The sequence below is a fragment of the Trichosurus vulpecula genome, chromosome 2 (genome assembly GCF_011100635.1).
Source record: "Trichosurus vulpecula isolate mTriVul1 chromosome 2, mTriVul1.pri, whole genome shotgun sequence".
Classification (NCBI taxonomy): Eukaryota; Metazoa; Chordata; class Mammalia; order Diprotodontia; family Phalangeridae; genus Trichosurus; species Trichosurus vulpecula.
In genome coordinates, this window is record NC_050574.1 from 191,662,400 (window position 1) to 191,728,201 (window position 65,802).

Sequence of the window (65,802 nt, forward strand, 5' to 3'; positions counted from 1 at the left end):
AGTAGGATTTGAGCCCAGGTCATCCTGACACTCAGTCCAGCACCCTATTCTAAGCCAAGTTGCCTTGCTCAACACATGACAAAGCACTTGAATTTCTTCCTAATTGTCTCACTTAAATTCCAAAAGAATCTCTAAGGTGACTTGGTGGGATTATTCAAATCACTGTAGGCCATTACAAACTGTACCTAAAGGGTTGGTTTAGGAAGTTGTACCTTCTCCCAGTTCTTTAGACTATAGTTCACATCAATGACTTTAAAGACAGAGAATAAAGGCAAGGTCTGAGTACCAGCTGCATACATAGTTTCCTGCTGGCGCATAAGGAGATACTTGCTTAGCTACTCTTAGCTAGTGCTGGCCTTGGAGTCAACAAAACCTGATTTCAAATCTGGCCTCAGACATTTGCTAGTTGTGTGATCTTAGGCCTACCTCTACTTCAGTTCCTCAATTATAAAATAGGGATAATAATGGGGTTAAATGAGATTATATTTGAGGTTTAAATGAGTTTATATTTGTAAAGAGCTGATGAGTATTCAGAGGGAATGCCTGAAAAAGGATTAGAAAATTTGTGGGCTGAAGTTCTTTTACTTAACTATAGTTAATTTTGAAGCTAGTTTAATTGATTATGTCGGAGTTCAGTGTTAAGGCAGACCTTCCTCTGATCCTGCATCTTTCATCTTCTGCATCACGTAATTTCACCTACATCAACATGAATCTTCCACCTTCTGCGGCCAGCCTGATCTCCCACCTCCTTGTGGAGATCCTCTGGTGTGAAGAAGAGCAACTTTCCCTTGGACTTCAGCCCTTCCATCTCCTGCTGTTCCTGTCTTTTGGGGAAGAAGAAGAGGAAAATTGGTGAGGAGCAGGACTTCCATCTCTTGCTGTGCCATCCTCTGCTTAATCTCCAGTCTTTGGAAGGAAGAAGAACAGTGAAACTGGGCCTCCTATCTGATCATATGCTTTCTATCTCCTGTTAAGCTTGTCTCCTGCCTGATCTCAAGCCTCCTCTGGAAAGAGGAGTGGTACTGTCTACTTAAAGATGAACATTTTCACACGTGGTCATACCCCATACACCTGTAGGTCATCATTTAAACCTCTTTCCCAATCCCTTTATTCCTGTCCCCCTTAACCCTCCCATTCCAAAGTTCCTACCAAATGCCATAAATCCCTCCACTGTGCCCTCTAGAATGCCTGTTCCATAGACAACAGTCTGCTCTACATTCTAAATCTTTTCCTCGCTCATTTCTTCTACCTTCTAGAAATCACTGAAACTTAGCTCCCCTTTGATGACATAGCCTCCCTGGCCACCCTTTCCAGTACTGGCTGTACCTTCACTTGTTCCCCTTCTTACTGAGCTGGGGGAGTTGGAATATTCCTTGTTTGTCATTGCTACTTCCAGTTTTTTCCCCTATCTCTATCACTCAGTAACCTCTCCTCTTTTGAGGTTTATATTATTCATGTCTATCATCTATTAAAAGTCCTGGTAGCTGTTGCCTACAGAATTCCAACTGATTCCCTTCCTAAATGAGTCTGGTACCTGGCTCATAATTTTTCTTTCCTCTCTAACCCCTGCCCTCATTCTAGGGGACTTCAACATATTTATTAACTCTCCCTCAAATACCCTTACTACTCACTTCTTCAACCTATTTGCTTCCCAAACCTAAACCTTACTCCTCCATCACACCTCAGTCATACACAAAAAACGCCATAACCTTGATCTTGTCATTACCCACAAATGTACCACCTCCATGTTCAAGAATTTTGAAATCCCCTTATCTGAACATAATCTACTGGCTTTCCACCTCTCCTTCTGCCTTTCCATACCAAACTCAGTTCTTTATCCACACCATGACTCATCACCCCTCCATCCCACAATCCTCTCCCAGACTGTCATGCTTCTATTAGCCACTCTTTCATCTTTTCCCTGTCTTGATCCCTTGGTGAACCAGTTTAACTTTACATTGTCCTTTTTTTTGAATCTCTGTTCTCTTATCATAATGCTCATCAATCTAGCTGAGGCCTTTGATACTGTCAGTCATGAGGGATTATGAAAAATTATGTTAAAATTTGGTTGCCCAGAGAAGTTCATCGGTATTGTATGTCAACTTCCTGACAACATGCTTGCTGGGTTGTGGATAATGGACAATGCTCTTGACCTTTCCCAGTCACCAACAGAGTGAAGCAAGGCTGCGTGCACATTTCCATGCTATTTAGCATAATGTTTTCAGCAGCGTTGTCAAACACCTTCAATGAAGACGAACACGTCATCAAGGTCAGCTACGCACTGAGAGTAAATGACTTGAAAAGGCTACAAGCCAAGGCTAAAGTGGAGGGAGTGTTGGTGCATGAGTTTTTGTTTGCAGATGATTATGCACTCAATGCAGCCTCTGAAGCTGAGATGCAACAAACTATGGATCAATTCTCTGTTGTTTGTGCTAATTTTGGCCTAACAATTAACACTAAGAAAACACAGGTGCTCCACACCAGCCATACATGGAACCATCGGTTACAGCAAATGTGGAAGTTTTGAATACTGTGGTTAAGTTCACTTACCTTGGCAGTACACTTTCCAGGGATGTACACAATGATAATGATGTTGATGCGTGCATTACCACAGCTAGCTCAGTGTTTGGGAGTCTCTGAAGGAAAGCATGGGAAAGAAGAGGTATTAGACTGATTACCAAATTGGAGGTCTACAGAGCTCTTCTGCTGACCTCATTGTTGTATGCCTGTAAAACCTGGACAGTCTACCAGTGAGATTTCAGGAAACTGAATCACTTCCATTCGAATTGTCTGAGGAAGATTCTGAAGATGACCTGGCAGGATAAGGTACCAGACACTGAGGTCCTTACTCAAACTAAACTGCCAAGCATTAAACTCTATTGCAGAGTGTAACTCTGGTGGGCTGGCCATGTTGTTCAAATACCAAACATATGCTTGCCTAAAAGACTATTTTATGGAGAATTGGCACATGGTAGGTGCTCACATGGTGATCAGAAGAAGTGATACAAGGACACCCTCAAGGTCTCTCTCAAGAACTTTGCAACTGATTGCATGACATGGGAGTCACTGGCACAGGACCACCCAGCATGGTGTGCCCTCATCAAAGTGCTATGCTCAAAAGAAACCAAAGACACAGAAATTTAGAGAATCCACCCCAAATGTACTATTTATATAAATAGTATATACTATAGTATATAATAGTATATAGTATATAATAGTATATAGTATAAGTAGTACTACATGTACTATTTATGCCCATCCCTTGGTAGAGCATTATGAGTTTGTTTCAGTCTGATCAGCCACAGTCAGACACATTATAACTTGATGAAGATAGTGATGTCATTTTGGTCCTCTTCAAGGACCTTTAACATGAAGGACAACAAACAACCAACATTGTCCTCTTTTTTGAGTCCCTGACCCCCTTATCATATCACCACTGTACCTTGCCAAGCCTAAGCCTTGGTCATATCTCCCCTATCCTCAGAAAACCCTCACTTGATCTGTATATCCCCACTATTATCCTGTATCTGGCCTTTTCTCAATTACCATTCTCCTTGACTTCTCTTCAGCCTTTGACACTGTTGATCACTCTTTCCTCCTTGGTACTCTCTTCTCTCTATGTTTTCAGAATACTACTCTCTTCTGGTTTTCCTCCTACCTATCTACTTATCTGCTTCTTCTCAGTGTCCTTTGCTGGATCCTCATCCAGATCATACTCTCTAACTGTAGGTGTCCCACAGGGTTCTGTCTTGCGTACCCTTCTCTTTTCCCTCTATACTGATTCACTTGGTGATCATATTAGCTCTGATGGATTTAATTACCATCTCTATGCTGATAATTCTCAAATCTACCTATCCTGCCCCCACTGACTTCCAACCTGGAATTTCCAATTGCCTTTCAGACATCTAAGCTTACTATCTTTTTCCCTAAATTCTTCCCTTCTTTGTTGTTGTGGAAGGCAACATCATCCTTTCAGTTGCCAAGGTTTGCAATGTAGGTGTCATCCTTGACTCCTTACTATCCTACCCCACCCCCATATCCTACCCCACTCCAACCCACCCTCCATTCAACCACCATACTTATTTTCTTAAAGTACAAGTCTGGCCATGTCACTCTCCTATTCAATAAACTACAGTGACTCCCTATCATATTCAGGGTCATCTGTTTGATATTCAAAGCTCTTCATAACCTAGCATCCTCCTTTCCCCCTTCCCCACCTTACTAATCTTCTTATACCTTACTTCCTGCCATGTACTTTTCAATCCAGTGACACTGGCCTCCTTACTATTCCATGAACAAGACACTCCATCTTTCAGCAACAAGTATTTTCTCTGGCTGTGCCCCATGCCTGGAATGCTCTCCTTTATCATCTCTGCCTGTTGGTTTCCTTTAAGTCCCAATGGAAACCCCATCTTCTATAGGGAGGCTTTCCTAACTTCTCTTAATTCAAGTGCCTTCCCTCTTTCAATTATTTCTATTTTTCCTTTATATATTTGTACATATTTATTTGTTTCTTGTCTCCCCTATTACTTTGTGAGTTCCTTGAGTGTAGGAACTGTCTTTGCCTCTTTTTGTGTCCTCATTGCTTAGCATGGTGCCTGTCACATAGTAAATACTTAGTAAATTTTATTGACTGACTAATAAATATATTTTTAAGGATATACAGGTCTTCTGATAAGCTCTCCTTTGTGTTCTCTTCTTAGTATATACAAAGATGGGCTTAAACCTGGGAAGGTTTTGTCTGTCATTCACACATAATAAGGGCAAAAATATGGCTAAAGAGGAGGAAGACTATGACCTTGCCTCCTGGATTTTAGTCTTGTTTCTTGCCTCCTCCCACTCATTTTCCTAAAAGAGAAAAAAAAAGTTTTGGAATGGAGAAACTGGAGGACCTGAACCCCAGAGATCTTAGCAATTGGCTGAAAGATTAGCCTCTATAAGAATAATGATTGGTTATAGTTTAGCTACTGTAAATTAAGCCTTAAGCTAGAGAGAGAAATGTTAATGACCTTTCTAATGAAAGCCTCAGCTACCAGGAAGTCTGCTCAAATAATAGAATTAAGCTCAAACTAGTTAGCCAGGAGTGACTCCATTCTATATTCCAAAGAGCTTGGCACCTTAAGCAAAGAGTCTCCTTCTGGGGAGGAAAGCCTTTTTCTAGCCAAGTCTCTAAAAGAAACAGATAAAACACTCCTCATGGGAAAGAGCCAGGAAAGGGTTTTCCCCTAGTCAGATGGCTAAGTGTGATAAGGGTTTCAGCTTTCTAAAAGACATGTTGCATGGAAAGCCTTGGGTTTTAAACTAAAAGAGCATGATAGAGCCCACTCTTCCTTTGATGAGGAAGGGATAGCACCTCAGCAAAAAACTTCAGCTAAAAGCACAAGCTAGAAATGAAGAGAAGCTCCACAACAATGTTCCTGTGGTTAACCTGCCCTGCAGTGATCATAAATGACCAACAGTGACCATGAGGCCAGTGGAGCAACCTTGAACAATGGTTATGTAAGATCAATAGAGAGCAATGCTTTGTAGCAACTATGCATCCATGTAGACATTTGTCTGTTGAAGATTATACATCTGGAAAAGATGAATAATAATAAAAGCTGGCATGTAAGTATATGCCTGTATTTCTCTCTCTCTCTGAGTGTATGTATATAGCATGTATATAACACCAGAGACAAAAAGATTTCTCAAATTTCTATCTTAAACCCTCTTTTTTTCTTACTCCAATTTTATTAGGGCCTCTCTCCACTCCAAGGGAGATTTTTCACATTTTTTCTCTGTTCCTTTCCTTTTATGTCCCAAAGATAGATAAGAGAATGGTGGGACAATGAGGCTCATATCTGAATTTCTATTTTAAAATTCCAATTCATTTTTCAGGTTATCAGTATTAACCTGAAGATTCCTTAGGCTATTCTGTCACAAAAACAAACCACAAATTGTCTCATGATGAAAAAAAAGGAAATAAAATCTGAAGTGATTTAAAAATGCTTTTAAAAAAAGAGGTCATAGTGCCTCTGTATTCTGCCCTGGTTAGACATCTTCTGGAATATAGTGTTCACTTCTAGTGATAACAGTTTTAGAAGAACATTGATAAGTTACAGAGCATCCAGAGGAAGGCAATCAGCATGGTGAAGGGTCTTGAGTCCATGTCATATAAGGATCAGTTGATGAAACTGGGGATATTTAGCTTTGAGAAGAGGGTGGAGGTACTGGTAGTGGTGACAGTGGAATGACAATGGTCTTCAAGCATTTGAAGTGCTGTCATCAATCAACCAACCAATCAAACAATGAGTGTTTATTAAATATTCATTATGTACCAGGTACAGTGGTAGGACTATCATGTGAAAGAAGGCTTTGATTTGTTCTGTTGGCCCCAGAGGGAAGAACCAAGTACAATGGGTAAAAATGACAAAGAAGCAACTTTAGAGTAGATGTCAGGATCTACTCATTAGAGTTGCATGAAAGTAGGATGGGCTGCCACAGGAGAGAGAGGATTTTTCTTCTTTGTAGGTTTTCTTTTTTTTCTTTGCCCCACCTGCTTTTTGGGGGAGACAATCAGGGTTAAGTGACTTGCCCAGGATCACACAGATAGTAAGTGTCTGAGGCCAGATTTGAACTTATGTCCTCCTGACTCCAGGGCTGGTTGCTCTATCTGCTGTCCCTTTTAGGAGTTTTCAAGCAAAAGTTGGATGAATATTTGTCTATATTTTGGTGGGGATAGCCGTTTAAGGATGGCTTGGACTCAAAGGCTTTCAAGATCCTGTTCCAATATAAAATTCTGTGATTCTGATTCTTCTTTGGGAACATCTCAGTGTAATCTTCCATATACTGCACAAGGTACCTCTTGTGCCCTTTGATGCCTCTGTACCCCATAGTACCCCATACCCGCTTATGACAAAAGCTCCAAATGAGCTATGATGAATGCTAAGGACAATAAAAATGATATTTCTTAGACTGTTACTGGGGGGCAAGAGGAAAGAGAAATAAATAGTATGATGATTTAGGAATGGATGGGTTCGGGATGATGAATGATAGAAACTACTCAACTCCCATTTTGTTTAAATGTTTAATTGAAAAAGAAGATGGTTTAGCTACATGGAAATAATTAGAGTTAACTGATGTATAACTCAAAATCTTGATTAAGACCCCCCTCAACAATTTAAGTGGACTCTCCTCCTCTTAGTGGAGGAAGCTAGATGGTGAATTGGATAGAGTGCTGGGCCAGGAAGACTTGAGTTGAAATACTACCTCAGACACTTACTAGCTACATGACCCAGGCAAGTCACTTAACCTCTCTCTGCCTCAATTTTCTCAACTGTAAAACAGGAATAATAATATAACCTATTTCCTAAATTTGTTTTGAGGATCAAATGTGATAATATTTGTAAAGTACTTAGCACAGTGCCTGACACAAAATAGGTGGTTAATAAATGCTTATTTTCTCTTTCCTTCCATCCTTCCTCCCTCCTTCTCTCCCTCCCTCCCTTCCTCCCTCCCTCCCTCCCTTTCTCCCTTCTTTCCTTCCTTCCTTCTTTCCTCTCTCCCTCCCTCCCTCCCTTCCTTCCTTTCTTCCACCTGTGAAATTACAGGACGCCACATACAAGAATGCTATAGATTGGGCAAGCATGTTGGAGGGTGGGGTGGGGAAGCTATGAACTGAATTGTTGGACAGAGTACCCACATGGACGAGATCATAGATCCATTTGCGTATTTCTTCTACATCAAAGAATGATCTTCACATTCTCATAAGAGAATATATATATATGTATATATATATATACATATATATATGTATATATATACATATATATGTATACATATATATATACATATATACATATATATATATATATAGTTAGCAGAGAACTGAAACTGAAGAGAAGGGAGGAAATGGACCCAAGTCCTGTGGGACAGTGGGAAGCGGGCTAGATTTGGAACAAGAGGACCTGAGTTTGAATTATGACTCTGTTTGTTAGTACCTGGGTGAACTTGAGCAAATTGCCTGACCTCTCTGGGGTTTGTTTCCTTATCTGTAAAATGAGGGGGACTGGCCCAGCTGATCTCAGAATTCTTTTCTTCAATAACAAAACCAACAGAAATCATATGATTATCTCAGTAGATGCCTTTGACAAAATACAATACTCATTCCTATTAAAAACACTAGAAAACATAGGAATAAATAGAGCTTATCTTAAAATGATGAGTAATTTTTATCTAAAACCATCAGCAAGCATTATCTGTAATGGAAATAAGCTAGAAGCCTTCCCAATACAATCAGAGGTGAAGCAAGGATGCTATCATCTCTATTATTTAATATCATACTAGAAATGTTAGCTGTAGCAACAAAAGAAGAAAAAGAAATTGAAGGAATTGGAATAGGCAAGGAAACAAAACTATCACTCTGCAAATGATATGATGTCATATTTAGAGGATCATAGAGAACCAACTAAAAAGCTCCATGACATTATTAATAACTTCACCAAAGTTGTAGGATACAAAATAAATCCACATAAATCATCGGCATTTCTCTATATTACCAATGAAGTCCAACAGAAAGAGAAATTCCATTCGAAATAACTGTAAACAATATAAAATACTTGGGAATCTACCTGCCAAGACAAACCCAGGAACTATATGAACACAATTACAAAACACTTTTCACACAAAGTTAGATCTAGACAATTGGAAAAATATCAATTACTTATGGGTAGGTCAAGTCAATATAATAAAAATGACAATTCTACCTAAATTAATTGGTTTATTCAGTGCCATAGCAATCAAGCTATCAAAAATTATTTTATAGAGCTAGAAAAAAATAACAAAATGTCAAGGATATCAAGGGAATCAATGAAAAAAATATGAAGGAAGGTGGTGTAGCCATACCAGGTCTCAAACTGTATTATAAAGCACTATTTATCAAAACAATTGGGTACTGGCTAAGAAATAGAGTGGTGGATCAGTGAAATAGATTAGGTACAAATTATATATAATGTATATATATTATAGTAAATGACCATAGTGATCTAGTATATGATAAACCCAAAGCGCTAAGCTTTTGGAACGAAAGCTCATTATTTGATAAAAACAACTGGGAAGCCTGGAAAACAGTTTGGCAGAAACCAGGTACAGATCAACATCTCACACTGTATATTAAGATAAGGTCAAAACAGGTACATGAATTATACATAAAAGGTGATACCATAAGCAAATTAGGAGAGCATGAAATAATTTATCTGTCAGATTATGGATAACGGAAGCCTTTAGGACCAAAGAAAATATAGAGAGCATAACAAATTGTAAAATAGATAATTTTGATTGTATAAAATTTAAAAGTTTTTGCATAAATAAAACTAATACAAACAAAATTATAAAGAAAGCAGAAAACTGGAAAAAATTTTGCAACAAGTATTTTTGATGAAGGCCTCATTTCTTAAGTATATAGAGAACTGAGTCAAATTTGTAAAAATATAGGTCATTCTCCAATTGATAAATGGTTGAAGGATATGAACAGGCTGTTTTTGGACAAAGAAATCAATGTTATCTATAGTCACATGAAGAAATGCTTTAAATCACCACTAATTAGAAAAATGTAAATTAAAAAAGCTCTGAGGTACCACTTTACACATATCAGATTGGCTAATGTGACAAAAAAGGAAAATAACAAATGTTGGAGCGGATGTGGGAAAACTGGGACAGTAATGCAGTGTTGGAGAGTTGTGAATGATCCAACAATTTTGGAGCGTAATTTGAACTATGCTCAAAGGGCTATAAAACTGTGCATACCCTTTGATCCAGCAGCACCACTGCTAGGTCTATATCTCAAAGACATACAAAAAAGGGAAAAGGACCTATTTGTACAAAAATGTTTGTAGCAACTCTTTTTATGGAGGCTAAGAATTGGAAATCAAAGGGATGCTCATCAATTGGGGAATTGCTAAACAAACTATGGTACATGATTGTAATGGGATATTATTGTGCTATAAGTAATGATGAGCATGCAGATTTCAGACTTACATGAACTAATGTAAAGTGAAATGAAAAGAACCAGGAGAACATTGTACACAGTAACAGCAATATTGTTTGATGAAGAACTATGAATGACTTAGCTATTCTCAACAATACAATGATCCAAGACAATCCTAAAGGACTAATGATGAAGCGTACTATCTGCTTCCAGAGAAAGAATTGATGCTGTTTGAATACAGACAGAAGCATGCTATTTTTCACTTTCTTTCATTCTTTTTCTTTTATTTGAGTCTTCTTGTACAAAATGACTAATGTGGAAATGTTTTACATGATTGTACATGTATAACCTATAGCTGATTACTTACCATCTGAGGTGGCAGGGCAGGGGAGGGAGGGAAGGATAGAATTTGGAACTCAAAGCTTTAAAAATTTTTTAAAAATTGTTTTAACAAGTAAATGGGGAAATATATTATATATATTAAAGACTATGATGGATAAAATGTTAATAATTCAGATTAAACTTGAAAGTATATTGTAGGAAAACAAATTCTCTTCTAGCTCTCAATCTAGGATTCCAAGATGGGATAGCACAATGGTTGAGATTAAACCATTAGGCTCACATGTCCTCCCTCTGAAGATACTAAAATCACTGGTGGATATAGCAGATGGGAGTGCTGAGCTGCTCTGTTATCCCGTGAAAAATCATGGAGGGCAGGGCAGGAGTCACAGTCAATGTAGTGGGAGAAAGAGGTACATGCACGAGCATGTGTGTGTGTGTGTGTGTGTGTGTGTGTGTGTGTGTGTGTGTTGTAGCTTTCTAGGACTCTTTGCATGGCATTGGGTTGGGGGACAATTGCATTGCTGCTTCTCATAGGGCAGCAGTCAGCCAGTTTGCTTAAGGGAAGCCAACCAAAAGAACTGAGCTGGTATGTCTGATAAAATTGACTTATATGTCAACTTGGAGACAGAGGCAAGTGGGGAGATTGTATTTGGAAGATAACCTTGGAAGATCACTCTGCCCCTGTGGTCCATTCCTCTGATTGATCAGTTCCTCCTGGAACCTCCATTCTAGGGGGAAAGGCCAGGCTAGCCTGGTTACTCTTTCATTTCTCTATGGGCTCCACTACTGATTCTCCATTAAGTCGTCCAGATTCCTTCTCTGTTCTCCCTTTCAAAGTCCCTTTATTGACTTCCTCCATTAGAATGGAAGCTTCTTGAGAGCTGGGATTTTCTTTCCTTTTGCTCATAATTTGTATTCCCAGTGTTTAGCACAGTGCCTGGCACATTGTAAGCATTTAATAAATGCTTGTTGATGTGTTGATTGAGAATCAGTAGGGGCAGAGGCCAAATGAGGTTGTAGGTGTGACTAAGCAGCAAAGACTGCTGATTTCAGTGGTTTTTATCCTTTCCTGGTTGCCTTTCATGAGGAATGGGCATTAGAGAAAGTGTGGAGTGTGTACCCCCAGGCATTGTATATGTTTCAAACCAGGATGTTTACCACTAGGGAGTTGGCACATTTGTAACTCGGGGAGGGGTCATGATGATAAGATCAGCTATGGCTGTTTCCCTCTGTGCTGTTTCCCTGAGAATGAGTGAATTGACAAATAAGCACTTATTAAGCAAGCAAGTATTTGTGCTAGGCGCTGGAGACACAAACACAGAATTAACTCAACATTTGCCCCCAGGAAGTTTTTTGTAATTCCACAGGAGTATGTAGAACAGAGAGAGGAGTAGGAGCCAGGGAAGAGAATTTGGGTCTGGGGAGTCACAGACACTCTGAGTGGAGTTGTAGAGGAGCAGAGTGTCATGTCCTTTCCAGCAACAATGACAGCCCAAGATTGGACTTCTGTTCCTGGGAGCAACAGCAATAGGTGGAAGGCAGGGAGTAAAGATGAGCAAACAGTTGGAGGGCAAATAAAATGCTTTCCAGGTGGAGAGAACACTCTTCCTGAACCACTGCCTTGTCCTAAAGACCTGTCCACACCAAGATCAAAGAACTCTGTTTTTTCAGATGTCAGGTCTTCTGAAAGGTCAAATTTTCAAAAAAGTAATGAAAGGGTATTTTTCACCCTGGAGGTTGGTGAGCATAATGTTGATTCCTGGCCAGAGTCTAGAATGCATTATTAAAGTTTTGGGAATCTCAACAAGCCAGGATGAATCCATCATTGGAGTCATGCCAGACTAACCTCATTTTCTTTTTTTGACAGGGTTTCTAAATTGGTAGATGAGCTGGATGCCGCAGACAGAGTATGTCTGGATCACAGCAAAGCATTTGAAAAAAAAAAGTCTTACTATATCCTTGTGGTTAAGATTTAGAAGTGTGGACTGAATGATAATGGAGTGAGATGGGTACAGAACTGAATGAAGGGCCAGACCCAAAGCTGATGAATGTAGTTCAGTTACCTTGAATTTCAGGGGATTGCAGAAGCTTACAAGTCAAACATCCAGAAGGCAGCTGGATGGCTTAGTTTATTACATTCTGCCTTTTTCTATACTTAATGAATTATTGCAGTGAGTATGTTTAAGGGTTAAATCCCTGCCTCTGATATATACTGACCCTGGGCAAGTTACTTAAACTCTCAGTGATCTAGTCAACTCCCCAAGACTTCAAGTGGCTGAAAAAGTGCTGACCCATTGGCAGAAGGGGTTTGCTCACCAGAAAGTTCCCTATACCAATGAATTCCCAGTCCTAGTCCCTGTCCCAGTCCCAGTCCATATTAATGAGCATGTTAATGTCCAGCTGCAGGGCAGTTATTATTCATTGCAAGGAAGTTGCAGCTGGTCTTAATCACTGTGTAGGAAGATGTAACATTGAGGAGGAGAGGGACATGTGCTCTTAGAACTAGATTTACTATTGCCATCCCCCATAATAATGAACCTGGAGCCTTAGAAAGAACACTGCATTTGAAGTCAGAACTGAGTTGGAATCCTGGTTCTGCCACTACCTATTTATGTTACCTTGGCCAAATTGAAGAATCCCTCTGGGCTTCAATTTCCTCACCCATAAAAAGGAGGAGGCTTAACAGGGGTCCTTCCCGTTCTAAATCTATGATCCTCTGCAAATTTTAAGAGGATAATTTTAGAGTTTTCCTTCTGCATTATAAAGAATGATTTGCAGTCAAGCAAAGGAGCCCCCAAGAAAAGATCCCTTTCCTCATCTGATCTCATAGAACTTTACACTACTGTTTTGTACCTGACTCATTTTATTTTGTATTATATCGATATGAGTGCATGTCTTATCACCATTAATAGATTATATACTAATTGAGATCAGATATGGAGCTCTATATTACGTTGTTCATGTTGTCTCCCCTGGTAGAATATAAGTTCCTCGAGGGCAGGGATCTTTTCATTTCAGTGACTAATTAGCGCAGCGCCTGCCTGTAAGTGCTTTGTAAATAACTTTTTGATTGATCGATCTTCCCCAATGCCTAGCAATTTAACAAATATTTGTTGAATTACTTCCATATCAGCAAAATTTCTAGTGAGGGGCTTAAGAAGAGTAAAGGGTTGGGAATTAGTCTCTTTCATGTTATCTACACTTCAGCCAGACTGGTCTACTCAGCGCATTCCATTTCCCATCTCTTTTGGATGCCTAAGAATGCATGTCTTCTACAACTCTTTCGACTCCACTTTTCCTTCAAGTTCGACTCAAATGCCCTTTCTAGAAGTGGTTTATACCGATCCTCATACCCGCCCCTTCCCCCATGCCAGTGCAGATACTTTATATCCACTTTGTGTTTGATTTTAGGCGTACACGTTGTTTTCCCCAATAGAATATAAGCTCCTTGAGGGCAGGGACTGTTTCCTATTTGTCTTTCTTTGTGTCCCCAGAGCTCAGTACAGAGCTCTGTGTTTATTGAATGAAGGAGAGGGTGACTTGTATGTGTGAAAGCCCGTTATTTGTTTCAGTGGAAAAAAGTTGCCCACATGAGAACTGAATCTGGGTCAGGGTGTGAACATGAAACCAGGGCCCAGGAGAAAAGGAGGAGCGAGTGGAAAACAAACTTTTCGGCCAGAATCGAACAGGCTTGGCTCCCAGCAAGGAGAAAAGGCAGAAATCTGGTTGGGACTGAATGAAGTAAATGAGCAATGGGGTGAGAAGTTTGCGGAGGGAAGTGGGAAAAGGAGCAAGTAGTGGTCAGCATTACACCAATCATCATTGTGGGGGCGTGGTTTCTTGGGCTCAGGCCAGCTGGAAGGACTCTGCCTCCTCCCGGCCTGCCGACGTCCAGATGCTTGAGCTCTAGTGCATTGGACTCGGGGGAGGCTTAGTCTCCTGAAGCCAAGGGTGGGGCCCTAAAGTCTAGGGATGCTAAGCTGCGGACAGAGCTAGATGAATAACCCTCGGCTGAGAGCACGTATGCGAGGTCAGCTTGTGCCAAGTCATAAGACCATGATAACTTGGAATCACAACATTTAGGGTCCTGCCTGTGGGCTGGGCAGGGGCAAGGGGGCCGAGCTTAGCAGGGATAAAAGGACATCGTTAAGCCCCGCGCTCCTTTTTTTTCCCTTCTAACTGGGCCGTTGCTTTGCGAGGTGAGAGCCAGTGTGAGGAGGTGGAGGCAGGCAGTATCTCAGCAGTAGAGAGTGACAGCCCAGGAGAGGCTAAGCAGATCACCAAAGAACTAGAGGAGACAGATTACTACCCCAAGGCCAAGACTCCAGGAATTGAGAGCTCGTCCACTTAATATCAGGGGCAGAAAGAAAGGGGAGAGGGGAGACAGGGTGGGAACTAGAGAGCAAAGGGTGAACTGGCTAGAAGTTAATTCCCACAGGGGCTTTGGGTCTGCTGCAGGGCTCGAGCTTGGTTAGGGCTCTTTTAGGTACACCGAGGGGCTCCGGGTGAAAAGCGAGCAATGGCTGTGGCAGGATGTGTGCAGCCGGCCGACTGGAGCGGGGTCGAGGAGGGCCCCCAGCCAGCCCGGCCCAGCCTGACCTCCATCTCCTCGGGGGAGCTGCGGAGCCTGTGGACCTGTGACTGCGAGCTGGCCCTGCTGCCCCTGCAGCAGCTGCTGCACATGCAGCCGGGCTTCTTCCAGCTGCTGGGAGACCAGCTCCTGGTCCTGGGGCCTAGGCCTCAGGAGGCCCCACGTGGGGGCTTCAACGTCTTCTGCGATGGCTTCGTGCGCCTGGACCGGCAGCTCTACAGAGTCAGCAACTACTTAAAGAGGTGGGTAACCGAGTCTCGATGCCTGCAACCCATCTCTGCCTCCCCAGAACCCTGAACTCCCCTGGTTTCCAAAGGAACCTACCCTCACTTCTCTCTTCTCTCTTCTCGGCTATCGAGGCTGAGCCAGCCCCCCCCCCCCAAGCTCCTCCACTCGCAGCTTCTAAACTTCACGATTTCTTGCTTTACCCAGCTGCGGCTGTGCATCTTCTTCCTCCCAATAACAGTTCCTGTATTTTGCATTGCATCTTTGCAGGTGCAGGTCGAAGTCCCTTGGGAAGGCACTAATTCTGTGGTTTGGAAAATTGGGTGGGTATGTGACCCTGCACAGGGGTCTTCCTGGTCCAAATCGCTGAACAAATAGACTTCTTGGGACTGGATCTTTAACTGGGATTGCTGGAATCAAAAGGAGTGAATTCCTTTGGGGGAAGTATAGGCAGCTGAAAAATGCCTATCCTCTGCTTAGGCCCGGGGAGCACTACAGAAATCAAAACTGCCCAGGATTTGGCCAGAGGGGAGAAGAGATCAATTCTGAATCTGCAAACCAGAGCTTTCACAGGTAGCATACAGGAGTGGAATTTTGGTTCCACTCTGAAGTGCATATGCCGTACATAGTAAACTCAAACATTGTCAGCTCCCTGGAGATTTACAATTTAAACCAACATCCAAGGACCGGCAATGGACCAGGTGGACAGATTACTGACTAGTGCTCAATGAATGAAATGATTTATTATGATCCGGAAAATGCGAGAGCTCTTCTCTAAGACAGAAAGCTCCATTTTAGTCCTTGCCTCTGACAAATACTAGCTGTGTGATCCTGGGTAAGTCACTTAATCTCTCTGTTCTAGGGAATTCTCTGAGTTGTTGAGAAGCTGCAGAACAGCATTGGTAGAGGGGTTTCTTCAAGGGGAGGGTGGGAGCTAATGAAATCCAAGGTTCAATCCCTACTTCTATTAAAAACAATAGCAGTAGGTATGGTTAGTGAACTGTGGAATGAAGACCAAATTGCTTGATTAGTATGTCAGAATAGAGTGGTGGAAGAAACTCATTCCAATTTAAGTCATTTATTGAGTACCTGCTACGTGCCAGAAATGGAGGGGACAAAGATAAAAAGGAATTAGTCCCTGTCCTGAAAGGACTTATGTTCTATTGAAGGAAATTACATGAACACAGACAAGTAAATGCAAAATGTAAACAGAATAAATATAAAATGCATACAGAATAACTTGGGGTGGGGAGGAGAGAAGAAACCAACATCTGGGGGAATCAGGAAAGTTCTCTCCTAGGAAATGGGAGTAGAGCTGGACCTTGAAAGGGGAGGAGGGGTAGGGACTCTTGGAGGAAGAGTTCAAAAGGAAGAGCATTCCAGGTATGAGAGGGAGGGAGAAGACACTGTGCAAACACCCAGCCTTCTTCCACTTAGGATACTAATATGTATTGAAAAGGAAGGATATTGAAGTTCTAAACGATGGAAGAGAGGGTGCTTGGTGAGCTGGGAGGAGGAGAGCATCCTAAGCATGAACTACTAAGAAAGAAAATTCAAGAGTAAGATGAAGGGGGTGCTAAGTTGCTTTGCCTCCATGCAATGAAAATGGGCTATGTTGGAATTCTGGATTGGAAATAGTGACGTTGCTTTCATAAGAAATAAGTGTCTAGAACAGACCCAGCATGCGCATAAACTTTGGCTAGCCCCCTCTATGACCTTAGAGGGAGTGACTGCCTACCACTAACATGAGTCACTCTTACAGATAGAAATGAATGATTGTGTTGGCTCTTCTCACTAGATAAATGTTTTCTGACACATGAACATTTTTTTCTAATTGCCAACTTATCTCTTTGGGATATTGTGGTGATAGGTACCTGGAAAGAGCTATGCGTGGTTCTCTCCGAAGAACCTACGATTATAATCTTTTAAAATAAGTCTCTCTCCCCCATATTTGTTATTTTGTCTCACTTCTGGTAAGTTCTTGTTTTCCCAAAATGTTCTTACTATCTCAGGAACATCAATATCCATCTATAAACAAAGCACAAAATATGTTCTTCCTCCTCCCTGTCCTCCTCCTCCCTCTTCCTCCTTCTCCTCCTTCTCCTCTTCCTTCCTCTCCTGCTCCTCCTCCTTCCCTTAGTCCTCTTCTTCCTCCCCCTTCCTCCTCCCTCTCCTCTTTTTTATAACTGGTTTCCTTTGTAACCTCATTTCATTTTATGCTTTAAAAACATGGTTTGGAGAAGGGGTCTATAAGTTTTGCCATGCTGCCAAAGGGGCCCATGACATAAACAAGGTTAAAAACCCCTGCCCTTAGACTGTAAAGTGCAGAGCAGGTGCTGATCAGCATTTAGTGGAAGAGGAGGAAGAAGAGGAAGGGGAGGATGAATGGGAAGGGAAAGAAGAGGAAGAGGATAAATGAATGGGTGTGATAATGGCTCAAACCATCGGTGAAGACCTTTAGGTATGAAAACTGTTCCTGATGATTACTGGGTGGAGAAAAGGGGATAGGCAGGAGTGATGTTGTGGAAGTAGAATTGATAAGACCCTACAATGATTGAATAAAGGGGAAGGATAACTTCAAATCTGTAAACCTGTGATTGAAAAAATGGTGGTATCTTCAAAAGATACAGGAAAGTAGGAAGAGAAAGTTTAATAGGAAAGAGAATGAGTTCTATTTGGGGTACATTGATTTTTTTCTCCCATTTTATTTTTTCTCAATTACATGTAAATTTTAAAAAATTTAAAAAAAAATTAAGCTTCAAATTCTCTCCCTCCTTTCTCTTCCTCTCCTCCTCCTTGAGCAGGTAAGCAATTTGATAGAGTTTACACATGTGCAGTCATGCAAAACATATTAGCCATTTTGTAAAAGAAAGTACAGACTAAAAAAAAAAACAAGAAAAGTAAAGAAAGTTTAAAAAAAGTGTGCTTCAATGACCATTCAGACTCCATCAGTTCTTTCTCTGGAGATGTATAGTATTTTTCAGCATAAGTCCTTTGGAATTGTCTTGGATTGCTTAGAATAGCTAAGTCATTCTTGGTTGATTGTTGTACATTGCAGTTATTGTGAGTAAGGTTCTCCTGGTTCTGCCCCCTTCACTTGGGTGCATCGATTTTAATATGTCTACGGGGCATACATTTGAAAATGTCTAACTGGCAGTTAGAGACACAAAACTGGAGCTCAGAAAGGACTTAGGGATAGAGATACACATGTGCTAGAGGTGGCAATTGAACTCATGGAAACTAATGAGGTTGTCAGGAGGGAAGGTGGAAGAGGATCCAGGATATATTCCTGGGGTAGCCCACGTTTTGGGAACAGGACCTGGATACTGATCTAGCAAAAGAGCTCCTGATGAGTGGCCAAACAGATAGGAAAATCAGGAGACATCAGTGTCATGTGATCCCGGGGAGAAGAGTCTAATCAACAGTGTCAGAGGTTATAGAGAGGTCTACAGGAAGATAAGTAAGAAGAGGATTTTTGACAATTAAGAGATCATTGATAACTTTGGAGAGATTGGTTTCAGTTGAGTGGTGATGACAGAATCCAGAATGCAAGGGACTAAAAAGTAAATGAGAAGAAAGGAAGTGGAAGAAATGCATGTAGATAGCTTTTTCTAGGGATTTGGCTATGAAAAGGAAGAGAGCAGAGGCACAATATCTTGAGAGGATAGTTGGGTAGAGTGAGAGTTGTTTTTTTCCCCCACTTTGTTTTGTTTTTAAAGGCTAGGGGAGACTTGTAAACAGCACTGAAGGAAGTGATAGGGAGAGATTGAAAAATAAAAGGGGGTGGGGGTAAGCTGCCAGAAGAGATAGGAGGCTAATGGGATCAAGGACCTAGGTAGAAGGGTTGATCTTGATGAGAAAATGGGCCACCTTTTCATCAGAGACTAGAGCATAGGAGGAGAGGATGGAGCATATTATTAAACTTCTGAGATATAGACTAGAAGAGATGAGGGAATTCATGGTGAATGGTGTCGGTTTTCTCAGAAAAGTATGAGACAAGGTCCTTTGCAAGGAGGGAGGAGAATGATGTTGTGGGGGACTGGAATATAGAACATATCATCATGGATTTAGAACTGTAAGGCACCCTAGCAGCCATATGGTTCAGCCACCTCATCTTACAGATGGGGAAACTGAGGTGTGGGCATGTTAAGCTGAGGGTCATACAGGTAATAGATGTCAGAAGCAGGATTTGAGCCTGGTTAGGTCCTTTCCCTCCAGAGTCAGAGTCCTCAGGAATGGTTGCTATAATAGGACAATAGGGCAGTCCATTAGCAAAGAATAAAAGAATTGCCTTGGTGCAGCGGGGGACTTAGTTGAGACTGGATACCATGACTTTGTAAGGTCCCTAGTCACCAGGGTTGTGAGACTTCCTCTAGTTCAATGACATGCGAGTGAAAACAAGAAGGGAGATGGCAGGACTAATTGGGTGTTGGGGTTTAGTAAGGAATGAGTGCTGATAGCCCGATGGGGCAAGGGGTTTGAGAATAGAGAACAGTGTATAGCTGAACTGTGGGCTCAAGATTATCAGGAGAGGAAAATGAAGCCAGAACAGAAGTGATGGTCCCAGAAAGCAGAAAGGAGGTATGGAGGGACTGGTGGTCATGGTCGGGATTAGAAATAGGTCGAGGAGAAGTGAGGCACAGGGAAGGATGAAGTGGTAGGAGGTTATGGTCTGACAGAGAAATGTGAGTTAGTAATATTGTTCATTATTATTTCAGTCATTATAATTTTAGAAGAACCTAAATAAGTTGCATGAACATAATCATCCCCCCCCCCCTTTTTGGAGGGGGGAAGGCAGGGCAATTGAGGTTTAAGTCTTGCCCAAGGTCACACAGCTAGTAAATGTGTCAAATGTCTGAGGCCAGTTTTGAATCCAGGTCCTCCTGACTCTAGAGCTGATGCTCTACTCACTGCACCACCTAGCTGCCCCAATCATTCCCTTTTGGTAGCTTATTTCTATGATGTTATGGATAGAATATTGGACTTGGAGCCAGAAAGATCCAGGTGTGAGTTCTGCTTCCAACACTAGCTGTGTGAACCTGGGTAAATTACTCAGGCCTTAGTTTCTTTATCTGTAAAATGGGGACATTAATAGGGGCTCCCCTACAGAATGAATGTGAGACGATATACGTAAAATACTTTGCAAATCTCCAAGTTTTGTATAAGTATGAGCTATGATTCTTAACTTCTCAGGGTCATGTGGTATACACAGTAGTTTTTATTCCTCTAGATTGTCTTGGAGATGTCACAGATCCTGAAAGACACAGCCTTGAGAAGGTGACCTCATTAAGTATTCCTCATTTGTTGGAATTATAACGAGGCTCTCCTGTTTAATTCATCTGTATCTTTTAATCACTGTCTTGCCCAGGTGTTTTCTTGTAACTATGACAAGATGAAGCATGAACTGATAGAAGTGTGGGGGGGGTACTCCCACCATCTCATCCTCCAGATGTTACCTTACCACAGGCTATAAGTCACTGGCATATTTTATCCAGAGCCCCCCCAAAGCACAGGCATATTTTTGTTCAATGGAACGTATTATTACTAGCAAAAAGGTTAGGGCTGAGTACTTCTTTGGAAGATAGTTGATGTCTGAAGGAGTGAAACTTGTGTACTTACTTAGCTCCTTGAAGGCAGGGAGGAACTGGGGCTTGTTTCATTTTAGCATTCCTAGCAACTTGTCCACTTGGTTGTACATGATATATGCTCTGTAGTGGTGGCACTCACTGAGTACAAAGATTGAGAGAGCAGGATTGAATTAGTCAGCCCTGTTTGCATTACTTTTTACCAGGTGCAGATTTTAAAATTCACTCAAAGGACTTTGACCTAACTATTGTGATAAAAATTATCTGAGGGATCTATTGATTAGGCATTGCTGCCAATCACTAAATCAACACAGAGCTAGTTATTTGCAGATTTCATTTATGCTAAGAGTGCAGGCTCATCTGTAAAAATGTCAGAGAGCCTAGAGCATCAACTTCTGCAACCTTAATATAGAACGGGAATACGTAAGCAGCATAAAAAATAGAATTTTATAGAAAGCAAGATGGGAAGATAAGAGCATATATGTCTGGAAACAAGTAAAGGGGGAGGGTAGATAAGGACATCCACCAACTGGTCAAAACAGGAGCTATAGTTTCTTTCCCAGCCTTGATTTTGCTGGCAATGTGGCCTTTGAGCTTCTAGGAGCAATGTCTGGAAGCTCAAAATAGACACTGCAGCAATGTTCTGTTCTTATAACGATGGCAAGAGGTCAGAGCCAGAATTTCCTTCCCATCACAGTCCTTCTCTTATTATTATGCAGCAAGAGGCCAGAGCCACAGACAGCTATTCTCTTGTCACACTATCCACATAGGAAAAAACAAGTGGATGAAGAAAACCTATGGTTCTATGTGCTCCAGCAACACATATACCCAAAAAGAATACGTATTGTTTCAAATAAGATACACATTTGGAGTGACAACCTGTCATGGCATTGTTCTCTTGGTAAATCTTGAACAGATACCTTAGAAAGACAGGGGACTGGGCCCAGAGTGGAATTGGTCTTTGTTTGTGGGCAGGCTAGCCTTTGAGAGATTGTACAGTATTTTTCAATGACCCCAAGCTACTCCCTGAAGCAAGGTCCTTCATTCGGATCATTGATACTCTTCCAACAATGCGAGTCATGTAATCTCACAATCCCTACAGTGTTTATATTGTAGGTTACCCAAAGGGCAATGGAGAGACACATGTTGGGCATTAGGAGGTTGCCACATATTGCTAACAAGTACTTGCTCCAGAGAAGGACGCCAGAGAGCTGTGTGGTTGGGCAAGAGCTTGAGTGTGTCATAGCAGGAGCAAGAGAGAGCTGACTGAAAGCCTGTGTGGTCCGTTGATGTCCACATGCTGTCAGGAGATGTAGCGTATCTGTGGAAGATTTATGAGAGGATATTCATGAGACTTACATGGGATGGGAAGGTGTAACCTGAAGGGTCAATCTTGAACCTGCCTTCTTCAGCAGACCTCACTGTTACTCTGCCCGGGAAGGAAGAAAACAAGCATTTATTAAGTGCCTGTTGTGTGCACCGTGGTAAGTGTTTTACAAATATTATCTCATCTGATCCTCACAACAACCCTTCGAGGTAGGCAATGCTATTATAATCCCCATTTTATGGCTGAGGAAATTGAGGTAAGCAGAGGTGAAGTGACTTTCTCAGGGCCAAACAGCTAGTAAGTGGGATTTGAACTTGGATCTTCATGACTTCAGGCCCAGTGGTCTATCCATTGTGCTACCCAGCTGCTTCTAGACTCCAGCTTGCCTAGACTCATTCCCCGATAGTTTCCATTTTTTGGCCGCTCCCTATCTCTGCGATACTTGATCCCTGCCTATTGAACAGCTCCCCTCCTCAGCCCACTATACATCTATATTACCTTATTCCCACCTACCTCCATGTTCCACTCCCCCTCTGTGTCCTATTCCAGATCTTCTTACCCCTTTTACTGTGTTCCATAATTCACAAATTTCCTGTTATCTTACATTATTCCTCTCTTGCTCCTTCCATCTTCTGGCACTCATTGAGTGCCTAGAATGATAGTCCGTCTCTGGGTACCCCCTTTTCCAGGACCCGCTCCACTTTCAATCCTACGCTCCACCCCCTGCCCACTCACTGGTCATGATAGGGGAATTGGAATAATTCTTGCTCCCCATTGCCACTTCCACAGATCTCTTCTTTCACTGATTTCCTTTTCGGAGGTTCATTCCAACCAAATGTATCACCTAATTCTGATTCTGGTAGCTGTTATCTACCAACCTTCAGGACACTGTCCTTCCTCATTCAATGAATCCAATGTCTGGCTCAGTCTTCCTCTTCATCCCAACTCCTCCCTTTATTTTAGGGGACATTAGCATACATATTTTTTCTTTATAATTTTTGTCTTTTAGCATCTCTGTTTTTTATTTTATGTTTCAAGTTATCTCTCTTCCTCCAGTCCTTTCCCCACCTATTTGAGAAGGCAAGCAATTTATACCCATTATATACATAGGAAATCATGCAAAACATATGTCCACATTAGCCATTCAACATACATGTTGATGCTCCCTCAGATACTCTTACTTTCCAATTACTCAGTCTACTTGAGTCCTATGATTGACTCCGTCACTCCACCTCTGCTATGCACTGGTTAGTCATATCCTTCATATTGTCGACTGATCTTTCCAGATTCTCTATCCTACTCACTACAGCCCTTGTTCCAAAGCTTCTCTTCTTTCCTCCAACCTCCCATGGCTCCCCTCCCCCAGCCATATTTGCTGACTTCATCACCTCGTACTCCACAGGAGAAATTGAAGCCATTTGCCAAGAGCTCCATTTTCTTCCCTCCTCCTCACTTCATGTCCTCTGACTTCCCACTGTATCCTCCTTCATGCTAGTCTGTACTGATGAGGTGTCCTTCCTGCTTGCCAAGGCCAACTCATACCCACCCTTGATCTCATCCCTTCCCATTTTCTTTAACAAAATGCCTGCACTATAATTCCTGTATTTTATCTTATCTTCGGTCTCTACTTATTTACTTGTTCCTTTCCTGCTGCCTTAAAACATGCCCATGTTGCCCTTGTTCTTACAAAAACCCAAAAACCCAAACCAAAAAACCTCACTTGATCTGACCGTCCCTTTTCTCCTCCCCTTCTCTGCTAAATTCCTTGGAAAAATGGTCTATTCTCCCTGCCCCAATTTCCTTGCTTCTAAACTGCCCTGAAATTTGGCTTCTGATCTCATCATTCAACTGAAACTGCCCTCTCCCAAGTGACCAACAATCTCTTAATTTCCATATCTAATGGCCTTTTCTCAATCTTCATGTTTCTCTAACTCTATAGCAGTTGATAGTACTGACCACCTTCTCATGAATTTTTTCTCCTCTCTAATTTTTCATGACTCTCTTCTCTCTTAATTCTCCCATCTCTCTGACTGTTCCTTCTCTGGATCTTCATATTACATCTAGAAACTGTGGCTGCTCCCTTAGTCTCTCTCCTAGGCCCTCATCTCTCTATATCAGGGTGGGGAACTTGCGGCCTCAAGGCCACATGTGGCCCTCTAGGTTCTCAAGTGCAACCCTTTGACTGAATCCAAACAGCACGAATCCTTAATAAAAGGATTTGTTCTGTAAAACTTGGACTCAATCAAAGGGCCATACCCTAGGACCTAGATGGTCATATGTGGCCTCAAGGCCGCAGGTTCCCCCACCCTGCATACTTGCTCACTTGGTTACCTCATCAGCTTCCATGGGTTCAATTATTATCTCTATGATGACAATTCCTAGATTTGTCTATCCAGCCCTAATTTTTCTCCTGAGTATCAGTCCTGCATTTGTAGGTCCTTATTGATGGCTTAGAACTTGATATCCCATAGGCACCTCAAACTCAACAGTTTAAAACAGAACTCCTTGTCTTTTTCCTCTTCAAAAATCCCTATTACTGTTGAGGGCACCACCATCTTTCCAATCACTCAGCATCACAACCTAGATGTCATCCTCAACTTTTCACTCGCCCCATATATCCATCATTTGCCAAACCTAGAAATTTCTAACTCTAGGACATTTTGCACATTTCTCTCCTTTTCTCCACTCACATAGTCACTAACTTAGATCAGGCCCTCTCACCTGAACCAAGGCCTTCTAGTTGGACTTTCTGTCTCAAGTTTCTGCTTACTTCAGTTCATCCTCAGAATGATTTTCCTAAAATACAGTTCTGATCATGCCCTCTATTCCATGAACTCCAAAAGCACCTTTTACTTTCAGGATCAGATATAAATTTCTCTATTTGGCATTTAAAGCTCTTTACAATCTGCATCCTTCCTATCTTTCTAGTATTTTAACACATTATTTCCCTCCACTCTGTGATCCAGTCAGATTGGCCGGCTTGCTAATCCTCTCTGATGATGTCCCATTTCCTTGTCTTTATGCCTTCAAATTGGCTAGCACCCATACCTGGATTTCTTTCCTTCCTCACCTGTCTTAGAAATCTTGACTTCCCTCAAGGCTTCTATTGCAGGACTTTTCTGGGCCCTCAGGCTACTACTACTTTCTCCTCTAAAGTTACCTGCCATCTACTCTGTGTCTTTTATTTGCTTATTTATGGACTTGTTATTCTCTTCCATTAGAATGTAAGCTTCTTGAGGACAGACTATTTTTGCTTTTTCTTTGCATCTCCAGTGCCTAACACAAGTACCTGATATTGTAAGTTCTTAATAAACTACCTTGTTGATTGATTGGTTATAATCTGTACCATTGAATATTATTACCTCCATTAATGAAATCACAGATTCACTGAAGTCAGATTTTAATAAAAATATGGATTTTTCTCTGAAATTTAAGAGAGAGAAATACATTATAGAATCTTTTTTGTTATTGTTCAGTCATTTCAATTATGTGGGACTCTCTGTGATCCCCTTTGTGGTTTTCTTGGCAAAGATACTGGAGTGGTTTGCCATTTCCTTTTCTAGCTCATTTTACAGATGAGGAAACTAGTGCCTAACGTAATGAGCAGCACATAGTAGGTATTTACTAAATGTTTCTTGTTGTTGTCTTTGGACTTAAGCCAAGCATAGAAAATTACAGCCCAGAAGTACTTTTGGACCAAGTTAAAAGCCACTTAAGGAGAGACATTTTAATGGATCCTTCTTATCTTTAGCTCTTTGCTTTGATCGCTAATGATAGCTTCAGCAAATATAATAAATATTAAATACATGGAAGCAATATTTGCATTCTTAATTCAGAAATATTCACTGATTAAAGATTAAAGAATTAGTTCATAATGTAGTCAATCAATTCACATCTAAAATAACCTAAAGCATATAAATGCAGGAAGCCTAGATTGCTACAGGATTTACCTCTTTGTTCTTCTGGTCTTCATTAATGACTTTTTTCTTAAAGGTCAAATTTCATGAAACTGAACTCTAAGGGCCAACTCACATCCTTTTGTTTCACTGCCATTTTATTGTGCTGAAAATTGTGCCATTGTGTAGGGCTCAGAAACCTTTGTACTAAAGAGATTTTTGTTGAATTTGATTGATATTTAGGTGGGGCGTCTGTTTAGTAGGGGTTATACAAGCTACTTTGAGTAAACTGTGATCCAGGGTTCTATTAATTAGAATTTTCTGTTAATACACCCAATAACAATGATATTTTCACTAAGGCCCTGAAAGACCCTGAAATGTTTTCTGAATCATCAAAGGAAGATCATTTGTATTTGGAGTCTTTGAAAAATACTCTCTATTAACTAGACTATTTGATTAATGACAATACTTCATTCCCTCTCAGCCATGCCAGAAAAGATATGAAATTCCATTTTCCATTGAATTGAGCCCCCAAATCTAGGGGGGCATATCTTGGTATACATTAAAATAAATTCTGATTAAGAAGCATTCCATAAAATACTACAGGGAAATGGATATTCTCCTAGCTTCTGATATTTTCTTCATTGAGATTTATGTTTTATTCAGCAGAGTAGGTTCAATTTTATCTTTTTCTTCTAAGCTGTGTTTTCATTACAGGGGGTCCTCCTTTTCTGAGTCCCCACAGTTAGGCAGAAGCAATAGTGAAAATTACAGGTGGGGGGAAAATACTCCATATATACAGTATCAGGTTCTTAAAGTATATCATGGGTTCATGAGGCCTGAGGATCCAACCATTTATGCATGAAGTTGGGAAAAACGCATTCTAAGTTTCAACAAACCAATTTACAAATAGACTTTTGGGAGCTTCATAAGTTAGAGATCTCTTTTATTTCAAAGGTCTGATAGAGTAGAAGTCAGGGGATGTTTAAGGATAGCTAAGGGTCAAGTTTAAATGTATACCAAACATTAAGAAAATCAAGAAAAACATATTAATGGAATAGAATTGTGATGAAAGAAAGGGATATTTTTAAACCAAAAGGGAAAACATGGTAGCAGGGGTAACCTTGTTTGGACCTGTGGGCTGATTTTTCTTAGCTCCATTGATTGACCCATAGACTGTCTCATAGCAGTCTCTGAGAGCTGTGTGACCTATGAACTACAGGCTCCCCATAACATCTCTTCAAAGAAGAGCCGAAGGCTATGATTTTCACGTCAAACCCTATAAAGGCAGCCAACAAGAGACAGATCATTCCAAGCTTTCTCTGCCCATGTTTACATGTGAGGAGCAAACTGGCTGCATCACGGCCAAGGAGAGTCAGTGTTGTTGGCCATAACCAGCCTGATCCGTGTAGCCATATGCACCACAGTTGGATCAGCCATATGGGGAGCCCCCTCAGTGGGCTGGGATGCATGTTGGCCAACCATGCCCATGAATGTGTAGGGGAACAGTCTGTTTGGTTCCATGTAGATGTGGCTTATTTAGGGAATCATGTCCAGAATAAAAGCTATAGAATTTTATACAGACTACGGAGGGAGCCAGGTGGTGTAGTAGATAGAAAGAAGAACTTGGGAGTCAGGAAGACTCGAGTGTGATTCCTATATCCCTCACTAGCTGTGTGACTCTGGGCAAGTCACTTAGCCTCTCTCAGCCTTAGTTGCCACATATGTAAAAATGTTGGTAATAATAGCACCCTACCTTACTGGTTTGTTGTGAGCATCAAATGAGATGATGTATATAAAGTGCTTTGCAAACCTTAAAGCAATATAAATGATAGCTATTATTATATAAGCAGTCCATTCTTGGCCCTGCCCTGTTCAATGTTTTTAATCAATGACTTGGATTAATGAATGAATGAATGAATGAATAAGCCTTTAATAAGTGCTATGTCTAAGAGTTGAGAGTACAAATATAAAATGAGAGATAATCTGTATCTTCAAGGTATTTAAATTACAGTATGGGAAAACAGACATGTAGCCCAGGGCTGGGGAGGGATTTGGTCAGGGAAGCATGTTTTGATCTGAGGAGTTGAAGAAATAATGAGTTAATGTATATTTCAGAAATGGTACAATACGGTTTTGTTGAATGAAGACAAATGGCATGGTTAACTAATTTAAGGATGACAGAAAAGCTATCGCAAATGCAGGTACACCCTGTTTAACATCATTCATTGGTTCCATGCAAACATGACAGAAGTATCAGGATGGAGGAGGACAGTTTGTTCTGTTGAAACAGAACTGATCCAGTTGGAAGGGAAGCCTCTGAGTAGCAATACTGAAACCCATAGGATGCAGGGCAGAGTGGGAGAGGAAGGGCCCGCGGACTTCAGCAGATGGCCTGAAGAGTTTCTGTGGGGTTTGGTTAGCAAAGTTATTGTTTTATGGGAGGTTGTGGACAAGAGTGCCACAGGATAAATAGCTTGGATGGGTTGAGGAGATCACGGATCTATCCAAGGATGAAAGTGTTGGTGGTAATCAAGGCTGTTCGTGTGCCTATAAACTGGATAACAGAAATGTTCAGTTGCCCACCAGCCTTTGTCACTGTTGTCATTTCAATCATGCCTGACTCTTTGTGATGCCAATTAGGGTTTTCTTGGCAGAGATACTGGAGTGCTTTGCCATTTCCTTCTCCAGCTCATTTTACAGATGAGGAAACTGAGGCAAACAGGGGCAAGTAACTTGCCCAGGGTCACACAGCTAGGAAGTGTCTGAGTTCAGATTTGAACTCAAGAAGATAATGAGTCTTCCTGACTCCAGGCCTAGCACTTTATCCACTGGGTTGCCTAAGTGCCCCAGCTTTTCCCAAACACTCTTTTTTTTTCTGGAATGGCATGGCAGGCAAGCTTTACTTATTTTAGATAAAATTTGCTTCTGTAGATTCCCCTATTCTTGCTTGCTGTACTCTAGTCCAGGGCTTCTTAAACTTTTTCTGCTCAGGACTCCTTTTCACATTTAAGAAGCGTTCACTGGTGTTCACACACAGTGCAAAGTGCATATGCTTTGTGTTCAGAACCAAGGCTGCGGGAAATTTCGTGCAAGGGCTTTCAGAAACACCTAGGATTCATAATGTGTTTGATTTTTAATTAATTTTTGGTTGTCGTGTGTTCAGAAACCTTTTACTATTGCCAAATTTTTTTTGACCCCATATGGGTTTGTGACCCGCAGTTTAAGAAGCATACTCTAGTATATACTTTCCTAGGTACTAGAGCAAGCACAGCAGACCTGCTTGTGTGAATCTTTATGATGCCATAGGAGGTGAGCCTAGATACATGGCAGACCCATCCCCCCAGCCTTTCCTCCTCCAGAGCTCACATCTCAGTGTTCTTCCTCTAGGTAGGTGGATTCATAGGTACTTTTATGTCAAAGCTGGTTCAAATGCTTACTTAGCTGTGTGACTCTGGGGAAGTCACTTAACTCCATTTGCCTCAGTTTCCTCATCTGTAAAATGAGCTAGAGAAGGAAATGGCAAACCATTCCATTATCTTTGCCAAGAAAACTTCAAATGGGGTCACAAAGAGGCAGAAATGATTGAAAAACAACTAAACAACAAAAATGAATTTTCTTGTTTTAAAGCAGAGATCTTGGTATTTGGCTCCAGCACTGTGTTCCTCTAAGCAAATGTCTTCTAGTCATATGTCAAAATGTTGATTCACAGCAGGACCCTCACATTGCATAATGCTCAGTTTAAACAGTAGAACTGAGTGCAAACGGTATTCATTGAACTGGGTGTAATTGTATTACAAGCCTTCTAGTGGAGGTCAAGGAAAGTAAAAAGGGGTTATTACTCAAAATCCCGGAAAAATCACAACCATTTTACTCAGCTGTAGATCTGTAGTCACCGCCACCCAGTTTGTGTTTTTTTAGGTAAGTATGCTTCACCCTGAGGGACATGAAAATCCTCATGTGGCCTGAGGCCTGAAGATTCCCCATCACTGGCAGAGACTTAGAGGGTCAAGTCAGTCCACAAGCATTTATTCAGTGCTTACTATGTGTCAGGCACTGTGCTAAGTCCTGGGGAATACAAAGAAAGGCAAAAACTTAGTCCCTACCCTCAAGGTGCTTACATTTTAAATGGGGTTGGGGTGGGGGAGACAACAAGCAAACAACTGTACATGCAGGATATACAGTGTAAATGGGAGATAATCTCAAAAAGAAGGTAAGAGGGGAGGGATCATACCAAGAAAGGCCTCTTATAGAGGTGGGATTTCATCTGTCTTAAAGAAAGCCAGGAAAGCTAGGAGGTGTGGTGGAGAGGGAAGACATTACCCTTTCCAAGTGGGGAGGGAGAGGTCAAAAGGTGTGGGGAGTTGTTGTTTGTCCTTGTTCTTGAGGAGGACCATGACATCAGGAAGGTCATGTTGTGAATTTGGGTGAATTGCATTTAAGGGCTGTGCAAAGTCACCAGCCTCACTTTCTCCTCCAGAGCCATGGGGCTTCAGAGTGGCCAGGTATGGAGATGGCCCTCCAGAGAGTTGGAGTATCCTATTTGAGGAACAAGGAGATAACTGCTGGGTTATTAGAGTACATGGGAGGGAGTTATGTGCAAAAAGACCAGAAAAGTAGGAAGGAACCAAGTTCTGAAGGGCTTTAAAAGCTAGACAGGGGCTTTTTATATTTGATCCTGAAAGAAATAGTGAGCCACATGAGTTTATTGAGTAGGTGGGGTGACATGGTCAGACCTGAACCTTACCCTCATCACTTTGGCAGCTGAGTGGAGCACTAATTGGTGGAAGTTACAGAGATACAGTTACATGACCCCAGTATCAGGAAGAATATTCTAAAAATTAGAGCTGGCTGGAAATTAAATGGCTGTTTTTTTTCCCCTCTTTCTGAGTCTAGAGGACTACATGTAGGGGATATCGTAGAAAGATTCTGATAGTGGGTAGGAGGAGCCCAGTAGTGGACAAGATGATCTTGGAGGTTAGTCAGTCAGTCAGTCAGTCATTAAACAAGCATTAACTAAGCCATTTCTATGTGCCAGCTTTGGGGATACAAAGAAAGACGAAAACAGCAAGGTCCCTTCCAGCTCTAAAATTCCAGAATTCAATGAACTTTTAAAATCCTTGAGCAATATTTCCACTTCTTAGACTGTGACACCTTTATTAGTAATAACAGTAAATTCTTCCATTTTTGCTTTTTTTTTTCCAGGGGTGAAAGAGGCAAAAGGAAAAGTTTCTTTTCCCTAATTAAATTTTCTGTCTTATTTTCAGCACTTTCAAGTTAGGGTAAGCTACTCATCCTTGCCTTCCGTTCAATGTCAGATGACAAGAAGTGTTTCATTACAAATCACTTCTGCCTTTTCTTTTTTAAAAAAATAGGTATGTGGAACTGACCAACTATTGTGATTACAAAGATTACCGGGAAACCATATTGAGTAGACCGATGCTGTTCTTTATTAACGTCCGAGCAGAAGGAGACTCCTCAAAAGGTGGGCTGGAGAAACAGATCATGGTGCTTTCTTTTTCTATGCTTTATCCCTAACTTGGGTCCTGTCATTCTGGGCCACTGGCCATAGTGGAGCATGGTTGGTCAAGCAGGAGAACTGCAGATATTGGGGTTTGACACAGACCTCCCATTGGAACATTAATGGTTTACAGAGTTGCCCAGAGATCGAGGCAGAGGTCAGGGAGTTAGAATCTGTTATGGTCATAAGGAAGGGAAAGGCCCAAGACGAGAGCAGAAGGGCCATTTGAAGGTAAAACAGTCATGAATAAAGCCTAGACCAGGAGCCCTTTGTTTCTTTCTCTACTCTTTCCTTTTATCCTGTCTGGGGCAGCTAGGTGAATAGAATGATGGCCCTGGAGTCAGGAGAACTTGAGTTTAATTTAAATCCAAACTCAGACACTTACTGGCTGTGTGACCCTGGGCAAATCACTTCACCCTGTTTGCCTCAGTTTCCTCATTTGTAAAATGAGCTGGGGAAGGAAATGTAAAACCACTCCAGTACCTTTGCCAAGAAAACCCCAGATGGAGTCATGAAGAGTCAGATGTGACTAACTAAAAACCAAAAACCAAAACCTACATCTTTGAGCAAAGGGAAAATGGACACAACTGGCTAAGGAAAGATTACAGAGAATAACAATGGGCAGTGAGGGTTTTGATAGGTTCTGTGCTGTGGTTTTCAGATTTGTTTTTTTTTTTTTTTTTTTTTTGGAGGGGGGAAGGCAGGGCAATTGGGGTTAAGTGACTTGCCCAAGGTCACATAGCTAGTAAGTGTGTCTGTCAAGTGTCTGAGGTCCCATTTGAACTCAGGTCCTCCTGACTCCAGGGCCAGTGCTCTACTCACTGCGCCACCTCGCTGCCCCAAGATTTGTTTTTTAAACAGTTCTACATATTGCCCTTGTTGTAGGCCAAGTTGATGAATTAGTTGACAACCAACTTAATTAGAATTCTAATATGAAAACCTTTCTGCATTTTCTTCTTCCATTACTATCCCTCCCAGAGGCTCTTGATATAAGGATGATATAGGACTAAAAGTAAAGATTTGGAAGGGAATCGAGTGCATCCAAACAGACCGTGTCATTTTATAGATGGTGAAATCGAGGCCCAGAGAGGTTAAGTGTTGTCATTTAGTCAATTCATTGTATTTGTGACCCCATTTGGGGTTTTCTTGGCAAAGATATCGGTTTGCCATTTCCTTCTCCAGCTCATTTTATAGATGAGAAAATTGAGGCAAACGGAGTTAAGTGATTTGCCCAGGGTCACACAGCTAGTAAGTATCTTAGGAGGGATTTGAACTCAGGTCCTCCTGACTCCAGGCCTGGCATTCTATCCACTCACTGCATCGCCTAGCTGTCCAGGGTTAAACGACTTGCCCCAAGTCATGCAGCTAATAGTAAGAAGAGCCAGGATCCAAACTCAGGGCATGTGACTTCAAACCCAGCACTTTCCAAAGCTTCCTTGTTCAAAATTCCAAGGTGGGCTGTCTCAAGACCTTACACTTGTTTTCAGATCACCATTTTACATTTGGTGCAAGGTGGAAAATGGATGACCTATCACTTCTAAATAAAACCCATAAAACATTCATTCTCATTGAGATTCTTGGAACTCTCTCTCCGTTTCATAATTCACCACTCTAATGCTCTCTCTGCTGGAGAGACATCAGAGGCAGGGAACAGAACCCTCTATAAAGAGCAATTTCTGTTAGCAGAGCTTAGCTTCTGAGGCTGTTTGCCTTGATGATGACCAGAAAGCCAGAGATTTCTATCGAGCTGTAATTCACAGATATATCAAGTCCACCCCCTGCCTAACTCTCTCAGGAGGAAACTAAAGAACAAATAAAGGGCCTTTGCCACGTTAGCATCAGCACTGAAAGTACAGGCAGAGATACATAGGACCTGTCAAAAATGCAGAGCTCTGTGAAATCTTGTTAGAGGAGATTTAGAAATCAGGGTGTTGAATGAGCTTGCTGGTCTCTTTTAGGGGTTGCTATAGGAAATTAATGCACTGTGAGAAAGCCCTTAATGGCTGACACATCTTTGTGTCCACCTAGGCAGCTCAGCTGCGTGGTCGAGGCAAAGGAGACAGATGCTGCAGTGTGGGAGAGCAAGGGGTCTCGGGCTTTTAATCATTCAAATTTATTGGCTATTAATCATTCAGATTCATTGGAAGACTTGAAGTGCTTCAAATGGCTATACCTGACCCAAGAACTCTGGCCCCAAACAGAAACACCAACTTCCAGGACCTGCAAAGACAAATATGCTATATGTATCAGATGATATGGGGAGTATGTTTTTCCTCTTTAAAACATACTCTAAATTTCATTTCTTTTAAAAACAATTCTGATGGTTTGAATTTGGACTTGGAGTGAGCATTTTCATTCCAGGAGGAGAGAGGCCTAATGACTCGATAGGCTGATGTAGGGGTTTGAGCACTTAGCTAATTCTGTGTCTACTTGGAACTTACTTTATTATCCATGTGAGAGATTAGGAGAGAAGAGTTTTTTTTTTTCCCAAGAAACACCAAGGTTATAAAATGAAGATTTTCCTAAATTCCTTATTTTAAAACCTTAATGTCTCATTAAAATGTAGTAAGCTCCCTGGGGGCAGGGAATTTTTCATTTTTTTTTTCGTTTGCACCCTCAGTACTTACCACAGCATCTGGTACATAGTAGATGCTTAATAAATACTTGTTAAATAGAATAGAATAGAATAGAATAGAATAGAGATTCAGTTTTCCCTTGATTATGTTGCCTCCTAAGTGCAAGACTCAGCAATAGATTCTTAACTAAGGTCATTAAACTAAGCCTTTAAAACAGGGATTCCTAAACATCATTTTCTTTTTTTTAAACTTAAATACAAAATGAGAAAAAAAATTGCCATGTACACAGTAGAACATAAGAGAGGATTCAATATAAAAGAATAAATTTACATTTCAAGAAAACCTATATAGTAACTACTACACATTGTTTTCAAAGCTGCCCAGCTTTTCTTTGCTTCCTTGTAGGTTTTCTTCTGTTCTCTGCTGTGCACTTTTTGCTTTATTTTTCCCTTCCTCCCCACCCTCCCAAAGAATGCTACAATTTAACCCATAGATGTGTGTGTGTATATATGTATATACATACAATATATATATTTACACACATACATACATAGATATCTATAAAAATACACATATACACTCATACGCATATATGTAAGACCATGCTATACTTATTTCCACCTATCCTCGGTTTCTCTTAGGGTGGATAGCATCTTTCTTTATAGGTCCGAGTCTTTCCATGTTTTTCTAAGACAACCAGCTCATCATTTCCTATACCACAGCAATATTCCAGCCTAATCAATCCTATCTGAGAGATTGTCTGTGAAAGTTTCCCCCCAATTTTCTGCATTCCTTCTATTCTTAGCTGCATAGGTTTTGTTTATACAAGAAAATTTTAATTTAAAATAATCAAAATTATCCCATTTACACTTCAACAATACTTTCAAGGTCTGATACTACTGAATCTGCTTCCTTTACCTCTTTTGCCCTGGTTTCTTCAAAGTTTTTGTTCTTCCAAATGAATTTTGTTATTATTTTTTCTAACTCAGTAAAATACTTTTTTAGTAATTTAATTGGGATGGCATTACACAACTAGACTAGTTAGGTAAAATTGTCATTTTTATAATGTTGGCTTTACCTAGCCATGAACAATAAATATTACTTCAATTATTTAGATCTGACTTTATTTATATAAAAAGTATTTTATGTTTATGTTGATAAAGTTCCTGCATTTGTTTTGGCAGGTATACTCTCAGGTATTTTATGGTGTCTAGTTATTTTAAATGGTCTAAAACCATATTGGATAATATTGCTGATACGTAGTATAGTTTCTCTATTTTAATTTTGTCTACCTCCTTTTTTACATAATAAATTCTATTCCTGACTTTTATTTTATCCTTGTATATATCTCTCATTTTTATAGCATTTCCTTAAAAGCAACATATTGTTGAATTCAAATTTTTAATCTGCTATCAGCTTCCATTTTTGCGGGGGGGTGGGGGGGAGGAGTGAAGACAGGGCAATTGGGGTTAAGTGACTTGCCCAATGTCACAAGCTAGTAAGTGTGTCTAATGTCTGAGGCAGGATTTGAACTCAGGTCCTCCTGACTCCGGGGCTGGTGCTCTACTAACTGCACCACCTAGCTTCCCCAAATCAGCTTCCATTTTATGGGTAAATTCATCCCTTTCTATTCTAAGCTATAATTACTTGTGTGTTTTCTTCCTTCCTATATTTCCTCACTATCCTTCTCTCCGAATTCCTATCCCTCCTCACTTCTCTGTTTTACTTCTACCCACTACCTTGCTCTCCTATTCCTTAACCTACCCACCCCTCCAAGAGTCCCTCCCTTATCCTCTTCCCCCCACCTTGTCCCCTTGCCCTCCTATTTCTTTCTGAATTTAGAAGACTTTTATACCCTCCTAGATATATACGTTGTTCCCTCTTTAACCCATTTCTGATGAGAGTTAGGTTCCAGCATTACCTTCCCTCCCCCCACTAGCTTCTTCTGTATCAGTTTTTCCTTTTATGCCTCATTTGTATGAGATATTACTTTTTTATCTCTCCCTATACAGTATTATTTTTTAGAATCACCCCATCATACCCAGCTCAGCCCACACTTTTCTTTCAGACTACCCAAATAATAATGACAGTCATAAAAGAACTGCTATCATTTTTGTGTATAAGAAGTAAACAATTTGACTCTTATAATTGGTCTTTAATGTTTACCTTATATTTCTCCTGGATATTATATGTCAAATTTTCCCTTAAGTTCTGCTGTTTTTGTCACAAATATCTAAAAGTCTTTCAGTTCATGAAATGTCCTTTTTTTCATTTAGGATTATACTTAATTAACTTTGGTAAATAAGTTACCCTTGTTCATAACCTCTTTTGCTCTATGAAATACAATGTTCCAAGACCTGCAATCCTTCAATGTAGTAGCTACTAGACCTTGTATAATCCTTATTGTAGCTCCATGATATTTAAATTGGTTTTTTTTCTCGTTGCTTCCAATATTTTATCCTAAACCTTAAGCTTTGAAACTTAGCTATGATATTCCCGTTTTCCTCCTGGAATCTCTTTCAGGTGGTGATTGGTGGATATTTTCTATTTCTGCTTTGCCTTCTTTTTCTAGAACTTCAGGGCAATTTTTCTTGATAATCTCTTGTAATATTAAATCAAGATTCTTTTTTTAATTGTAATTTTCTGGTAGTCTGACTCTCTTTAAATTATTTCTCCTCAATCTCTTCTCCAGACCAGTTGTTTTTCTGATAAGATGTTTCACATTCTCTTCTATTATTTCATTCTCTTAATTTCGTTTTATTATTTCTTGGTGTCTTAGAATGTCATCAGCTTCCCTTTGTCCCATTCTAGTTTTCAAGGAATTATTTTCTTCCTTAAGTTTTTTATTCTCTGTTTCAAGTTGGTTGACTTTCTTTTCATGATTTTCTTAGATTGCTCTTATTTTTCTAATATTTTCTTGATCTCTCTTATTTGATTTTGAAAGTCCTTTTTAGGTTCTTCCAAGAACTCTTTTCGTGTTTGGGACCATTTGATGTTTCTCACTAAAAAAGGAGTGGCTTTTTTAGCTCCATTATCTTCCTCTGAATATGAACCCAGATCTTCTCTATCCCCATAGTAGCTATCTATGGTTGGGTTCTTTCTCCTTTGCTTACTCATATTTATTTATTTTTGTTTTATTTTGGTTTTAGCAGCTATTAATCAAATTCTAGTACTGAGGTATGAGAAATGATGCCCCAAGCCTCAGGTCCTCCTTACTGTTATTTTCTGAGGTCTTTCCTGAGGCTCAACCTTGGGCTCTCTTCTCTACTCCTAAGCCACTGCTAGGGCCCCTTGACACACTGTCTTACAAATGGTCTTGCTCCTTTTGGTCCCTCCAGTGTCTGCAAACTACAGCTGTTCTCTCTGCCCTGGAAATGAAATCAGGGACTCTGCTCTCCTGCAAGTGCCCTTAGCTAACAGGGTCCCCGTTCCTCTGCTACTGCACTCACTAGGTGTTTGCTGGCTCCTTCTCCCTCACAGCAACAGCAGCCGAACCCCGGGTCATATCTGGTCAGTACAATATGTGCTTGGTGTTCCTCAACAGTGGAAGGTCCTTGAATCTTCTACTCAGCTGTCAGATCCTGACATTGTCCCTGAGGTGAAAGTTTCTAAGGCTGAGCCTGCCTCCTAACCCCAGCTCCCCCCAAGGTAGAACTAGCCTGGAGGTGTTTTCACTTCACTCAGGCCTGAACGGGGTTGGGTCTTTTTTGGGGGGTCTTCTCTAGTTGTCTTAGGAGAACAGCTGCTTTGCCCTGACTTTTGTTTATTTCTGCTGTTCTACATTCCCTCTGAGGCAGTGCTCTATCTTTTTTTGTGGAGGAAATTTGGAGAGCCAAAAGTTTTCTGACCTACTTCACCATCTTTCCAGAATCCTCTCCTTCTACCCTTCGTTGCTCAGTCTGTCTCAAAAGGTGTAGAATTCTAAAGGAATATTAATTTTTAATTAAAATACATTAATAATGTCATACAGAATGGGGTGAGGTCAAGAGGTATGTCATAAAATCATACAACTACAAACACATTGGGAACGATGGCTTGGTGCATTGTGAAGGAAAAAAAATGAAAATCTCTAAATTGTGCTTCCTACTTTTAGAAAAGACATATGCATTTCTTGTGAATACACGACACCCCAAGATCAGAAGACAGATTGAGCATGGGATGGATACAGTCATTTCCTCAGTGATTGGAGAAAGCTACCGACTTCAGGTGAGCTTTGGATTGTCTAAATTCAATACAATTAAGAATTAGAGACAGCTTCAATAGGGCAGTAGATAGAGTGCCAGGGCTGGAGTCAGGAGGACCTGAGTTCAAATCCAGCTTCAGACACTTATTAGCTGTGTGACCCTGGACAAGTCACTTGGTCCTATTTGCCTCTATTTACTCATCTGTAAACATGAGCTGGAGAAGGAAATGGCAAACCATTCCAGTATCTTTGCCTAGAAAACCCCAAATGGGGTCACAAAGAGTTGGACTCTACTAATTGACAAAACAAGAAGAGTTAGAAAAAGAAAGAATGCCACTTGTAGAACCAGCAAAGGATTGGTTATGAGGAGGCCCAGGTCTTGTCCTAGGGCCTTAACTTATTATGTGGCTTTTGTTAAAGTCACTTAATTTTTTAGCATCTCTGTTTTGCCACCTAAAATTGGGGGTGATAATACCCAATAGAAATCATATGAGCTTAAGTGAGATGTGGACATCTTAAGCAGTTAATACATCTTAGAAGATAGGTGATATGAATTTAAAAAACAGGTTTTTAAAAGGCTGAACAGAAGGAAGATGGGATTGACATCTGCCACTCTGAAAAACAAAAAGAAATCCTAGTACTGGATAGTAGACTTAGTGTTAAGGACAGTGCTATAATCAAAGCAGCCAAAACGCATTCTTAGGGATATGCTTTCCTCCAGCAAAATGCAGTTTTCCCTTCTAGGACACACCTGATTCTGATAACAGAGCAATGAATAGCCAGGAGAGTAGCATCACCCAGTTAAGAATCATGTCCTCAGAGCTTGACTGTATTCTGATTACTGATATTTCCCTGGGGCTTTATCATTTACTAAGCACTTTCTATAACTGATCTCATTCGATTCTCACAATACCACCAACTATGAGGTAGGCGGGATAGGTGGTATATTATCATAATTTTACAGATGTGGAAATGGAGACTCAGAAAACGCCAGGTGACTTGTCCAAGGTCACCCAGCAAAGGCGTGGGAGAGAGTGACTTTAATAACATTAGTAGTTAACATTTGCGATGGGCTTTACATATGGTTTTTAAATATTCTATTAGGTAGAAAAGAATTATCATCCTCAATCTTAGGTTGGCAAAACTGAGGCACAGAAAAATTCAGATTTGAACTCGGGACTTTCTGACTCGGAATCTAGCTCAATACACTGTGATACCTAAGAAGCTACGTTTGACTCCCTGGTTTTCTGATTACAAATCTAGTGCTCTTTCCTCTATACCATAGACCTTAATACGAATTCATTTGGGGATTAATAATTGTAACAATAAAAATGGCATGCAATATGAAAGCTAAATAAACTGGCATCAAGTCATAACATGATAGATGGTTCAGCTAGATGAATCTAATCCTCTAGTCTTCTAACACCTGAATCATACTAGTATGGATGCATGGTCTAGTAGAGAAGGTTTTTTTGCTTAATGCAAACGCATTAAGAAACGCATCAACAGGGACACATACACAGACCGACATTTTAAACACCCCAAATTATGGGAGAATAGAGATAATGTATTTGCATGTGATATTTTACTGTGTTTTTAAAAAATATCTTTACACGTCAACATTTGGGTAGATATTCATGGAGGTTAAAGTAGTATGTTTATCTCTTTTTTCTTATAGTTTAATTTCCAAGAAGTGGTCAAGAAGTTTTTTCCTCCAGGAAATGAAGTGGTTAACGGAAAAGACTTGAATTTTGTGTACGAATTTAAAGCCGATGCCTTGTTTGATTTCTTCTACTGGTTTGGCCTCAGCAATACCACAGTTAATATTAGTGGAAAAATCCTGAATTTGTCTAGTACTAGCCCAGAAAAGAAGGAGACAATAAAATTATTTCTGGAAAAAATGAGTGAACCTCTCGTCAGAAGAAGCAGTTTCTCAGATAGGAAGTTCAGTGTTACTTCCAGAGGTATGTTGGCAATCCTAAAACCCAGTTTTATTTTTTTTTTTACCTTTTGGGATCTTAAAAATCACATAAAGATGTTATTATTGTTATGGGTAATGGGAACCAATTCACTGGAAAAAAACAATGCTTATTGGCTATAGGGAAAAGCATTATACAGAAAACAAGAAGTGAGAAAGGTTTACTTTCTAAAACAGAAATATACGGTCTTTCCTTTTCTCTTTGTAAAATGTAGACTCTGTATTCTATTCCCTTTGCCTTGTTGGTCACAGTAGTATTTTTCCTTTCCTACTTAGGAGAGGTAGAGCTATTGTGGGTCTTGGCAGACCTTCCTTTTTCCCCGAAAGTATATTGTGAGCATATATCCAGGATAAGACAGGAGGCTGGCTGAGAAAACTCTGTCTTCATGGCCACTCCAAAACAGAACAACTCTGGAGGAGCTGTTCCAATCTACCCTGACCCAACAGCTACCATTTATGGAGACTATAACTATAACTGAGCCAGCCTCACAGTCAGGAGGAAATAGGTTCTAAGTCTTCCCTCTGATACTTACTGGCTGTGCGACTCTGAGCAACTATCTTGGACTATAAAGGAGGAGAAGGAGGGAATAAGCATTTATATAGTGCCTACTATATGCCAGGCACTATGCTAAACATTACAAATATTATCTCGTTTGATCCTCAACAACCTGGAAGGGAGGTGCTATTATGATCCTCTTTTTACAGTTGAAGAAACTGAGGCAGATAGAGGTTAAAGTAGTAATAATTTGTGTATTATAAAATAGTTTCAGTCGTTTTCAACTCTCTGTGACCCCATCTGGTGTTTTCTTGGGAAAGATACTGGAAGGGTTTGCCATTTTCTTCCCTAGCTCATTCTACAGATGTGAAAACTGAGACAAACAAGGTTAAGTGAATTGCCCAGGGTCACACAGGTCACAAGTGTCTGAGGCTGGATTTGAACTCATGAAGATGAAGCTTCCTGATTCCAAGCCTAGTGCTTTATCCACTGTGCCACCTAGGTGCCCATAATAACACAATAATAATAATAGATAGCTAACATTTATAAAGTGCTTACTATGGGCTAGGCACTGTGCTAAACATTTTATAATTATCTCATTTTATCCTCATAACAACCCTGGGAGCTAGGTGCTGTTATGATCCCCATTTTACAGGTGAAGAAACTGAGGCAAATGGCGGTTAAGTGACTTGCCCAGCATTACACAGCTAGTAAGAGTCCAAGGCTGGATTTGAACTCAGGTTCTTCCTGACTCCAAGTCTAGTACTCCATTTATTGTGTCACTTAGCTGCCTCAATGCATTATAAGGTGATGAGAATTGATAGAGGGAATTTGCTCACTGGAAGTTTCTTATACCCACGAATCAGTTCTGCTCCCTTACCACAAAGAAGTCACTAAGAAGTAATTTGCTGCTTAAGTAGGCACACAAAGTCTTGAGGTCACTCATCCAGTTTGAGGACTGTATGAAATCAGGCAAAGACTGTTTGGTGAATACGTTTGGGGATGAGTTTATTGCTCTAGGCTATAGCTCTGAATGGTGTTCATGGTCCCAGCTACCCCTCTTAAAAAAGGGTGTAATTTCTGGTCACCAGGCAAAACCTGGTGACAGAGTATGTCTAACCCATTCATCATAAATCTATCTCTGCTACTGAAAAAATTATCACAAGCACGTGCTCTCTTGACCAGACATGTTGTCTTTGTACACAAAGGACAGAACATTTTAAAAAAAATGTATCTCCTGGGTTTTTCAATAAGTCTGGGTCCCTCTACTGCTGCTTCAAATTACTGTCACATGGGAGGTTTTCTAAGACATGTTTCTGTGCCCTCAATTTCTGTGCAATGAAGCCATGCCTCTCTTGCTATTTTTCAGGCTCAATAGATGATGTTTTTACCTACAGTCTGTCACCTAGATCATCTTTGACGGATCCTCTTCTAGAAGAATTTCCAATTTCAGCAGTCCTGGAATCCGAAGAGAGACCCAACAAATTTATCCGATTTGTGTAAAATTGTCGGAGTTTGTTTTCAGACTGAAAAACGTGTGCCTAGACTTTGGGGTCACAGCTGGAGGTGGTGGCAATAGAGGACCTTCCCCCATTTTTTATTCTCTTTTCTTTCCTTAAGAGAGGTCAGTCCCTCTCCATCCACATTCATCAGATCCCCATAGAGAGGCCTTTTTTTAAAAAAAAAATTCTACAAGATGTGATGACCCAGCAGCTCTGATTGCTAAATCATTTTAGAGACATGCTCACCAGAGCTGAGGGTGCTCTCCTTTAGGCCTGTGGGAGAAGTTGTGCTTTTGGCTACCGCTTTTCTACCTCGTGGTGGTACAACCTGGAACATTTTCTAACTTGTTTTGTGGAAATCATCAGAGCTAAGGGCATTCCTACCGTGAGTTTGCCCAATAACTGGGAACATTCCTATCTTAATTCCAACCTAAGCAGGTTTATGGTAACCACTGTGGTGACTGGTGCTCTGGTCTTTTAAACCCAGGAGTGTGATAGATTCTTTAGCACCAAGAACCGAGTTTGTCTTCCATGTTGCTCATGTAAAATATCTAAGTTGGTATTCTTCTGGAGGGTTAGTTTGACGGAGAACTGTACCCCTGTCTGGAATGTGAACTCCTCAGACCTTCCCAGGTTCAAAGTGACCTGAGTAGCCCGGGAGGTGGTAGAGTAAAGGAAGAGGAATATTGGATTTGGAGATAGAATACCTGGGTTCAAGTCATAGCTCTGCTTGTTACAGCTTGTGTTGTGCCCTTCTCTGGACCTCACTTTCCCCATCTGTAAAGGGAGGAGCTTGGATTAGGTGGCTTCTAAGAACCTTCCAGCTTGAAATGTGTGATCTTGAAATCCTACAAAGCTAGGTGATACCCCGTGTTGAGCCGTGAAGGTAATGAATACTTTAATTTTCTCCTTCATTCAAAACAGTGCATGATTGTTATTTTCATACTTTGAAAGAGCTTATAGCAATCTGAATACTAGAAACTGAATGGAAGAAGTGTTATCTCTACCACAATGCTTTTTAACTGCAAAAAAAAAAACAAACAAAAAACCCAAACAAAACCAAACAAAAAAATTGCACTTTCCAGCTACCTTGAGATTTTCAAGAATTAAGATCAGTCCAATGCAATAAACATTTATTAGGAACCTACTGTGTGCCAGGTACTGTGCAAAGCAGTAGCGATATAATTAAAATTAAAAAAGTCTCTTCCCTCAAGGAAGTTACAGACTAAAGTGGGAGACAATAGACAACAGGACGAAGGAATGGGTGGGGGAGAGCAGGGGACAACAGGGGGCACTTGGTGCAGGGGCATCTAGTTCCATAGAATTGAAACCAGGCAGGGCAGTAGAAGCAAAATGGAGTGATCTGACTTTCTGCCCTCTGTAAAGGAAGACATAGGGAGGGGTTTGGTCCACTGTCCTCTATCCCTCCAGTCAGAGAAGAGAGAAGAATGAGGGAGGTAATATTCATCAAGGCTTGAGTTAGCAGCAAGTTGGTGAGACTAGAAGTGATGATGTTATTCTGGGAGGGATTTGAAACCAGGCAGAGCAAAGGATGCAAGCCTCTTAAAGATTAAAAAAATCAATCATCAACAACTACATAGATAAATATTGTTATAGAAGTTCATAATGAAAAACACTTGTGTTCAGGGCATAATTTTGTTTTAAAATATTTCTATAATCCATTGGCTTTCTTTTGCCAAGTTGGAAACCCTGGCTAACATTACTGATAATTTTTTTGTTGTTGGTGGTGGTACTTTAAATGCACTCAGTTGAGTGCAATTAAATGATTTTTCTTAGCACTTGATATGATAACCATTAAATTGGCTGCCCTCCTTCCCACTGGATTGATTATTTAGCAAATATCTACTGAGTGCCTTTTATGGGCAAGGCAGTGTATTGGTGACTAGCTTATTCCTTCAGTGACTTGATAAAGCTCCATGTGTTTCTTTGTGGCTCTTGAACAGTTGGGGACCTTTTTGACTTGATGGGAAATTAAACAACCAGGAGAAACATTTTTCGAAATGGGATTAGCAGGTAGAAGCAAAACAAGACTTGGAACTCCATGATGATGGGTCTTTAGGGGAAACTGAAAGAAAATGGTATATAATAACCAAAGGGGATAATTGCTCTTCAAGACTTCTAATGGAATTGTACTTTCATTTGTTTGCTGAAGTTTGAAGTCTTTAGTACTTGAGAAAAAAACAGAAGTTTTGATTTAATTCAACAAGTGTTTATTAAGAACATACTATGTGCTCGCCACTGTTTAGGCACTGAGAATACAAAGACAAAAATGAAACAATTCTTGCCCTCAAGGAGCTTATATTCTACTGCATTGAGCAAAAAATAATCTAAAAGAGATATATTCATTATTTACAATTATATTTGTGCTTTCCAATTATTATAATGATGAAAGCTACTTTCAATAAAAGATCATCTTACTTTCAGAAATTTAAAGAAAAACATAAAAAATGAAGATCACAGATTTAAAGATAAGAGGATCTTTAAGTCTAGCCCCCTTCATTTTACAGGGGAAGGGGAAAAGCCTGTGATGTGCCAGACGCTTTACAAACATTATCTCATTTTATTCTCACAAAAAAACTGTGAAATAAGTACTATTATCACCTTCATTTTACAGTTGAGCCTGGGCCTGGAGTCAGGCAGACTCATCTTCCTGAGTTCAAATCTAGCCTTAGACACTTATTCGCTGTGTGATCCTGGGCAAGTCACTTCACCCTGTTTGCTCAGTTTCCTGTAAAATGATCTGGAGAAGGAAATAACAAACAGCTCCAGTATATTTGCCAAGAAAACTCAGAATGGGGTCACGAAGAAGGAAGGAAAGATAACAACAACAAAAACACAAAAAGTCAGCAGTGACCTGAGTAACCTAATACCTTAGATTCAAAAATCTGTAATACGTGGCACCTGGCATAATGTATCATCAACCTTGCAGAATATATTCTGATGACTTTTGCCAAGGCCATTAGATGTTACAACCATAGGCTGACAACTGAGTTTGGATGGCCCACTTTTTCTCTGTATCTATACCAACCATACAGTGTTTGACTGTTACTGAATAGTGACCAATTGTTCATTTTTGAATGTATATTGTATCTTGTGTATTACTTATGATTAAATAATGAAATAAAAATTCACATTCCTGTTTCACTTGATTCAGAACTAACCTCGGTACCCAAAATAATGGGAACACCTTTGAACTCAAAGCTCAAATATTTTCCTTTTCTTGTTCTCCTAGAGATAAAGAAAGCTCTTGAACACCTATTGAAAGTCAGATGAAAAGAAAACAACTAAAAAGCTCCAAAATGTTCTATTTTAAAACCGCACTAAGACATTTTGGGACAGCTGTGTAACTGATAGCTACTAACAAGTGGCAGAACCTGGGTTTTCTGATGCTCTTAGTTCATTGCTTTCACAGGTACCATGTTACCTGTAACCAGGGGCAGTGTGCAGGTCCTGCGGTTCACTGCAGACTTAGCACTTGTGTACAGCACTGCTGGAGCAGCTATTCTCACCCTGGACCTTCCCTCCTTGGCTTCTTAACAGTCTGTTCATCAGTCAGTCCACATGAATCTCTTTGGTCCTCAGTTTCCTCATTTGTAAAATGGTGAGATCAAATTTGGTGATCTCTAAGGTTCCTTCTTGCTTCCAGTCTGTGTGTATATGAACCTTGCTTTCCCCTAGAGAATCATCTCATCCAGCTTCATCACCCATTTCATTCAGCCAGCCTTGTGTGAGTTACTTTTGGCCATTTCCAAAACTTAAATTCATCCTTAGTGGCTAAAGATTTGCACTAATGAAAAAAAAATTTTTAAAAATTCCGAAGTCCTGGACTCTGAGAATTTTTCCTTTTCCCCTTCCCTTCCCCCTTTCCTTCCCCTTTCTCTTCCCCCTTCCCTTCTCTCTTCCTTCCCATCCTCTCTGATAGAAGCATAATCCCTCTCCCTCACCTAGGTCTTTTTGAAAGGTGTCGGGGCTGGTGGGGGTGGAACTTTAGGTTCACAGTTTAACTCAGTTTCTATGCATCAGAGTCCCATCAATGTCCAAGTCCGAAGCTCCTCTGCTGGGCTAACAGCAACATTTCACTTGGGAATCCTGTGTCCGAGGTCAGCATGGCTCAACCTCCCTGGTCTAAGAACTCTGTGACTTATATCTGCACTGAAGGCAATTCTGAAAGGTGAATTCTAAACCAATTTTGATCAATGACAGTATCACAGGGATATAACCTCACAAGGAAGCTGCTCAGAGAGGTGTAAAGCTTTGGATGGATAGATTTTTGTGTTTGTCTAAAAAAATCAGACTCAAAGTCATACACTGTATATACTCACAGCAAGATAACATGATAATGCCTCACCATTGGTAAGGTCAAAAAATCAAGTTAACATGCACTTATTAGGTGCTTACTATTTGTCAAATACTATATTAAGTACAGGAGACACAATACGAGCAAAAAGAAAATCCCTGCCTTCAAAGAGTTTACATTCTCATCAGAGAAGACAACATAAAAGGGAGCTAAATTGGGGGTGAGGATAGAAGGAGATCCCCATACAAAGAGTATGGTGGTGAAGTACAGAGAATGGAAGTTAACTGTCTGGCCCCTTTCTTAAAATGGAGGTTCTTAGAGAAACTCACTAATAGAAGAAAGGGGCCATCGAGGAGGAAAAAGAAGGCAACTGAAGCATGGAGTCGAGCCAAAGGGAAGAGACTCCTTGGCCAAAAGTTTTATGAGAGAGAGAGGAGGTTCAAAAAAGCTTGAAGAAAATTTTGATTTCATATGTTAGAAACAAACAGGCTTGCTTTGAGCTTTGTTTTTTAAAGGTAGTTTTAATCAATTCAGAATTAATTAATTTAAACGACTCTTTAGTATCACAGGGATAGAGCTGGTTTATTAACAATCAATTTGTTACTGTATTTCATCCGATTAAACCTACTATGGTTGTGCTGTATCCGTGTAGTCTATCTTGAGCTTGCTGATTTTTTTCCTTTCTCCATTGTGAACTCTATCCTTTGTAGTCTGTCTTGAGATGAGCCAAAATGGATGTCTGAGTGTGCCAGACTTGAACTGATTCAGTTCAATGAACTGAAGAGCTCTCCTTGAAGTTTGTTGTATTTTTCCTAAATTGTTTACTTAGCTTTTTACTATTACCATGATGTAAAGCATTAAAAAACAATAATCTAAGTCCCCATCCATTGATCAGAAGTAATAAGTGTGTCTTTAAGATTCATTGCTGAGAGATAGTACTGAGAAAACCATTCAGTCCTCATTTTCTCAGATTTTAAAAATGACATAGAGGAGAATTCAAAGTGCTTTGAAATCTGGATAGTACATCTAGAAATATTTACTGCTTTAGCATTATTAGCAACTCTTTCCCCATCAGTAACTTAGGAAATATTGCTGATCACATGAAGTATTTCTTTTTTAATGAAGATGTGTCGTTTCACAATGAAGGTAATACCTGAAGTGGAATGACCCTCCATTGATGAAATCTTGCTTTGACCTTTGTGTAGGAAGTGGTGGAACATGTATCATCTGGTGATGGGTGTTGGGAACCTTTCAGTTCCCTTTTTAGTTAAGGTTGTCTCTTAGGCTGCTGGACTGGACTTGGGAAGTTTGTGGACATCTAGGATATGGCAAGAAAGGATATTCCTTTCTCTTGGATCATTTAGTGACCTTTAATATGGAAGCATGGGGTGAAAGTACAAGTTCTAGATTCTTTCACAGAAAATAAGAGGTTAATGATACATTTCTTCATGTAAATAATAAAGAGTGCTACAAATAGAAGAGAAATCTGATGAATAAAGACACTTTGTGAATTAGAAGTGCTATGTATTAAATAAATGCCCCTATAATAGGAATTCATGGTTGGGCTACTCAGCCACCCTCACTGTGATATTTCCAGAGCCTGAAAACAAATGAACTTTATTGTTTAAAGGGGTTGCCTTGGACAACCAGATGACATACGCAGAAACAGTCCTCACATCACGATAGAAAGGGCTAACATGATGCCCTCATATAAATATTGAAATAGAAATGCTTCTTCAAAGGAATGAACCACAGAATGGTAATACTGTTTTACAAATGCAAGCTATTATTGACAAGCACTCTTTGGAAATTCCATAGACCTCCCATTCATTTTAGAATATATTTTTCATGAACAAAGGCATTTTTACTAGCTCTATCAATTTCAGAAGGAACTCTGTTGTGATGAATGCTGTCTTATTTTAGATGCTAATACAGACTCATAGGCGCAGCTTGGTGATGCAGTAGATAGAGTGCTGGGCTTGGAGTCAGACGACCTGAGTTCAAGTCAAGCCTTCAACACTTGCTAGCTGTGTAACCCTGGTGAAGTCACTTAACCCTGTTTGTTTCAGTTTCCTCATCTGTCAAATGAGCTGGAGAAGGAAATGGCAGACCAGGCCAGTATTTTTGCCACGAAAATCCCCCAAAAAGGGGTCACAAAGAGTTGGACATGACCACAAATGACTAAACAACAGATTTATAGTTTAGTCACAATAATTGAACCTTTGAATTGGAAGGGATCTCCTCTCATCCAGTTTTATGCAATCACCCTATATTATGGATGAAGAAATGGAAGCCTGGAAAGGTTAAATGACTTATCCACAGTCACACAGCTCAATAGCAGAGTTGGGACTAGAAACAAGGCCTTTTAATAGTTTTTAATACTACATAGCCCCCAGGGTACCCTCCTCTTTCATGCAAGCCCTCTACAAATACTATCCAAGGTTCAAGGTGCCCTGTAGATACATATCCACTCAAAAACCTCATCTCATAAGCCCCTACAAATGTATTTACTTTTACTAGTGAGCTAGAGGACATAATCAGTGCAAACTAAAGGCATTTGATAAAATAGGTGAAAAAGTAGCAACAGGACATTTCCTCCATAAATTTGGGGGCTACTTTCCCACAAATATACATGAAAGGTAGATACACATAGGGAACACACATGGAGGAGCATAGAAGACACATATGTGCCCAGAGCACATAGGTAGAGGGTAACTCATGCTTCTCATAATGTTATCACATTACTCTCTTTGGGTCTGCCCATTCTGTGCTGAGCATGACATGTTTCTACCAGGCATTACTTCTTGTTAGTAGTCTTGATTAGTCCTTGTCAGAGAGTGCTCTGCTGGTCTCCCAGTCTTGTATCTTTAATAGTCTCATGGATGCTGAGCTTCTTTTTGCTATTACCTTCTGGACTTCATCTCTTCAGAGTACTTATTAGGCATCTTGACTTTGCTCTGCTAGGCTACAATGACTAGAAAACCTCTCCCTGACAAGGCCACCTCAGTTCTTTTGTTCATAGCTGAAGCTATGAGCCACCGCACTCAGATAAATGTCAAATAAGCGAGGTAGAGTGCCCCTGGGCTAAACTTTCTTCTTGCTGGGAAGATCCATGTTGCTTTCTTGTCTCAAGCTTCTATCTGACATAAGGTTAGACCTTAATAACTCCCAATTACTTCTCTTATGAGAGTCAATTGATATAATGTATGTAAAGTACTTTTCAAACTTTAAAACACTATATAAATGTCAACTATTAATGTTGTTATTCCATTACTCCAATATCATTTCAAGGGGACTTTATCAAAGAAGCTCCACCAAGCTGTGAGGGTCTAAGTCACTATATTTTTCTTCCAGGCCCCCTAAAGTGCTTTGTATTTAACTTAGTAAAGTCTAATCAATGAGCATATATAAAGTGCTTTCTATGTGCCAAGTGCTGTGCTAAAAACCCCTGGGGGATAGAAAGAAAGGAAAAAAAGCAAAAGCAAAAAACAAAACCAAAACAAAAGCCAGTCCCTACTTTCAAGGAGCTCACAGTCCAATGGTGGAGACAACATGCAGACAACTATGTACAAACAAGATATAAACAGGATAAATTGAAGATTATCTCAAAGGGAAAAACTAAGATTAATGAAGATTAGGAAAAGCTTATTGTAAAAGGTAGGTCATTAGAAAGACTCGAAGGAAGCCAGGAAGTGGAGGTGAGGAGGGAGAGAGTTCCAGGTATGGGGGACAGCCAGTGAAAATCCCCAGAGAGAAGATAGGGTATCTTTTCCAAAAAACAGCAAAGAGGCCAGTGTCATTGCATTACAGAGTATGGGGGTTGGGAGAGTAAGATGTAAGATGACTGGAAAGGTTAGGAGAAGGGGAAGATTATGAAGAGCTTTAAAAGCCAGAGGATTTTATATTTGAATATAAATAATATTAATTTGCAAATTCATGTGAATATGAATAAGCACAAAAACTAAGCTTAAGAGGCAATGATATTGTTTTCCTCTTGGCCCACATACCTGTCTTTTGTTCATATACATGCATACATATACACATATTTTCAACATATACATATACTCATGAAATATATTAATATACACATATGTACACACTACATCTGTATTGTGTACATGTACACACATAAATACATACTACATGTGTGTGTGTACACATACAATACACATATATGTATATTTGGGGTGTGTGTGTGTGTGTGAATAAGCCTCTTAGACTTTGAACTGCCCAACTTTTGAAGCCCAGATTAGTTAATTCACTAGCCCAACTTCACACAGCTTCTCAGTGTCAAAAGTGGAACTAGAATTCAATTTTAATTATAGTTTCCTTTAAATAATATCCCTGGAAGATTTTTCTCTACCCATATTTTCTCCTATTAATGATTCAAATTTGGGGGGTATCAATGACGTCCTAAATATTGTAATATGAAGAGCATTCCTTCAGAAATATTCCTTCTTGACTCAGTTTTAAAATTGCATGGTCACTTGAGAGGCAATATGGCGTAAGAACACTGGGTTTTTGAAGTCAGACCTCATTTGATACTATCTTTACTAATGATGTGCCTGTGGACCAATGATTTCATTTCCATGAGTCTCAGTTTTATCATCAACAAAGTGGTGATAATACCCTATCATCCCCTACCTCACAGGTTCAGGATGAGAAGAGCGCTTTAGAAACTGGAAAGTCTGGTATCAACGTGAGCGATTGTTATTACGCCTGAGACACTAATTTGGATGTCTACTCTTTGATATTTAAGAAATACCTTGCATTACTACACTGATTGCTTTAGGTCATGTGTGTCTGATTCACCTTTTAGGAATAATTGCAATTTCCATTCTGATTCAATTTTATTAAAAAAAATAAATGTACAATAGATCATTCCAGAGAGCGACATAATGTTATAACCACTGTGACCAAGAGGTAGTAGCCATGGCCCTTCCCGGGAATGAAGAAGAAGAAATGCTACAGTGTTTAGGGTGGAAGAAACCTTGAAGATCTTGTCCAGGCGTGGGGAACCTGCAGCCTCAAGACTACATGTGGCCTTCCAGGTTCTTGGGTGCAGCCTTTTGACTGAAAAAATTTTACAGAACAAATTATTTTATTAAGGGGGTTTGTTCTGTGAAGTTTGGATTCAGCCAAAGGTCTGCACTTGAGGACCTAGAGTGCCACATACGGCCTCGAGGTCTCAGGTTCCCCACCCCTGATTCTTGTCCAGCCCTCTCATTTTACAGATGAGGAAACTGAGACCCAAAGAAGCCACAAAGGGCTAGTTTGTGTTAGACAGGGCTAGAAAAGCTGTAACATCTTCCAGGTAGCACTCTGCACTGTTTTTCCTCTCTCTTCTCTTTCTTTTTATGAAAGTTCCAGAGTCCCTTTCTTCCTTTAATATGCAACTCAAGCATCATCTTCTTCATGAAGCGTTTCTTGGTCCCTATGTGCTCTTCTTCCCAAATTACCTTGTAGTTAACCACTTTGTATATATTTATGCTGAATATCCTGACATATGTACTTGTTGCCTCTTTGTATCTAAGCTCCTTCTAAGTAAGAATTATTTCATTCTTTGTACTTGTATCCCCAATGCCTAGCACCATGCCTGGCACATAGTAGGCATTTAACAAATGGAGATTATTTACAACACAATAGTAGCTAGTCGTTTCTGACAATTACAGATGGAGCTTTCAGGATTACACAGTAATCACCTGCATTTGGAGCTTTTGGGATTACACAAAATCACCTACATTATCTCATTTGTTCTTTGTAACAGCCCTCTGTGGTTAGAACTAAAGGTTATTGTCCCATTTTACTCAGATGAAGTGGAGGCTCGGATTTTAAGTGACTTGCTCATGGTCACACAGATAATCAGTGTCAGAGGCAGGATTCAAATCCATTCACTCCCCTATGCCACACTGCATTTGTTGTAGTGTGCCTTTAGTTAAGTCATGTCAATTCTCTGGGACTCTGCTTCCTCATCTGTGGGTAATGGTGATAACAACACACCTATCTATCTTACACCACATACAATTAATTGTGGTAACCATGTGTTTTGCAAACATGAGATGATGGTGGCCAGGAAAAGCATCTTGTCTGGTTTGAGGCTGATGTGATTTAAAACTACAGAGCAGGAAGGGCAGCTATGTGATGCAGTAGATAGATTGCTGGGCCTGGAACTAGGAAGATCTAAGTTCCAATGTGGCCTTAGACACTTACTAGCTGCCCTGGACATGTCACTTAACTTTGTTTGCCTCAACTTCCTCATCTGTCAAATGCGCTGGAGAAAGGAATGACGAACCACTCCAGTACCTTTGCCAAGAAAACTTCAAATGGGGTCACTGAAGAGGAGACTGAACAACAACACAGAACAAAAGAATGGCTACAAGGATTTATCCAAAGATTCCTTCTACACTTCCAACACCTTTCCCCATTGATCACACTAGAAATGATCCCATTTGTAGGCTGTGTGTTGGTTTAGGTAAGAGTATGTTCAATCGAATTGAACCAGTGACCTCAAAACCCTGAGCGGGCTGAGAGTTTTAGTATAGAGTTAGTGAGTAATGGAAGTAGGGACAGCCGTGTCACCTCCCCCTCCCACTAGTCCTCAACAAACACATGCACAGCCCGCTCCCTCCCCACCCTACTGTATACTACACAGCCCATGGGCCACTAGCTAAGGAAAGCTCATTGGGACACAATGCTCAGTGATCGCGTGGCGCCCACGTACAGCCAGATCTTGGGGACGTGTCCCCGAGTCTCCAAGGTGACGGGTCACAATAAATACGCTGGACCCAGTCTTCCGGCCCTCTAGATCTAAGCCGGCTGCTGAATAAGTACGGGCAAAATCCTAGCGTCCTGAGCCCTGCTAGCAGAAACACAAAAACAACTGTTGACTGACTGAAGGGAAACTTTGTTTCCCAACATCCATTCCAGCTATGTACCGGCCAGGTAAGAGAGCGCTCTCCCCCCACCACTTCCCAGCTCCAGGCTGGAGCCCTCGCCAGGGACCGAAAGGGGGTGGGGTGGGGTGGGGGGCGGAGAACGCTAGATAGGGAGAGGTAACTACCTGGAAAGTGGTGGCTCCTGTGTACTTTAAGGCAATGTCCTAAGAGAGAAGAGGAGTGGGAGAATGGGAGACGGGGAGGTGGGGCGCGACGGAGATAGAGAGATAGATGGAGAAGGGAAGGAGGGGGAGAAGGAGAGGGAGAGGGAGAGGGAGAGGGAGAGGGAGAGAGGGAGGGAGGGAGAGAGAGAGAGAGAGAGAGAGAGAGAGAGAGAGAGAGAGAGAGAGAGAGAGAGAGAGAGAGAGAGAGAGAGAGAAAGGGAGGGAGCTCTTTCACAGCCACCCTCCACACCTGGGATTCTTTTCCCCCAAATGTGCACTTAGCTGCTTTCAGTCCCTTATGATGAATCTAAAACAGGACAGGACAGGGTCGAGCTGATCAAGAGAACAAGGAAACAGGCAGAGCAGGGAAGGAGTCGGGCAGCTTTGAAGAGTAGGCACAGACAGCATCCCGGATCCATCCTCAAAGGAGCATCACACCCTTCTTTGCGACTCCCTCCCTCCTGTCAATTTGCATCTGTAAAAACTGTTGAAATAAGTCTAACGTTAGCGCATTGGTTAAGGGAGGGAGGAGGAGGAAGAGAATGGTAATGGAGGCACTTGAAGTCTCCGTGGTCATGGTCATTGAAAGCAGACCTGGCTTTGGGCACCCGTGGAGACTTTAGTATGTGGCGGAATGCAAATAAATCCCAAAGCAAAGGGTTTCTGTTTAACAGTGGTATGGGGGCAGAACAGTGCAGCTAATTCTAACCTTGGCTGGGGGAGGGGAGACTGTGGTTATTAAAAAGTAAATTTGTATGTAACAGATGTGGTGTTCTTAGGACAGAGTATGCATACATATGCAGCAGCTTTCCTGAATTGAGCTATTTGATCTACACGGAGCTGGGGAGGAGAGAACCTCCTCCTGCTGGGATTCTAGCTGCCTGATTACTGTGCATTCAATTCCATCCTTGCCGTTCTAATGACCCAAAATACCCAGATGCAGTTGTCTTGCTGTGTAATTGAAGCTCCAGCATCTATGGAGCTGTGGGCTGTTGTAAAACTTTAAGTTACCAGAATTGTGGGCCCAGAGCTTGAATGAAAGGTGTATATCTATAGGCAAGGGAGAGGAATAGCAGGTTTGTGGAGAAATCCAACTCTTTAATCACAGGTCACAAATTGCTTTAGGACTAGAAGAAGAAACTGAGAACAAGAGAGGGGAGTCCTTTGATTTCAGAGTTAGAGCTCTTCCCACAGCACCGAGCCTGCCTCCTTGTATTCTTGGGTTGTGGAAATATTTGGGAGAGGAAACAACCTTTTTTCTTCAGGGCCTTTGCCGGGAGTATAATTTCAAGGGCCCTCCCTCTTCCCCAGTCTTCTTGTTGAACCTGCAATTACCTTATTAGGGTACAAAGGCAGATGTAAGAGGCTGAAAATGTCAACAATGGCTGCATGAAGTCACAAACATATTGACTGAAACTCATTCATGTTAAAGTGCAATCAGTTAACCTATCTGTTAAGAGTAAATAAATGCCAGATATAAGATACCTGGTCATTGGAATTAGAAGGCAGAAGGCATTCTGGGATTCAGAAGTGGCAGAAGAGGAAAAAAAGGGGTACAGGGCAGGGTTTAAAAACCATAAATTTCATTTTAAAAAATTATTTTGATAACTACTTCAGTATAATTGGTTTATTCTGTAATTCTCTGTACTTTATTTTATGCATTTAAAAACATTATTCTGAGAAAGGGTCCATAAGGCTTCACCACACTGCTAAAGGCGGGAGGGGGAGGGGATCTATGACATAAAAAATAGGCCAAGAACCCCTGGTGTAGAGAGAGAAACTTCACTGACTCAACAGTTTTGCTTGCCAGTAGGCCTTGTTTATGTCCAACTGTGAGCAGATGAAAAGACACTCAATATTTTGTCCCAGGCAGCTATGTACTAGCCCAGCTCAGCAGAAAGTGTCACTAAGCTGTGTAACCCACTGACATTACTTTGTACATTCGTGAAGTCATTTTTTTCTTTTTTAATTGTTTTTTTCAAGTAACAAGTTTTCAGAAATAAATTTGTCTCTTCCACTATCTTCCTCTTTAAATAGACAAATCCCTTAATGTATATCTATAGAGTCCAGAAATATAAATTCCCATAGTAATCATGTCTGAAAAAAAGTATGTTTCTTTCCACATTTTGAGTTTATAACATCTTTGGCAGGAGATTAGTAGGCTTAATCTTTATTCTTTTGGATTCATGGTTTATCATTGCATTGATAAGAGTTCCACAGTCTTCCAAGATAGTTTCTTTCTATAATCATTGTAAAAATTGTTCTGGTTCTGCTCACTTCACTCTCCCATCAGTTCTTAAAGGTCTTTCTAGTTTACTCCATATTATCCATTTCATTATTTCTCATGGCACAATAATACTCCAATTACATTCATATTTCACACTTTGTTGTTATTGTTCAGTCTTGTCCAACTATGTGACCCCACGGGCTTTAATTTTCTTGGCAGAGATACTTCTCCAGTGTGCCCCCATTTTACAGATGAGGACCTCTGAGGCAAATAGAGGTTAAGTGACTTGCTCAAGGTCAGTAAATGTCTGAGGCTGGGCTTGAACTCACGTCTTCCTGACTCCAAACCACCTTTGTTTAGTCAATTGCCTTTAATTTCCAATATTTGGTTACCTTGAAAGAAATCGCTGTAAATATTTTTGTACATATATATCCTTTTCCTCTTTAATTTCTCTGGGACATAGACCTAGTAATGCACTATATTGCTGGTTCAAAAGGTATGCACAAGTTCAGCAACTTTTTGGGCATAGTTTCAAATTCCTTTCCAGAACATCTGAATCAATTCCCAGCTATGTGAACAGTATACTAAAGTACTTGGTTTTCTCAAAGCCCTTCCAACATTTGTCATTTTCCTCTTTTGTCATCTTTGTCAATATGATAAGTATGAGGTAGAATGTCAAAGTTACTTTAACTTGCATTTCTCATAATTATTAGTGATTTAGAACATTTTTAATATAATTGTTAAGATCTGTTTTTTCCTTTGAAAACTGCCTGTTCATATCCTTTGGACAGTTTTCTATTGGGAAATGATTTTTAGTTTCATCAATTATTTGTGCCTTATTTTCTTTATATATCTTGGAAATGAGGTCTTTATCAGAGAAATTTGTTGCAAAGATTCCCTCCCCCCCAGTTACCTACCCATTTTCCTCCATTTACATTAAATTTGCTTGTGCAAAAACTTAAGTTTTATATAATCAAAATTATCCATTTTATCTTGTGTGATTTCTCCATTACTTCTTTAGTCATGAACTCTTTTCCTAAACATATATATGAAAGGTAATTTCTTCCTTGCTCCTCTAATTTGTTTATGATGTGATATTTATATCTGGGTTGTATATCCATTTGGAACTTATCTTGGTATGTGGTGTGAGGTGTTGGTCTAAACCTAATTTCTGACAGATGGTTGGTTGCCTAGTTGTGCCAGCAACTTTTGTTGTCAAATAGTATAGTTCTTCCCCCAGGAAATGGGAACTTTGAGTTTCTCTGCTATTGTGTTTGTTTTATTCTGAATGTCATGTGCCTAATTTGTGTCCCACTAATTGACATTGTTCTCTTTCTCAATCTCTCTGTCTCATGACAAATTGCATTAATGATTACTGCTATGCAGTACAATTTGAGATCTTGTGCTGAGAGACTATCTTCCTTCCCATTTATTTTTATTATTATCTTTAACATTCTTGATCTTTGGTTTCTCTATGTGAATTTTATTATTTTTATATCATTTATTTATTTTTAAATTAATTTTGTCCATCTTGCTTCATTATAAAGGAACTTAATTCCCAGGGAATTCATTGGTGAGGGATGTCTGGGAATTAATCTTAATCGATCTATGAAGAATATTTATTAAACACTTATTATGTGCAAGCAGGTACAGTACCAAACTCTTGTAAAAGAAGGTAATCTCTGAGGGAAAGCACTATCAGAGGGTTGGAAATGAGGCGGGGGAACTGGGAAAGGACTTCTACAGGAGGTGAGATTTCAGCTGAGTCTTGAATGAAGCTAAGGAAGGCCAGGAGTTGGAAGGAAAAGAGAGTTGAGCATTGTGACGATTAAAATCTGAGAGACATAGTTTCTGGGTAATTTAATCATTTTATTAATAATGCCAGCATTGTTTATTAATAAAAAATGGTCATTGGGCTGTCTCTCTTAGACCAAAGACCACTCGTGGAGGTGGGCTCTTAGCTTATGTGCCCTTCAAAGAGTAGGTGTTCCTGAGAGGTATGAGTCAATTATGATTGGTTAACATAATGGGAGGTGAGCTATTAAAATATGGGTCTTGGGGTATGTGATTTGGGTCACCCAAATCTTGGTCAAAGATTCTTAGCAATTTCCGTATCACCTGTCTCACAAAGGGGAGAATCGACACTTCCGCAGACCTATCTGAGCAAATGCAATGAGGAAGAATATGCTCATTAACGCAAACTTAGAACTTCTTTTACTGTCTGATTAGATCTTGGCCTCCTCATATGGAGGGGCCAAAGATCAAGAATGTTAAAGGTAATAATGAAAAAAAAGTGGGAAAGAAGAGAGACTCTCAGCACAAGATCTTAAATTGTATTGCATAGCAGTAATCATTAATGCAATTTGTTATGAGAAAGATAGGGAGATTGAGAAAGGAAGTGATGTCAATTAGTGGAACACAAATTAAACACATGGCATTCAGAATAAAACAAACACAATAGTACAGAAACTCAAAGGCCAAGATATTTTCAGAGAGATTTCATACACTGCTTGGTTTCTGGATGAGGAAGTAGAAAAGGGGGAAAACCTTGGTCTCCTAATACAATAATTAGTTATTAAATACAATAAAGAAATATTTCACACAGCATTCCAGGTAGGGGGACAGCCAATGAAAAGGTACTGATATGGGAAATGGAGTGTTATGTATAAAGAACAGGAAAAAAGGCAAGGGAGGGAGCATGGTGTCACTCAGTCTTGGAGGGGAATAGATTATAAGAAGATTTGAAAGGTAGGAAAAGGGGCCCACATTGTAAAGGGCTCCCAGATTGTGAAGGGCTTTAAGAGCCAAAGAGAAGAGGATTTTCCATAAGGAGAAGATTTTATATCTGATACTGGAAGACATTGGGAGCCATTGAAGTTTATTGAAGAGAAGGGTTAAACCTGTGCTTTAGGAAGATTACTTTGGTAGCTGAGTTGGAGGATGGACTGCACTAGAGAAAAATTTGAGGTAGGAAGGCCACCTAAAAGTCTATTAAAGTAGTTTATGGGTGAGGTGATGAAGGCCTGATGAGGGTATGAGCTATGTGAGAGGAAAGAAGGGACTAAAGAATGGGAAAGATGTGAAGACTGAATTCACCAAGGTAACCAAGAAAACCTAGGGTCAGGGAAATCCTTCCTTATATAGTTGACTGGGGTAATAACTAAGTCATTTAGGGGTGCTTCAAACTTCCTCTTGGCTTCTACCTGAGAAATGTCAACAGTTAAAATTATTATTCCATAAGTCCAGTTTTGATAAGATGAGGTTAATAAAAAACAGAAGAAAGGCCTTCAGTTAACCAAAAAGTTGCAGGACGAATGGCCCTGATCCCTTAACCGTAAATAAAAAGAATTTGGACAATACCCTTCTTGCAAGTCAAATATAAACATCAAGAATCATAAAAGCTAAAGTAATACAAAAGCAATCATCAATATTAAATAACATCAGGTCTCGTTGTGACCAAATCCAAATGTCTATTTAATCAGAAGTGATATTTTGAATCCCAGCTATCCCAGGGATAGGATGTCTAGTCCCTGGAAGCATCTTCTCTTGGAAATTCTGAAATAGGCCTCATTCTCATGGTGGCTCTAGAGGGAGCTTCTCCTAGTAGATCTGCTTCTGTGGTTCCAAATCACTTGTGGAGATTCCCTAGGTAATTCTGCTAAAATCTGCCAGTAACAAGGATTTAGCACAATTTAGTACAGTCCCTTTTATTTGGTTTTCCAGTAAAAAACCAGCTCAAACTTTATGGAGCAAATCCTATTAACAACAGAGGCATAAGAGGAACACAAATTAGGCATCTGTATTCATCTGAAACTTCAGAGCATTTCAGTTTTTGCATATTTCTTGTTCTTTTTATCTTTACCTGAAACCTGTACCCAATGTGGACAATGCCATCAATAGTCTGAAGAAAAAACCTTAAAAAGGTCCTTGAAGGCCTGACTTGTAAAAATGAGCCCTTCTGCCTTTTTATATTATTGTATTATACGATATTATATTGTATTATATTACATTATGTTATATTATTCATATTATTTTATATATTACATTATATTTTTATATTATCAGACTTCAAAATAGGAAAAAACCCAACATGATTAAAAAAAATTTTACAATCATTAATGCAATTTCATTTGTAAAATTTTTAATCCAATTTTGAGAACCTACTACTAAAATATACTCAAAGCCTGTATAATCCATTTGAAATGTTTGGAAGCCAACTATATGTGCATGTGCACATGAGAGCATGTGTGTGCACACGTGTGTGTGTGTGTGTGTGTGTGTGTGTGTTGTCAACCTCAGAATCTGGTCTAAGAAAGACAAACATGATTAAGTTGCATTCATTGTTTTATTTCTCTCAAAGCAGCAGCATGCATGCATGGGAACCAGTCTGGAACTGGGATCCCTTTGGGGTTAGGTTGTACCATGTTATGATTTTGTTTCAGGACAAACTTCAACCAAATCAAATTTCAACTTACAACAACAAATGATAACATTGGAAAATATCAGTTTTCCCAAGGACTGTAAGCTTCCATCACCTCTAATCTAAAAACCAACTGCTTTCAGTTAGCTCACTTTCAAAGACATGGTGGCAGTCTCACCTTCCCATCACTCTCTTTTGGATCCCATGAAGCTCTAAGGATTTAGATGTGATGTGCCTTTCCAATGGTCCTTCAAGGACAGATTTTTAGTATGCTATAGTCAAATAATTTCAACCTGCAGATTTGTTTCTATAGTTTCCATTTGGTAAACATTATAATTTCATAGAATATTGTCTGCCCGAAATTAATAGGCATTTTCCCCCGGAAATTTCTCAAATCCTTTTCTCAATGGAATTGAAAACCTCCTCAAACCTCTTTCTAAAACTCCAAACCCTTGACTTTCAAACGCTCCATTTCACAGTCAATGCAAACAGACCCCAACTTTAACTTTCTACCTGTTATTCTCCTATTTCTACTTATTTAAACCATCTTTCCTGTATTTTTTTCTTTTCAGTTGACTTTGATTAAAGCCTACCACGTTAAAAACTGACCTTTCATTTTACATGCTGATTCCTCACTTTGATTTACCTTCACTACTTTTCTTAAGTCCAGCTCAGCTTACTTCCCAATCATATTCTAGTCTTAACATCTCTCCTGTACAGATTTTCTTATATAATACCAATTAGCTGCCATATTTTTACTTCTTGAGTTGTATAGTCTATTTTAACTCTGATGTCTTTTCTACTAATTTACATGAATTATGTTAAATCATTTCAAACTAGCTTCAGTTCTCCCTATTCTCTGGTAGGTGAAATCACCACCTCCTAGAACAAAATGCATCTGTCACCCTCCAGAAAAGGGAGAGAGTAAACAGAAATATATGCCATTTTTCTCTCTTTATCTCTGCAATCTCCAGCCTGGCCAGGGTTGTAAAGGCTCTTGTTGTTGTCATTGTTTGTCCTTTGTTCTCGAAGAGGACCATGACATCAAGGAGCTGATGCCATGACATGCAAGTAAATTGGCCTTTCTCAATATTACAGATAGCTAAAAGAGATATTTTACTGATGACACTCATTAGTCTTCCCTAAGGTTCCTTTCTGGCCTTTCTTACAGCAGTATTTATGAGTGACAAGGTGCTGCTCCCCTTCAAAGTTCTCCAGGGTAGACCAGAGAACTTTGGAAGTGGAAGTCCCCAACAAAATCCCTACCTCACTGCCTGCCAAGTTTCTCTAACTAACCTTACACTCATCCTAAGTGAGTGAGTGTAGAACTAAGGCCTGTGTGGGTGGACCCAAGACCTGAGGAATCCAAAATTCCTTATATCCATCTCCAAAATTCCTAAAGAGTTACTGAAGTCAAGCAGTCATTCTGGATGCAAGCATCCTCTAATCACATAAAGTTGGAACCAGATATTATTAATAAATGATAAATAATCTACATGAGTCAGACAGATAAGAGGAAGGAAACGATGAGAGCAATGTCGCAATGACCTAGAATGAACGGAATGTCCAGAAGATGGTGGTCAACTATGTCAAAGGTTGCAGAGAGGTTAAAAAGGATGAAGACTGAGGAGAAGCCACTAGATTTGACAATTAGGAGATCACTGGTAATTTTGTAGAGAGCCATTTCAGTTGAATGATGAAGTTGGAAACTAGACTTCAGGGAGTTTAGAATCCATTGAGTGGAAAGGAAGTGGAAGAGCTGATTATAGACAGTTTCTCAAAGACTTTAGTCACAAAAGGGAAGAGAAATAGATATAGGATGATAGTTAGCATGGATATAGTATGATCGGGTGAAAGTTTTTAGGGGATGGAGGGAGACATGAGAGGCTTTGCAGGCAGCAGGAAAGTTGCCAGAAATAGGAAGAAATTGAAGATTAATATTAGTGAGAAAGTGAGGATATTAATTAGACAGGCAATCTGCTGGAGAAAATGAGATGGGATGGGAGAAGGATGCATAGAAAGAGGGCTTTGTCTTGGCAAGGAGAAGGGTTGCCTTTTCTTATGAGAGAAAGATGGAGGAAGAGATGGTGAAGGAAGATGTCTGGGTGATATGAAATGAAAAAGAGAGAAGAGGAAACTCTGTGAGAATGGTCTCAATTTTTTTGGTCAAATATGAGGCAAGGTCCTCAGCTGGGAAGGTGGGAGGAAAGAAGTGCCATGGGGGGCTTGAGGGGGTGGTAAAAAGTTTTGGAAGAGACTATATGGTGACTGGTATAATTAATTGATTAAGGAGGCTTAAAAGGATTGCTGTGCTTTGGTGAGTGCCGACTTGATATCATGGAACATAACTGTAGTAGACCCAGTCCAGCATGGTTTTATGTTTTTCTCTAGGCTCTGTTCAGAGCACAGATATAGGTTTGAAGACAATAGATATGATTGGTTGGTTGGTTGTTATTGTTTGTTCTTGAAGAGGATCAAAACGACATCACCATGTTAGAATCAAGTTACAGTGTGTCTGACTTTGGCTGATCGGACCAATAGGAGCTTTGAATGCTCTGCCACAGCTTGGGCACAAACAATCCATGTGAACATTTGGAGGTGATTCTCATGTTTCTTTATGAGCTGCTTCAATTCTGTTTTGCTCATAGAGCACAGCACCTTCTCTGATGAGGGCACACCATGCTGAGTGGTCCTGTGTCAGTGTCTCCCATATCACACAATCAATTCCAAAGGTCTTAAGAGAGACCTTGAGAGTGTCCTTGTATTGCTTTTTCTGACTACCACGAGAGGGCTTGCCTTGTGTGAGTTGTAGATGATGGGAGTAATCCAAGGTTGGGGCTTGTTGCAAGATGTGATCTATGGGTGTTAGAATAAGGGTGGGTGATGGACTCGAGTATTGGTGCATCAAGGAGTCAAGATATAGGGAAAGAAGAATGTATTCAGTACAAGGGTGATGGCCTGGGAAAGAATTGAAGCAATTAAAGGTGATGGTGAGGACAAAGAACAAGATGAGGGGGGGTAGGTGGAAGACAGAGGAGAAGATGGAATGATAAAGGAATTTCAGAGTTATGAACATGAAAGTGGAGCACATATGAATGATGACAAAGATCGAGGGCATGACCAGCTCTTTGTGTAGTTGAGGTGGAATGGGGGAGGAATAGGTGATGAGAACTGAGTAGTATATTTAGGAACTGGGAAGTTACAGTGTTTGAGGGAATAGTATCAATATGTATGTTGAAGTCCCCTAATATGAGGGAAGGAGTTGGGGTAGAGGGAAAGACAATGAGCTAGTCATTGAACTCATTGAGGAAAGGAAAATATCCTGGGAGTAGGGGTGTTGTTGGTAAATAACAGCTACCAGAATCTTGATTGGGCGATAAATTTGGATTGAATGTAACCCAAAGGAGGAGATGTTGCTGGTGAATAGAGATGATGCCATGTAATCAGGAGACAGCTGGGACTCATTGGGACCCCGAAAATGAAGGAAGGAATGGGAAAAGAAAAGACTTAAAATGAAAGCACGTTTATTAACTATGGAGTAGGCATTTCAGAGAGTACAGTGCAAGGAGAAGGAAGATCTAGAATGGGACATTTGAAGGGCAGGGTTGAAGTAGAACAAGGGATTGTGAGGAAGAAGGGAGTAAGGGAGAGAGTAATGGGATGAGGGGCGAAGTTTGTCTGATAATGGCTGAGGGTTCCAGAAATATCAGGATAAGGGGGGGAACATGATGAGGTGGAAATATGTTAACTGGTGAGTTATGGGGTCATGCCCAAAAATCAATTTTTGAAAAAAATCTGTTGAGAGAGGCAAGTTATTAGACTGTTTGTGGCCTTCCCTCAAGGCCCAGCCTTAGGACAAGTAGTGTGATTCTGTGTTTTGTGAAGCACAGGGAATCCTGCCTCATAGCAAGCAAAGGAATGGCTCAAGGGAGTCCCAACAAGGAAGCAGGAACTGGAAACTTGCTGTGAGGAGAGACAAGGAGGGCAGTTATAGCACTTCTAAATTCAATCAGCAAACATTTAGTTAGGCCTACTTTGTGTCAGGCACTGTGCTGGAATCTGGGGAAACTGAGACAAAAAATCATTTCTGGTCCCCAATAAGATCTTTCATTTGAGAGGAGGAGATGAGAATTCCCTTATGGGAATCCTTGGTCGCTTGGAGTTTGCCTTCAGTCTGAGTGCTTTAGAAGAAGAAGTAAGGAGTGGTTAGCTTTGGAAATTAAGATAATAGAGGACTAAGACCCTCCTTTCCTCCCCCTCTACTCACATTCTCTCTCTCTGGCCTCCTCATCGATTGGTTGAAAGAAGACATTTTAACCTAGAAAGATCTATATAAACTGATGCTGAGTGAAGTGAGCAGAACCAGGAGAACATTGCACATAGTAATAGCAACATTATGCTATGTTCTACAATGATAGACTCAGCTCTTCTTAGCAATGCAATGATCCAAGAAAAATTCTAGAAGACTCATAATGGAAAATGCTATTCACATCCAGAGAAAGAACTATGGAGTCTGAATGCAGATCGAAGCTGACTATTTTTTCATGTTTTTGTTGGTTTTTGGGGTAGTTTTTCTCTTTTGTTCTGATTCTTCTTTCACAACATGACTAATGTGGAAAATATGTTTAACATGCTTGTACATGTATAACCTACATCAGATTGCTTGCCGTCTTGGGGAGAGGGGAGGGAAGGAAGGGAAGGAGAAAAATTTGGAGCTCAAAATCTTATAAAAATGAATGTTGAAAACTATCTTTACATGTAATTGGAAAAAAATAAAATACTACTAAGTGAAAAGAGAAGACATTTTAAAAAAGGAACCAAATCATGATGTCAAACTTCTGGTGTCCAGGGTGGGACATCTCCTTTAAGAAGATTTTAAAAAAGCCAATGAATGTCTGGATGAGGTAACAGATACATGACTCATTTACATTGTAGTGTAAACAATCTGTTTCCTATGTAATAGGAGGTCCAACTTAAAACATCCTTCTGATAGTAGAAGGAGAATCCTGAGATTCCAAAGAGAGAGGAGAAAATGTAGAAAAAGGTATATGATAACAAAAAAAACTTCAACAACATGACAGTTTGCTTACAGTTGATCTTATTTACTTCTATCTGTATACGGACAAAAAAGAAACTCAATATTTTTGTCCCAGGCATCAGTACAAGTCCAACTTGGCAGGAACATTGTTCCTATGTGTTAACATATACCAATACTGCTTCTTTGTAGGATTTATGAATTTTTGAAAATTGGACTGACCTTACTCCTAGAGAGCCCAGTGGCGCAGTGTGAAGAATTCTGGAGTCAGCTAACCTGAATTTGAATTCTGGCTCTGCTGCTAGTCTTACCCGAATTACCTTGGAAAAATCACTTAATATCTGAGCCTCAGTTTTCTCATTTGTAAATTTGAGGGGCTTGGACTGTGTCATTAGTGCCATCTCTAAATCTTTTATCCTATGATTCTATGATCCGTGGAAGTCATTGATGGAGGTCAGGGAGGTCTGGGAATTGATGGAGAAAACATCTCAACATAGAGTTATTGTTACCTTATGTA

General features: G+C 40.2%; 1 protein-coding gene across 1 annotated transcript; it reads left to right on the plus strand.

The window, feature by feature from the left end:
- The first annotated feature begins 14,825 nt into the window (after positions 1-14,825).
- On the plus strand, positions 14,826-43,434 carry MEDAG (mesenteric estrogen dependent adipogenesis). Its single transcript, XM_036746231.1, has 5 exons — positions 14,826-15,139; positions 31,306-31,415; positions 38,121-38,233; positions 39,889-40,174; positions 42,054-43,434. The coding sequence occupies exons 1-5, from the start codon at positions 14,826-14,828 to the stop codon at positions 42,185-42,187; spliced, it is 957 nt and encodes a 318-aa protein (XP_036602126.1). The 3' UTR covers positions 42,188-43,434.
- Positions 43,435-65,802: the final 22,368 nt, after the last annotated feature.

Bases quoted from the DNA above. Each gene is read 5' to 3' on its own strand.
- MEDAG (XM_036746231.1), top strand. From the start codon at position 14,826: ATGGCTGTGGCAGGATGTGTGCAGCCGGCCGACTGGAGCGGGGTCGAG. The intron at 31,416-38,120 runs GTGGGCTGGAGA...TCCTACTTTTAG, and splicing joins AGAAGGAGACTCCTCAAAAG to AAAAGACATATGCATTTCTT. The intron at 38,234-39,888 runs GTGAGCTTTGGA...TTTTTCTTATAG, and splicing joins GAGAAAGCTACCGACTTCAG to TTTAATTTCCAAGAAGTGGT.